This window comes from Mobula hypostoma, chromosome 8 (assembly GCF_963921235.1).
Source record: "Mobula hypostoma chromosome 8, sMobHyp1.1, whole genome shotgun sequence".
Lineage (NCBI taxonomy): Eukaryota > Metazoa > Chordata > Chondrichthyes > Myliobatiformes > Myliobatidae > Mobula > Mobula hypostoma.
The window spans coordinates 141,964,031-142,036,119 of NC_086104.1; positions in this window are offsets into that span (position 1 = coordinate 141,964,031).

Below are 72,089 nucleotides of genomic sequence, written 5' to 3' on the forward strand. Positions count from 1 at the left end.
TGATGACAAGCTCTGCCATCTTCATCAGGAATGAAGATGAAGTCTTATATGCTGTGAAAGCACTAGATCCTTTTTCAAATAATTACATATTTTTAATGTAATTTACCTATACCATCACTTCATTTGCCATGTCCAACATGAAAAAGTGAAGAGGTAGTCGTGCCTTAAACATGTTGGTTACACACTCAGTGGCCACTTTATTAGGTGCTTCCTATACCTAATAAAGTGGCCAATGGGTGTACATGTGTGGTTTTCTGCCACCGCAGCCCATCCGCTCCAAGGTTTGACATATTGTGAGTTCAGAGTTGCTCCTCTGCACACCATTGTTGTAACGCATGGTCTTTTGAGTTTTGTCAGCGTAAGCCAGTCTAGCCACTCTCCTCTGACCTCCCTCATTAACAAGTTGTTGTCGCCCACAGAACTGTCGCTCACTCGATTTTTTTTGTTTATCACACCATTCTCTGTAAACTCTAGGGACTGTTGTGCATGAGAATCCAGGAGATCAGCACTTTCTGAGACACTCAACCACCCTGTCTGGTATCAACAATCATTCCACGGTGAAAGTCATTTAGATCACATTTTTTTCCCATCCTGATGTTTGATCTAAACAACAACTGAAGCTCATTACCAAGTCTGTATGATTTTATGCATTGAGTTGCTGCCACTTGATTGGCTGATTAGATATTTGCATTAACGAGCAGGTGTGCAGGGGTACCTAATAAAGTGGCCACTGAGTGATGATCCACCTCGATAAATTAAACTTCAATCTGAAGACTGGTTGTGAAATCAAATTCCATTGATGTGATGATTTTTTTGAGGGGAGGGGCGAGTGTTCAGTTTTTCATTCTGATTTGGAGTATTCTTCTCAGCTTCAAGATGCAGCTTTTCTGTTTGGCACTAAAATCCAACACTGGAAAACCACTCTCTGACGAGAAAATCAAAGTTTAGAGTAAGCTGCTCACACAAAATACTGGAGGAACTCAGCAGGCCAGGCAGCATCTATGTAACAGAGTGAACAGCTGACATTTCGGGCCAAGACCCTTCATCAGGACTGGAAAGGAACAGGAGATTTTAGACTAAGAAGGTGGTGGGGGGGCAGAGTGGAGGAAGAAGTGTAAGGTGGCAGGTGATAGGTGAAACCGGGAGAGAAGGAGGGGGGTGAAGTAAAGAGCTGGGAAGTTGATTGGTGAACGAGATAAATGGCTGGAGAAGGGGGAATTTGATTGGAGAGGACAAAAGACCATGGTAGAAAGGAAAGGTGGAGAAGCACCATAGGGAAGTGATGGGCAGGTAAGGAGATAAGGTGAGAGAGGGTAATGGAAATGGGGAATGGTGAAGGAGAGAAGGGGGGAAATTTCCAGAAGTTCAAGGAATTGATGTTCATGCCATCAAGTTGGAGGCTGTACCCAGATGGAATATAAGGTGTTGCTCCTCCACCCTGAGTATGGCCTCATAGTGGACTGACATATGGGAATGGGAATGGGATGTAGAATTGAAAAGGGTGGCCATCAGAAAATCCTGCTTTTTGTGGCTGACAGAGAATAAGTGCTCGAGGAAGCTGTCTCCCTATCTCTGTCGGGTCTCCCTGATGTATAGGAGGCCTCTCTGTGAGCACCGGATGCAGTGGATGACCACAACAGGCTCAAGGGTGAATTGTCGCCTCATGTAGAAGGACTGTTTGGGGCCTTGAATTGTCGTGAGGGACGAGGTGTAGGAGCAGGTGCGGCACTTGTTCCGCTTGCAAGGTTAAGTACCAGGAGGGAGATCAATAGTGAAGAACAAGTAGACAAGAGAGTCACTTAGGGAGCAGTCCCGAGGAAAGCGGAAAGTTGGGAGAGGGAAAGATGTGCTTAATGGTGAGATCCTAATGGAGATGGCAGAAGTTACAGAGAATTACATGCTGGATGCAGAGTCTTATTGGTGTTAAGTGAGGACAAGAGGAACCCTGTGAGTTCAGAGATGACAGTGGGAGGAGACTAAGTGGATGTGTAAACAGATAGTTATAGATAATGTGGAAGCTGAAGTTCTGACTTTTCTGAACAAATCACAGTGCGTATAGAATTATCTAATCGACTTTGAGAAAGAAAGATTATTGAACTTGAATTTATATATAGTCTCCTTTCTTGAGCAGACCCAATTAATTCCACTCCAGCACCATCTTCCTATATCAGGCAGACCTGATCCTCACACTCGACAAATTCTCTTCCACTTCCTGCAAACTCAAGGTGTAGCTGTGGGCATCCACAGGGGCCCCAACTATGCCTGTCTTTTTGTTGGCTATGTGGACCAGCCCATGTTCCGCGTCTTCATTCATAATGCACCCCAACCCTTCCTGCACAGTATTGATAATGGTATTGATGCTGCTTCATGCACCCATACTGAGCTTGTCAATTTTATCAACTTTGTCTCCAATTTCTGACTTGCCCTTAAATTCACTTGGTCCATTTCTGACATGTTTCTCACCTTTCTTGATCTGTCTATCTCTATCTCTGCGGACAGACTGTCTACCGCTAACTTTTATGAACTTCCTGACTCTCATAGCTATCCTGACTTTATGAACTTCCTGACTCTCATAGCTATCCTGACTTCTTCCCACCCTGTCAACTGTAAAAATACAACTCCCTATTCTCAGTTTCATCATCTCCACTGCATTATTCTCAGGATGAGGCTTTCCTTTCCAGAACATCAGAGATGTCCCCTTTCTTCAAAGAATGGGGTTTCCCTTCCTCCATCATTGATGCTGCTGTCACCTGCATCTCCTCCATTTCCCAGGCATCCATGCTCACCCCATTTTCTCATCACCTTAACAGGGTTAGAGTTCCTCTTGTCCTTACCTACCACCTCGTGAGCAATGATACCTCTAAGGTGTGTGCATGTCTGTTTGCACACAACTTTTGCTACTAGCACGCAAAGTAATTTAAACTGCACGCGAAAGATCCCTCTACCTCACTGACATGTTAAGTATATTTCACGATGGTACATAATCTCATTTCCCTTTCTAATTTCTCATGAGGACGGTGTTGACAATGTGGAGTTTGCAATGGTTTGCCTACAGATTTTAGACCTGGCTTACTTACACTGTTTTTATTGATGAAATTATTGATTCACTATGTCGAATTGCAAAGAAGCAAAGGGCGTGAAGTGCAAAAGAACTGCTCGTTCATTTAAAGTGAAATGGCTTATTATGCTTAGAATAGCTTCAGGTTTATTTCTATTTAAAAATTCAGTGCGCATATGTTGTTGTCACTGGGCAAAAAATTGCACAGCGCAAGATTTTTGCGCACATTGGTTGCTACAAATTGAAGGGAACATTTCCCATGAGGCTCCGCATCCAGCATATTATTCTCTTCAACGTCTGCCATCTTCCATGGGATCCTACCACCGACCCCCGACTTCATTCTCTGCTTTCTGCAGAGATTGGTCTCCCCATGATATCCTTGCCCATTCATCCCTCCCCACTAATCTCCCTCCTGGCTCTTAACCCCGCAAGTGGAAGAAGGGTTATACCTGCCTGTTCACCTCTTCCTTCATCTCCATTCAAGGACACAAACAGTTCTTTTAGTTGAGGCAACACTTCATCTGTGAATTTATTTGGGTCATCTATGGTATCTGGTGCACCCGTTGCAGCTTTCTCTACATTGACGAGACCCACTGTAGATTGGGGGACTGCCTTGATGATCACTTTCGCTCCATTCACAACAAGTAGACTTCCCAGAGGTCAGGCTTTTTAATTCCAATCCCAATTTGCATTCTGACATGTTTGCCCATGGCCTCCTCTACAGTAATGATAAGTCTACTTTCAGGTTTGCAAAGAAACACCTCATATTCCATCTAGGTAGCCTCCAACCTGATGACATGAATATCGATATCTCAAATTTCTGGTAATTTTTCCTCCACCCCCTTGCTCCTCTTCCATTCCATACTCTGACTCCTTTCTTACCTCATCGCTTCTCCTCACCTACCTATCACCTCCCCCTAGTGCCCCCTGCTCCTTTCCTTTCTCACATAGTTCACTGTGCTCTCCAATCAGATTCCCCCTTCTTCAGCCTTTTACTTTTCCACCTATCACCTCACAGCTTCTTACTTCATTACCTCACCTCCACCGCCCACCTGACTTCACCTATTACCTTCTAGCTTGTACTGCTTTCCCTCCCCCACCTTCTTATTCAGCTTCTTCCTCCTTCTTTCCAGTCCTGATGAAGGGTCTCGGCCAGAACGTTGTTACTTTATTGAACCCAGTGAGTTCTTCCACCATTTTTTTGTGTTGCTCTTTATTTATAGAATACTTTTTACAAACATTTGATTTAGCATATTGGGTAAGATGTTTGGTTCACCACTGAATTCCTTATGTGATGTATTATTTATGATGCTTAATTCAAATTATTGGGATAACCGAATTGTAAAAGCGTGAGAAAAATACTTTGAAGTGAGGTGTAGACTGCATCACCAAAGGATGGCTCAAGCAGCAGTCAATATATTTGCACATTACTGTCCTACACTGAACAATCTCATAATTTTCTGAATATATAACACAGGCTGAGCCCACTTGCACTTTAAGTTCTAAGGAGATTTGGAAGTTGTTCATTCTTCATATGCCATATCGTATGACATAGGCAATCATGGTCTTTCCACGGCCATGATTGTTCTTAGCAAATTTTTCTGCAGAAGTAGTTTGCCATTGCCTTCTTCTGGGCAGTGTCTTTCCAAGATGGATGACCCCAGCCAATATCAATACTCTACAGAGCTTGTCTGCCTGGTGTCAGTGGTCACAAGGCCGGAACTCGTGATATGCACCAGTTACTCATATGACCATGCATCATCTGCTCTCATGGCCTCACATGACACTGATCAGGGGGTAAGCAGGTGCTGCACCTTGTCCTAGGGTGACCTGCAGGCTAGCAGAGGGAAGGAGCGCCTTACATCTCCTTTGGTAGAGACTTATCTCCACCCTACCACCTTTGCGTAGATGTAGCATCCTGTAATAACTTTCCTATCCTGGATCCTTGCTGAGTATCACACAGCATGTACTCCTGGATCTTGGAATGTGTGCCATGGTGTCACATCAGATTTTATGTAGTCGGTTTGAATTTTTAATCTTTCTTATTCAGAGGTTGGAGACAGCTACCAATGATGTATACCTGATTAGAAGCTTAACTGGCTGGTCGTCTTTTTGGCTACAAAATTGAAAAAGCTGAAGGCTGAAAAGGTTATTCATTGACTTCTATCAAAGAAAAACATGCATTCAAGAAGTTTCATCATAAATTATCTCAAGAATGAAATTATTAAGATTCTAAAAGTCACATTTTATGCTGCAGTTATATCAATTGGACTCTGCATTGTAGTTACATGAGGGTGAATGTTGTCCTATTTTGTAATATATTCTTTTTCATGTACTTGGTTGTTCTGGTTGAGTTTCACCTGGGGAAAAAAATATTGTTACAGAATTTAGACAAGAGGCTGCTCAAATTTTAGGTGTAATTGTAATATAACAAGGATTATAATTGACGCATAACGCAATGCAGAATCGCCTATTAGGAAACATCAGGTTTAAAAAGTAGAGTAACACACACAAAGTTCTGGAGGAATTCAGCAGGTTAGGCAGGATCTATGGACAGGAATAAACCGTCAATATCTTGGCACGAAACATCGACTGCTTATTCCTCTCCATAGCGCCTGCTTGATCTGTTGAAGTCCCTCCAGCATTTTGTGTGCTTTACTCTGGATTTCCAGCTAATGCAGAATCTCTCGTGTTTAAGGTTAAAAAGTAAATAACGATGGCTTTTTTGTTGTTAAACATTAATTAGAATGAAGGGAAAGGTGTGCCAAACTAGATACATGTTGGTTCACAATTTCATTAGTGTAGGGACAGCAGAGACACTTGCTGAACAGCCTCTGAGCGAATGCTTTGATTGTAGAATCATTGCAGAAGAACTTAATCACATCCAGGCTCTTTTGCAGAGTATAGCAGTTAGTAGTAATCAGATAAAGGTTTGCAAGGTGAATATGGCACAGTTCCTCAAGCATAGGAGCTCATCTTGCATGCCTGGGTCTCTCCACCCCACTGCTACCTTAAACAAGATGGGCTGGTTCTTCACTTGCAAGGATCGGGAGGGAAAACTCCTTCACCTAAGGAGTGTTCTTCCCACCTGTGCCGTGTAGGTTTATAGTGAGGATCGATGTACGCGGACTGATTCCACTCTTTAGACTGGGGACTGTTCCACAATGTCACATCGAGCCGTGACGACCGCGGAGACTGCAAGGCTGTAGGTTGAGTATCAGAGATTTTCTTCTCCACGACAGATTGCCTGGCAAGGCTAATGAGTCCTATCTACCAGAGTTTGGAATCAGAGTTGTCCTTCTCCTTGGCTGGCTGCCAGCCAAGGCTGATGAGCCCAGCCTGCCCGTCCAGTTATACCATTGGACACCCGGTCGCGCCATAACATAGCAAACACAGTAAGAACAGGGATGCCTTGTGAAGGCGTTGCTATAGACACAATAGTTTAGGAGGGGCCATATGCAAGTGACCTCCTGCCAAACAGTGGTCCTGCGGTGATCACTACACCTGGAAAGAAGAAACTATGGAAGACGCTTCACCTTCCTGAAGCGAGCTTGTCGTCCAGCTCTGGCCTCACCCGTCCCCAAAATAGAATAACTTGATATCACCCCCTCAACATTGCTGGGATGGTCCAAAGTGCTTGGTAGCCAGTGAAATATTTTTGAATTGAGGTTACTAGAGGGAAGTTACAGTGAAAATAAGCCTGGCCCCTCGAGCCCTACATGCAAGGATCAAGTCAAATCCTACAGATGTTGTGCTGAATTTGTATAAGACATTGACGAGGGCTAATTTGGAGTATTGTGTGCTGTTTTGGTCACCTACCTACAGAAAAGATGTAAATAAGGTTGAAAGAGTACAGAGAAAATTTACAAGGATGTTGCCGGGTCTGGAAGACCTGAGTTATGAGGAAAAATTGAATAAGTTATGACTTTATTCCTTGGAGAGTAGAAGACTGAGGGGAGATTAGATAGAGGTATATAAAATTATGAGGGTATAGATAGGGTAAATGTAAGCAGACTTTTTCCATTGAGATTGGGTGGGACTACAACTAGAGGTCATGGGTTAAGGGTGAAAGGTGAAAAGTTTAAGGGGAACATGAGGGGAAACGTCTTTACTCAGAGGGTCGTGAGAGTGTGGAATGAGCTGCCAGTGCAAGTGGTGCATGTAAGCTTGATTTCAACCTTGAAGAGAAGTTTGGATAGGTACATGGATGGTAGGGGTATGGAGGGCTATGACACCCAATTCTGGTCAATGGGAGTAGGCAGTTTAAATGGTTTGGCATGGACTAGATGGGCCAAAGGGCTTGTTTCTGTGCTATACTTTTCTATGACTATATGACTCTATAGGGAAAGTAGTCTACTCTAGTTTGAATTATCAGAGACAGTAATAAGCAAATGTGTTGTTTGAATGATTTCGCAACAGGGTTAAGATGAGGCATGAGGCAGACAGAGTTTGAAGTAGAAGTGTTATGAAGAATGTCATTATTAAGCATTCGCTGTAGTTAATGAGGTCTTTAAGTCAGCTGCTCTTTGTAAACAGACTGCTAATGAAAACTTTTGTCTTGAAGGTTTGAAGTATTTGATGGGCTCCACAAAACTTGTCTCTGTAATGGATGTAAAGCTGTTTGCTTCCCTTCCCACTCATGGATTTGCCTACTGCATTGATACTGCTTTGCCTCATTTAGATGTCAGCATGTGTCATTTTTCCACTCAAGGCTCCAGAATGACGGGCACATGACTTAATCCTTCTCAATCTTTGTCAAATTCAAAGTACATATATTATCAAAGATGCAGATGTCACCATAAATAGTGCAAATAAGAAGTAAATAAATAAAAACAAGTAATAATAATGAGTTAATACATAAATAAATAAAACTGAGAACATGAGTTGTGGAAAACTTGAATGTGAGTCCATAGGTTGTGGAATCAGTTCAGTGTTGAGGTGAATGAACTTATCCATGCTGGTTGAGGAGCCTGATGGTTGTAGGGCAATAACTGTTCCTAGATCTGGTGGTGCAGGAACTAAGGCTCCTGTATCTCCTTCCTGATGGCAGCAACATGCAGAGAGCATAGCCTGGATGATGTGGAGGGGGTGGGGGTCCTTGATGATGGATGCTGCTTTCTTGGCATTGCCCCTTTTAAATGTGCTCAATGATGGAGAGGTCTTCACCTTTGAAGGACTAGGCTCTATCCACCAGTTTTTGTAGACTTTTCCACTCATGGGCATTGGTGTTTCCAACACTCAGCAAGGGACTTGCTCTCTTGGTCAAGGGCCAGCTAATGGAGTGGCTGGCTCACAACTCTAGTGAACCAAATTCAATTCTGTCTTCCATTCAATTCTGTATGGAGTTTGCATAAAGTAAGTTCTATGGCAGTCACATCATGATTACAGGAGTTATCCTTGCAGCCTTTTTGGTTTCTGTTGGGTATTCTGATTTCCTTCTACAACCTAAAGACATTCTGGTAAGGTTAATGACCCTTTGTAAGTACAGGTTAATGGTAAATGGTAAAATCCCCCTTACTGCACAAAGCAGAGATACAGATGTAATTTACTTTAATACTCAGCAGCAATGTTCCCTCTAAGGCATGCACCCATCTTCTGCAACTAGCGCACAAAGGAATTTAATCTGAGCACAAAAGGTTGTCACCCTCTACCTCGTTAGCATGAAGTATATTTCATGATCGTACACAATCGAATTTTTCAATCACTTCACAATCACAATTACCATCACTTTTGAGTTAGTGGTGGAGACGAAGTCACTAAACAAACTGTTATCCATTATGGACAATCTGACACATCCTCTCCATGACCTACTGAATACGCAGGGGAGCACCCTTTCGAACAGGCTCACTCAGTTCAGATGTCACAGGATCGTTACAGAAAATCACTCCTACCAAATGCAATAAGTATAGAAACATAGAGAAACATAGAAACATAGAAAAACTCCAGCACAACACAGGCCCTTCGGCCCACAATGCTGTGCTGAACATGTACTTACTTTAGAAATTACCTCGGGTTACCCATAGCCCCCTATTTTTCTAAGCTCCATGTACCTATCCAGGAGTCTCTTAAAAGACCCTATCGTATCCACCTCCACTACTATCGCCGGCAGCCCATTCCACGCACTCACCACTCTCTGTGTAAAAAAATACTTACCCCTGACATCTCCTCTGTACTGACTTCCAAGCAGCTTAAAACCTCATGTGATAGCCATTTCAGCCCTGGGAAAAAGTCTCTGACTATCCACATGATCAATGCCTCTCATCATCTTATACACCTCTATCGGGACATCTCTCATCCGACGCTCCAAGGAGGGAAGGCCAAGTTCACTCAACCATATACGACAGTTCATCTCTGTGTGACAGGAGAACATGTGTCATAGTACAATAGTCTCTGTTTTATTATTTTGTATATTATTATTGCACAATGGCACATTATTATTCTGTACTTTATTATTAGTTAAGTCCCGGGACCATTTCTTCACCTGCACTACTGTTGTGATGTGTCATCAACTTCTGACAGCTCCACCCATTGAGGTCTTGGTTGAATTGATCTTTGTCTGGAACCTCCACCTTGGCCTTACTGCCATTGGTTTTCCTACTATGAGCTATGTGCCAGATGGCTAAACTCTAGACGGCATCGTTCTTGGGATCTCAGGATCTCACAGGCCTTTACACCACAACAAGGTGACGACCCTTGGAAAAGTGATATTTTGTCGAGTGAACTGGATTCTGTGACTGAAGCAAGCCCAGGTGGGCTATCAACCATCACCTCTGGTTTAACATGACTGTGAATACTTCCTAATGAAATTGATTTCATTGTGATACCATTATAATTGCCTGCTGGGAACCTTGCAGAGTTGAGTGGATGCGGGGTTGAGATCTAGCCTGATCTTAATCTGTTTGATGAGATTAATATTGGGTGTGTTCTCTGAGGATCATTGCCTTAATGTAGTGGAGAGGTTTGTGAGTTCCTCAGATCCTGAGAGCAATACCATCTGAAGATTAGTCATCGGGGGCTTAGCTCTTGGTAGATTCATCCATGATAGTAAGGATGACAAAGAGCTTGACCTGTGCAAAAAGGACGGGTTGCACTTGAATCCCAGGGGGACTAATATCCTGGCAGGGAGGTTTGCTAAGGCTCTTAGGGAGAGTTTAAACTAGAATTGCTGGGGGATGGGAACCAAGCTGAAGAGGCAGAGGAAGGTGCGGTTGGCTCACAAATTGAGACAGTTTGTAGACAGGTTGAGAGGGAGGATAGGCAGGTAATAGAAAAGAGATGCACTCAGACTGATGGTTTGAGATGTATCTATTTCAATGTAAGGAGTATCATGAACAAAGCGGATGAGCTTAGAGTGTGGATCAGTACTTGGAGCTATGATGTTGTGGCTATTACAGAGACTTGGATGACTCAGGGTCAGGAATGTCTACTTAGAGTGCCAGGTTTAAATGTTTCAGAAAGGACAGAGAGGGAGGCAAAAGAGGTGGGGGCATGGCACTGCTGATCAGAGATAGTGTCACGGCTGCAGAAAATGAGGAAGTCTTGGAGGGATTGTCTACTGAGTCTCTGTGGGTCGAAGTTAGGAACAGGGAGGGGTCAATAACTCTACTGGGTGTTTTTATAGACCACCTAATAGTAACAGGGACATTGAGGATCAGATAGGGAGACAGATTCTGGAAAGGTGCAATTATAATGGGGTTGTTGTGGTGGGAGATTTTGCTTTCCCCAATATTGATTGACATCTTCCTTGAGCAAGGGGTTTAGATGGGGTGAAGTTTGTTAGGTGTGTTCAGGAAGGTTTCTTGACACAATACATAGATAAGCCTACAAGAGGAGAGGCTGTACTTGATCTGGTATTGGGAAATGAACCATGGTCAGTTGTTAGATCTCTCAGTGGGAGAGCATTTTGGAGTTAGTGATCGCAATTCTATCTCTTTTACCATAGTATTGGAGAGGGATAGGAACAGACAGGTTAGGAAAGCGATTAATTGGAGTAAGGGGAAAGATTAAGCTATCAGGCAGGAACTTGGAAGCACAAATTGGGAACAGATTCTCAGGGAAATGTATAACAGAAATGTGACAAATGTTCAGGGGATATCTGTGTGGCATTCTGCATAGGTATGTTCTACTGAGACAGGGAAAGGATGGTAGGGTACTGTCACAGTCCCGACCGTCCCTCCAGTTTATTCCTCATGTTCTCCTAATTCCCTTTTCCGTGTGTGTGTGTGTGTGTGTGTGTGTGTGTGTGTGTGTGTGTGTGTGTTTGGACATGGCGTTCCTTTTGTTCTCCCAGGCTTCCTGATTGCGACGCACCTGAATCTCATCTAACCTGCAGCATAAATACCCCCGGCTTTCCATCCGCTCATCGCCAGATCGTTGCGTCAGCCAGTGTAGCAGTTCACGTTCTAGGCTGCTTAGAATTGTATATTCTAAGTTTTGTTTTTATGCTGTTGTCTGCCAGTGTTAACTTTGTCTCTCCGTGTTAACAAGAGCACTGCATGCCGCCTGCCTTCCCGTTCATCCTCCTGCCTGCCGTTCTCCTCCAGCCAGGCTCAACACCCTTGTCTGCATCCCTGCTCTGCCTTGTCCCACCATCTACCTACTCTTTCCGCTGGCTCGGTGGTTAAACGCCGCGCTCTCACCGCAGCGACCCGGGTTCAACCCCCGGTCAAACCTCGCTCTCCCCTCTGCTTTCCTCAGTCTAATCTTCACTCCCCTGCCTTCCCTGTAACCATTAATAAACACTCTTCAGATTACTCTACCTCTGTGTCAGTGTCCCGCGTTTGGGTTCACCCATTCGTAGCAACAGGTACAGGAACTATGATGTACAAAGGCTGTTGAAAATCTAGTCAAGAAGAAAAGAAAATCTTACGAAAGGTTCAAAAAACTAGGTAATGATAGAGATCCAGAAAATTATAAGGCAAGCAGGAAGAAGCTCAAAAATGAAATTAGGAGAGCCAGAAGGGGCCATGAGAAGGCCTTGGCGAGCAGGTTTAAGGAAAACCCCAAGGCATTCCACAAGTATGTGAAGAGCAAGAGGATAAGATGTGAGAGAATAGGACCAATCTAGTGTGACAGTGGAAAAGTGTGATGGAACCAAAGAAGATAGCTGAGGTACTCAATGAATACTTTGATTCAGTGTTCACTACGGAAAAGGATCTTAGCCATTGTAGGGGTGACTTACAGTGGACTGAAAAGCTTAAGCATACGGAAATTAAGAAAGAGGATGTGCTGGAGCTTTTGGAAAGCATCAAGTTGGTTAAATCTCTGGGACCGGATGACATGTACCCCAGGTTACTGTGGGAGGCAAGGGAAGAGTTTGCTGAGCCTCTGGTGATGACCTTTGCATCATCAATAGGGATGGGTGAGGTTCCGGAGGATTGGAGGGTTGCAGATGCTGTTCCCTTAATCAGGAAAGAGAGTAGCGATAGCTCAGGGAATTATAGACCAGTGAGTCTTACTTCAGTAGCTGATAAGTTGATGGAGAAGATCCTGAGATCCAGGATTTCTTATCATTTGGAGAGGCATAATATGATTAGGAATAGTCAGCATGACTTTGTCAAAGGCAGGTCGTGCCTTACGAGCCTGACTGAATTTTTTGAGGACGTGCCTAAACACATTGATGAAGGTAGAGTAGTAGATGTCGTGTATATGGATTTCAGCAAGGCATTTGAGAAGGTACCCCATGCAAGGCTTGTTGAGAAAGTACAGAGACATGGGATCCAAGGGGACCTTGCATTGAGGATCCAGAATTGGCTTGCCCACAGAAGGCAAAGAGTGGTAATAAATGGGTCCTATTCTGCATGGATTTTGGCGACCAGTGGTGTGCCTCAGGGATCTGTTCTGGGACCCCTTCTCTTTGTGATTCTTATAAAGGACTTGGATGAGGAAATGGAGGGTTGGGTTAGTAAATTTGCTGATGACACAAAGGTTGGGGATGTTGTGGATAGTGTGGAGGGCTGTCGGAGGTTACAGCGGGACATCGATTGGATGCAAAATTGGATTGAGAAGTGACAGATTGAGTTCAACCCAGATAAGTGTGAAATGGTTTATTTTGGTGGATCAAATATAATGGCAGAATATAGTATTAATAGTAAGACTCTTGGCAGTGTGGAGGATCAGAGGGATCTTGGGGCCTGAGTTCATAGGACACTCAAAGCAGCTGCACAGGTTGATTGTGTGGTTAAGAAGACGTACAGTGCATTGGCCTTCATCAACCGTAAGATTGGGTTCAAGATCTGAGAGGTAATGTTACAGCTATATAGGACCCTGGTCAGACCCCAGTTAGAGTACTGAGCTCAGTTCTGGTCACCTCACTACAGAAAGGATGTGGAAACTATAGAAAGGGTGCAGAGGAGATTTACAAGGATGTTGCCTGGATTGGGAAGTATGCCTTACGAGAATAGGTTGAATGAACTTGGTCTTTTCTCCTTGGAGTGACGGAGGATGAGAGGTGACCTGATAGAGGTGTATAAGATGTTGAGGGGCATTGATAGTGTGGATAGTCAGAGGCTTTTTCCAGTTTTGAAATAGCTAACACTAGAAGACACAGTTTTAAGGTGCTTGGAGGTAGGTACAGAGGAGATGTCAGGGGTAAGTTTTTTATGCCGAGAGTGGTGAGTGTGTGAAATGGGCTGCCGGCAACGGTGGTGGAGGTGGATACAATAGGATCTTTTCAGAGACTCCCAGGACAGACACATGGAGCTTAGAAAAATAGAGGGCTGTGGGTTACCCTAGGTAATTTCTAAAGTAAGTACATGTTCGGGACAGCATTGTGGGCTGAAGGGCTAGTATTTTGCTGTAGGTTTTCTATGTTTCTATGTTTCTATCCAGCCAAGACCTCAATGGTGGAGCTGGTGGAAAATTATGACACATCATAACAGTAGTGAAAGCAGAGGAATGCTGCAACAGTGAAGGGTCTATTTATCTATCTATCTATCTATCTATTTAGGAGGACAAGATGGCGGCGCAATGCAGTGCGCACGGCCATTCCGAAAGAATATCGATATGTGTAACTAGGGGTGCCGTGCACAATCCGGATTTGATGGAGACGGACGTGAGAAGCGCAGAGGAACATCTGGAGTAACTTCTGAAATGCCTGCTTCGCTGCTGCTGCTACTGTGCGATCGAGAATCTCCGGAGGGGAAGACCCCAAATCCTCGGCTTTGCATATCGCCTGTTGCCGGGGCCGGGGTCGAAACGCTCGGCAGAGATGGTGCTCGGTGCTTGGTGTTGAACAGGTGGTCGGAGGCTCGGAGTTTTTTGGACAGACTTGGAGTCGGACTGTGGTCGGATGCTTCTGGGATGCTGCATCGGCAAGTTGGTGGCGCTGGAGGTTTACCATCTGTGTGAGATGATGGGACTTTTGAGAGACTCTGTGATTTTTACTGTGCCATGGTCTGTTCTTATCAAATTACGGTATTGCTTTGCACTGTTGTAACTATATGTTATAATTATGTGGTTTTTGTTAGTTTTTAAGTTGGTTTGTCATGTGTTTTCGTGATATCATTCTGGAAAAACATTTTTATCATTTCTTAACGCATGCATTACTAAATGACAATAAAAGGAAACTGCGTGTCCTCATAATCATAATCATAATATCTATCTATCTATCTATTTATCCATTTATCTATCTATCTATCTATCTATCTATCTATTTATTTATGTATGTCTTTGTTAATTTATTTATTTAGGTAGGTAAATAGATAGATAGATATACTTTACTGATCCCAAGGGAAACTGGATTTCATTACAGCCAAACCAACCAAGAATAGAGCATAAATATAGCAACACAAAATCCACTAACAATCAAACAACAAAATGAAAACTATGCCAGATGGAAAATAAGTCCAGGACCAGTCTATTGGCTCAGGGTGTCTGACCCTCCACGGGAGGAGCTGCAAGTTCGATGGCCACAGGCAGGAACGACCTCCCGTGCTGCCCAGTGTTGTATCTCGGTGGAATATGGCCGAAGTCCAACAGTAAAAAGTTCAATATCCGGGCTACAAAGGGGATGGGAACCAGTGCAGAGAGACAGAGGGGTGTAAAGTGAGGGTAGAAGCAAAAAGTAGTAAGGAGAAAAGTAAAAGTGGCAGGCCAACAAATCCAGGGCAAGCATCAAAAAGGGCCACTTTTCAATATAATTGTATAAGGACTAAGAGAGTTGTAAAAGAGCGCCTGAAGGCTTTGTGTGTCAATTCAAGGAGCATTCGTAACAAGGTGGATGAATTGAAGGTGCAGATTGTTATTAATGATTATGATATAGTTGGGATCACAGAGACATGGCTCCAGGGTGACCAAGGATGGGAGCTCAATGTTCAGGGATATTCAATATTCAGGAGGAATAGACATGAAGGAAGGGGAGGTGGGGTGGCGTTGCTGGTTAAAGATGAGATTAATGCAATAGAAAGGAAGGACATGAGCCGGGAAGATGTGGAATCGATATGGGTAGAGCTGCGTAACACTAAGGGGCAGAAAACGCTGGTGGGAGTTGTGTACAGGCCACCTAACAGTAGTAGTGAGGTCGGAGATGGTATTAAACAGGAAATTAGAAATGTGTGCAATAAAGGAACAACAGTTATAATGGGTGACTTCAATCTACACGTAGATTGAGTGAACCAAATTGGTAAAGGTGCTGAGGAAGAGGATTTCTTGGAATGTATGCGGGATGGTTTTTTGAACCAACGTGTCGAGGAACCAACTAGAGAGCAGGCTATTCTAGACTGGGTTTTGAGCAATAGGGAAGGGTTAATTAGCAATCTTGTTGTGAGAGGCCCCTTGGGTAAGAGTGACCATAATATGGTGGAATTCTTCATTAAGATGGAGAGTGACATAGTTAATTCAGAAACAAAGGTTCTGAACTTAAAGAGGGGTAACTTTGAAGGTATGAGACGTGAATTAGCTAAGATAGACTGGCAAATGACACTTAAAGGATTGACGGTGGATATGCAATGGCAAGCATTTAAAGATTGCATGGATGAACTACAACAATTGTTCATCCCAGTTTGGCAAAAGAATAAATCAAGGAAGGTAGTGCACCCATGGCTGACAAGAGAAATTAGGGATAGTATCAATTCCAAAGAAGAAGCATACAAATTAGCCAGAAAAAGTGGCTCACCTGAGGACTGGGAGAAATTCAGAGTTCAGCAGAGGAGGACAAAGGGCTTAATTAGGAAGGGGAAAAAAGATTAGGAGAGAAAACTGGCAGGGAACATAAAAACTGACTGTAAAAGCTTTTATAGATATGTAAAAAGGAAAAGACTGGTAAAGACAAATGTAGGTCCCCTACAGACAGAAACAGGTGAATTGATTATGGGGAGCAAGGACATGCAGACCAATTGAATAATTACTTTGGTTCTGTCTTCACTAAGGAGGACATAAATAATCTTCCAGAAATAGTAGGGGACAGAGGGTCCAGTGAGATGGAGGAACTGAGCGAAATACATGTTAGTAGGGAAGTGGTGTTAGGTAAATTGAAGGGATTAAAGGCAGATAAATCCCCAGGGCCAGATGGTCTGCTTCCCAGAGTGCTTAAGGAAGTAGCCCAAGAAATAGTGGATGCATTAGTGATAATTTTTCAAAACTCGTTAGATTCTGGACTAGTTCCTGAGGATTGGAGGGTGGCTAATGTTAACCCCACTTTTTAAAAAAGGAGTGAGAGAGAAACGGGGGAATTATAGACTGGTTAGCCTAACGTCGGTGGTGGGGAAACTGCTGGAGTCAGTTATCAAGGATGTGATAACAGCACATTTGGAAAGCAGTGAAATCATCGGACAAAGTCAGCATGGATTTGTGAAAGGAAAATCATGTCTGACGGATTTCATAGAATTTTTTGAGGATGTAACTAGTAGAGTGGATAGGGGAGAACCAGTGGATGTGGTATATTTGGATTTTCAAAAGGCTTTTGACAAGGTCCCACACAGGAGATTAGTGTGCAAACTTAAAGCACACGGTATTGGGGATAAGGTATTGATGTGGATAGAGAATTGGTTAGCAGACAGGAAGAAAAGAGTGGGAATAAACAGGAACTTTTCAGAATGGCAGGCAGTGACTAGTGGGGCACCGCAAGGCTCAGTGCTGGAACCCCAGTTGTTTACAATATATATTAATGACTTGGATGAGGGAATTAAATGCAACATCTCCAAGTTTGCGGATGACACGAAGCTGGGCGGCAGTGTTAGCTGTGAGGAGGATGCTAAGAGGATGCAAGGTGACTTGGATAGGTTGGGTGAGTGGGCAAATTCATGGCAGATGCAATTTAATGTGGATAAATGTGAAGTTATCCACTTTGGTGGCAAAAATAGGAAAACAGATTATTATCTGAATGGTGGCTGATTAGGAAAAGGAGAGGTACAACGAGACCTGGGTGTCATTATACACCAGTCATTGAAAGTGGGCATGCAGGTACAGCAGGCGGTGAAAAAGGCGAATGGTATGCTGGCATTTATAGCGAGAGGATTCGAGTACAGGAGCAGGGAGGTACTACTGCAGTTGTACAAGGCCTTGGTGAGACCACACCTGGAGTATTGTGTGCAGTTTTGGTCCCCTAATCTGAGGAAAGACATCCTTGCCATAGAAGGAGTACAAAGAAGGTTCACCAGATTGATTCCTGGGATGGCAGGACTTTCATATGAAGAAAGACTGGATGAACTGGGCTTGTACTCATTGGAATTTAGAAGATTGAGGGGGGATCTGATTGAAACGTATAAAATCCTAAAGGGATTGGACAGGCTAGATGCAGGAAGATTGTTCCCGATGTTGGGGAAGTCCAGAACGAGGGGTCACAGTTTGAGGGTAAGGGGGAAGCCTTTTAGGACTGAGATTAGGAAAAACTTCTTCACACAGAGAGTGGTGAATCTGTGGAATTCTCTGCCACAGGAAACAGTTGAGGCCAGTTCATTGGCTATATTTAAGAGGGAGTTAGATATGGCCCTTGTGGCTACGGGGATCAGGGGGTATGGAGGGAAGGCTGGTGTAGGGTTCTGAGTTGGATGATCAGCCGTGATCATAATAAATGGCGGTGCAGGCTCGAAGGGCCGAATGGCCTACTCCTGCACCTATTTTCTATGTTTCTATGTTTCTATGCAATATGACCTGGATTGCACCATCTGATGTTAACCAGAACAGCAAGCCCCCAACTCCTTTACGCTTACTGCTCTCAGTACACTTCCGTCAGCCCGGTCTGGAAACCGTCCATGGAAAAGTTTTGATCGGGTATGTCCTTGGATTCTTGGTAAGTACATGGATTAATATGATCCTGTCAGTTTTCGCAATTCATAGATCCAATTTTATTTGTTTATTGAGATACAGTGAGAAATAGGCCCTTTTAGCCCTTCAAGCCATGCTATTCAGCAATGCCCTAACTTCATCCTAGCCTAATCACAGGACAATTTTACAATGTCAATTAACCTACCAACTGGTACGTCTTAGGGCTGTTGGTGGAAACCGGAGTTCCGGTGGAAACTCACGCAGTCACAGGGGAATCTACAGACTCCTTACGGGCAGTGGCGGGAACGGAACCAGGGTCATCTGTACTGTAAAGCGTTTTACTAAACGCTACGCTACCGTGCTGCCCCAGTCATTTTGCATTCCACTTTCCTGGACCCTGCCCCCGATTTGTCAAGGGCCATGTGGTGGCTGCCAATTCATCAGCCTCCCCATGTTAAACAAACACATGGTCATTCTCCATTTAAGTGGATCCCAAATCGACCTCTACAGCCACCGATGACCCACCATTGGACAACCCTTTAGAAGAACCTGATACTTAACTCAAGTGATCACACTCCTCTTATTGGATGAGTAAATAGCAATTGAACCAGTTCTTAGGATTCTTGGTAAGTACATGGATTAATATGATCCTGTCAGTTTTCACAATTCATAGATCCAATTTTATTTGGGTGTAGGGACCATTGTGGTTCATCTGGTCAATACTTGAGTTCAACAACGTCTAAAGACTGTAGTCTTAATCTTGAAGTTTATGCACTATAACACATTGAGAATCCTGGAGGCACAATTGATTCTAATATTAGGGTATATCTGATGAACAATCTTTAGTGAAGCCAGCCTTTACAGCACAGCTACATCTGATCGTGTAGAACACTGCCTGCATCCCTCAACCACAGAAAGCACTATTCAGTTGCCTCTTAAATTTGCCGACTCTATTTATCTCCCAGTGTGTCTCCGAGTAATCTGTCCACACATTTACCAACCTAGAACGAGGAGATAAATCTGATTTGTCTGCTCACTGTTGCTCATCTGAGTTTAGATTCTATGGCTCCCTTTATCACGGAGACAGAATTGAGCAGTGTGTTTATTTTTTCTCTCTGAAGTAACAACCTATGGAAAAGCAGGAGGGAAAATGGAAAAATGAAAAACAACTGCAGTGCTTTGAATAAGGCAGAAAATTGATAGTCAATATGTTGGTGAGTGAATGGGCATCGGAACGCAGTATGAATGCGCAATGGGTTCTTCTGAAGCACGAGCAAGATTGAGAAATTGATAAGCTGCAAAATATTGGAATAAATCCCCATTTCCGATGATTTTGTTTCAGTGATGGCAGGCTTATCAAAACCATTGTTTCCAACATTCTGTTTAAATGCAAATTAAATTCTAAAAGTGTCTGGTTTGATTTCTGCAGCGGGGCTTCATTCACTTTGTGAATGGTTAAATCTACACCTCAGCAGACTGTGTGTAGGAATCAAAGCTGACTGGTTAATGTGCATTAGAGTGTGAGCACTGATACAGTCTGCGATGAATTCAGAAATCAGCCAACACAGGCTCTGTGACTGTAGGCGATACTCAAACCTTAAATGAATTTTCCACTTCACGGTCTGTAGTATGATTTAAAATACCATCATTCAAACAAAAAGATGTTACTAGCAAAAGAGATTAACCACAGCACCATTTGAAGCAGATTAGACTCATGAATATAATCAAGCATCTTACCTGAAGATTTATTTTCCATCCAGAGTAAATGACAAACCTCATTTCTGTCCAATCTGAAGTGCTAGAAATGCCTTTTAACTTTACCTGAGAGAGCTGGTTTTATATGTCAAACTGTAAATATCTCTCCATAACAGCTTGTCCTTTCTAATCTCTCTTTCCTCCCTCCTGATTTCTTTTCTGAGTGTTGTACAACACCAAACGTGATGGAAGTTGAAAGTTGCTAAACATGTTTATACCAACAGTGAAGGCAATAGACATTTAGCAATAGGTAGATACTTCATCATCCTAGGTGTTGCATTGTTATCAAACCTAGTCCTGTTTGCGTTCACTACAATAGGAAAATAATACTTCACATGTTCCTGTTGCAAAGTGATTTTTAAAGTGACTTTTTTTTGTCAGTTAGTATGTGGATTGCTTTTTTTCTCGGTGTGACCACGTGCATCTGTTTGTCCTTCGATTGTTCACCTTTTATGTTGAATTGTTTGTCTTTGCACCAGCTCTGGCTTTTCACTTTGTGTTGCAGGTATCTCATTTGGGATCATAGGGATTGCTAAACTCTTTGTATTTATCACTTTTGTTCAGCTTGGTTCCCTAAAGTTGTTATAACCAGGGTTGGTAATAGGGACAAGCTCCCACCAGCTATTAAATGCTCACACTGACATGCACCCCAAATAGCCTCTGACAACCAAGTCCAGCTCCTGGCCTTCACATGTGGTTTAGCTACTAAGCCCGGCAGAACCCTTTCTACTGACAGCAGAAGGGGCAAAAGCAGGCTACAGGCACCTTAAAGCCAGTTGCTTCGGACAGACGGTGATTGTCAGCTCATCTAGGAGAAGGAAAACTCTGATCTCAAGCATGCACTGCCTTGAGGCTATACCCACTCATGGGGGGAGGCTTCAAGAGTGAACCCCAAACAAAACTCCCGAACAGGAGTCCCTAAGGCAGTCCTATGTTGAGTTCAATGCTGTCTGGCAACTCCTGCAATGCTGTTGGTACCAAACTGTATTGGTCTCTGCCATTCCTCTGGGTTCATCAGATGCGTGTAGAGGGGGAGATTACAATATGGACAGCAGATTGCTTTCCATATTGTACTGCCCAGGCGTGCGTATCTGGACAATTAGAGTGCAACATGTGGACCCTGTCCAACGGAGGCTTCACTTATTCGATTAAAACGTTATTTACCATGTTCAGAATTCCTATGTGCAGCAGGGTGTATTTCAGGGGAGGGGGTATGCCTCTCTCTGTTGGGTTGTTGTGGTTCCTTGTCAGGTGAAAATCAGACCGTGTTCTTCTGTGCATCAGGAGTGACCTCAATTCATCGAGATTCTGTACAGTTTACTTGAACTCTTGTTAGTTTTTGTTTCTAGTTAATTTCTGTAATATATGTTTAGTTTTATTTTAACTGCTGAAGTCTCTGTGATTCCTGCACTTGAGTTTGCTGGTGATCCTCACAGTTCCTTTGACATCGTCAGTGTTTATTTGTATGTAATGTTTCAAGGATATCTCGGCGCAGGGGTAATATCCAAGTAGACTTCAAATTCAGCTGTTCTATTGGAACTTCTTTTGAAAAAAAGCAATGGTGTAAATCAATTGTGAGCTTGTTCACAAGAGATTCTGCAGATGTTGAAAATCCAGAGTAACACACACAAGATGCTGAAGGGATGAAGGGTCTTGGCCTGAAATATTGGTTCTTTATACCTCTCTATAGATGCTGCCTAACCTGATGAGTTCCTCCAGCATTTTGTGTGCGACCTTATTAATTTTATTATTCTTATTTAAAGATCCAGTGGGGAAGAGCACTTACAATGAGCTGTGTCACCCAGTAACCAAATTATTTAACACTGGCCTAATTATAGGACAAGTTACAATGACTATTTAATCCACTACCTCGTGCCTTTGGAATGTGGGAGGAAACTGGAGCACCCGGAAGAGCCCCACATGGTACAAACTCCTTGCAGATGGTGCCGGAATTGAACTCTGAACTCTGAACTCTGATGCCTGAGCTGCAATATTATGCCAACCGTGGTACCCTAATCTTGCTGGGTTGGATTCAGCTTGATCTTAGCACATTCTCCTTGAAGTGTGAGTGCTGGTGATATCACTGGCCTTTTGTTTGGGAAGATAACGAAACCAGACTCTATGAAGAAGGTAAATTCTATCAACTGACTATTGGATCATCCAAAAACAGCTTGCTGGGTGTTTTCTGTGTTCCGATGGCCCCGATATCATAACTTCATCGTTTGTGAACCTCCCACTAAAATTCAGCTGTTAACATGTTTGAAAGATATTAACACCATTGGCTGAAGATTAAACAACTGGCCTTTCCCTGTCCTGACAATGTGCTTTTCATTTCACACTGTTGATCCAAAAGAGACTTCTGTACTTTGTGTACTTTGTGTAAATCTCTTACTGGCTCTTCCTTCTGTTAGTCCTGATGAAGGGTCTCGGCCCGAAACGTCGACTGTACCTCTTCCTAGTGATGCTGCCTGGCCTGCTGCGTTCACCAGCAACTTTTATGCATTATGAATTATGCATCTGCAGAATTCCTCGTGTTTGTGATTTTAAATTCTGTACTTTTAACTGGAGATTGTCAGTGACCTCTAGTAAAAGTGGGTAGCTGTGAGAGGAGTTGATGTGTCGGTGAGAGAGAGAGCTAAGCGCAGGAATGGTAGAGTTTGGACCATATGACATTGGAGCAGGATTTTGCTATTTGGCCCGTTGGGCGTGCTCTGCCATTCAATCATGGCTGATTTACCTCCCCTCTCAATCCCATTCTCCTGCCTTCTCCCCGTAAACTTTGACACCCTGACTAATCACAAACTGATCAATTGCCGCTTGAAATGTACTCAATGATTTGGTCTCCCCAGCTGCCCACGGCAATGAATTCCACAGATTCACCACCCTCAGTAAAGAAATTTTTTCTCATCTCTCTTTCAAAGGGATGTCCTTCTATTCTGAGCCTCTGCCCTCTGGTCCTTGACCCTCCCACTGTTGGACCCATCCTCTTCACGTTGACTCCATCTATGCCTATGTTTCAATGAGGTTTCCCATAATCACTCCTTCCCCATTCTTCTGAACTCCTGACTCTCCCACTATGGGAAACATCCTGTTCACGTACACTCCATCTATCCCTTTGTTTCAATGACATTTCCCAGAACCCCTGCTTTCCATTTTTTTTGAACACGGGCCCAGAGCCATTAAATGCTCCTTATAAGTTAACACTATAATTCCTGGAATCATTCTCATGAGCTTCCCTTGGACCCTCTCCAACGTGCTAAGTGCTTTGAGAGCCAACATAACTGCAATAGGCTCAAAGGCCACCTTCTGTGTCAAAGGAAATAGGAGAAAATATGAAATGTTGCATGGCTAACCCGTTTTAAGCGGGTTATAGAGCACCTTGTCAGTTTATGATATACAATCTCCTATAAGATTTGGCTGAAAGAGCCAATAGATCACTTTGTAAATGATTAAACAGATAATGCTTCATACTCACCAGGGAGTCTAGATTCAAATAATAAGATGGATGCAATTGTATGTAGATTGTCATTAATATGGAAGTATGCTGTCCATGTTATTATGAAACTAATATGGAACCACAGAGTGACATATCTCTAATCAAGACATTATCCTTTTCGTATCATGTAAGGAAAATAGTTTTGTGTACCTAGAGCAGTAGACCATGGGAGGTTGACAACTAATATTATTAAGTTGCTGGAAAATCGTCCAGCAACAGAAGAAACCTTAACTGTCAGTAGCATCCCCAACTGAAATTGAGCTCAGTAGACTCTCGGACTTTAACATTGAAAGTTTTTGACTGCCAAGTGAGCTCTTTTAAATTGCACATCTAATAAATTCTTTACAACTCATAAATTGAACACATTATCCAGGTCAGATATCCAAGTAAGCGTCACCACTAGGAGCAGCAAACATTCTCCAAGCAGGGAGGCTTCATGATGTTACATGATTAGTCATTGGAATTCAGATGCAAGTTGTTTTGCTGTAGAGATCTTTTCATTTTCTATTCAGCTGCACGTTTTTAATGCAGGATCAGCTCAGATATCAACAACCATATACATTTATATGCATCAGGAATTTCCTGTGGTGTGCTGAGGTGACATGCAACAACAACATTCAATGATTATAAAGAATAAGAATTATATAAAAATATAAAGTAAAATGTTAAAAGGTATGGATATGAATAAAATGTGCATAAATACATAAATGCCAGCAAGTATTTGCAATATGAAGAGCATAATAAAAACTGGTTTAAAGCATTTACAGTGCAGTGACAAAAAGGTTCAAAGGTCCGTTTATTATCAAAGAATGTATGCAGTATGCAACTCTGAGATTTGTCTTCCCCAGATAGCCATGAAACAAAGAAAACCATGGTAGCCATTCAAAAGGGAACATCAAACTCACCCCCCCACAAAAAAAAGTAGGGCTCCGTGATCATCAACCACCAAACTCCCTGCCCCGTACAAAAAAACTAACAAAATGTAACAAGAACATTGGCCCCAAACCCCCTTTTCTTGCACAAGAGAAACTAATAAGGGGTAGAGGGGGTGGAGGTTAACTAGAATGGTTGATCAGGGGTAAGAAATTTTTAAGAAGGTGTGGTTTTTGTTTTAACAGCCCTATAGCACTTTCTGGAAGGGAGCTTTTGGAAAAGGCTTTTTGAAAGGCACGTGACTCATGTCTTTAGAATTAATGCACAGTGCAAGAAGACATTTCTATGAAAATATTTCCTCATGGGTCCTCATCCATTTCCTAACCCCCATACTCAGCTTCTCAAACTCAGACTGACCCAGTTCTCGCATTGTGCTTCTTTCAGTCTCACTCAGTTTAAGGCCTCCCAGCAGTCAATCAGAGAAGTCCTGGTGTTGCCTGGATTTTTAAAAGCAGATATAATCCACTTGGCAAAGGTAATAAGATTCAGAGCTCCACAGGACCTCAGCAGTGCACCAAGAGAACGAGGTGGTCAAAAACTTGCTTTGTGCCTCTGTTGAGGAATTTCAGTGTAAAAAGCTGCCGGGTTCATGCAGTTACTACGTTAAACCCAGCCATAAAATGGGTCATCAGATCAGTTCCCTCACACCCAGAGTCAGTAGCTTCAAAATCAGAAAGAAAACACAGATGCTGGTAATATTGAACAGGTCGGGCAATATCTCTGGAAAGAAAGCATAACAGATTTAGAACCCTTCATCAGAACAGGAAAACTAGGGGAAATTGTTTTGGGTAGCAGGGACAGGGAGTTAGGGGATGGGGGTGGTAGGGGAGACAAAGCAAATACCTCTGATAGAATAAGAGTATTGTACTGTATAGCTACTGTATAATATGGGACTACTTTATGTTGTAGGGACACGTCGTTGCATGCGTTATTAGGCACATATTGAGCATGCGCTAATAGGCGCGTATTGATCTGTACATGTGTATTCAGTTTAGTTTCAGTCAGTAACAAACCCTGTTAACTTAGCTCCCGTCTCCAGCGTTTTTATTTATAGCTTTGTTGTGTAACCTGGCCACATATCTAACAACCATAGTGTGACATTAAGTCGAGTTCAGATTAGGTGGCTTTGCCTGTATATTGTGTTCATTTGTGAGATTGCTTAAATCTGATCTCCAGTTGATTTTGAGAAAATGAATGAACTCCCACTGACTAAAAACCATCGCATTTACTCTGATTATCCAGTCCCTACTTTACCCAGCACCTCCTACCTTTGAGAACCTTAAGGAATGAATAGGGGAGAACTTTTAACATATCATTCTCCTGTACTGAAGATTCCCCTGCATTTTCTGGCCAAGAAAATAGGAAATGAGGAAATGTTGGCGACATGACGAGAAGAGAGGCCAATTCAATCATCAGAGCAACACTTCAATGGACAGGGCAGAGGAAGTATGGGAGACCAAAGATAACTTGGGACCGTACCACAGAGGATCCCGAACCATGCCTGGGCACAATAGAGAAGATGGCCAAGGATAGACAGAGATGGAGGATCTTCATTGCTTCCCTAACACCAACAGCTTAACAGACAGTAAGTAAGTATTTTCATGTTTCTCTTTCTCTCATCAAACTGCATTTTGTTCATCTCCATTATATTCATTCTCATTCATTGGAGCCTTAAGTCATTTCCAGCTGCCTGTGCTGTTGGCATCTCTCCACAAAGTAGCAACTCTACCAGAAGTCATGTGACCAAAAGAAAACAAATGTCTTCCCATCTACATAGACCACCACAAACTGACAAGACACCTCTGTTTAATCAAATTAACTCCCTTGCACACATATACATCCACGTAACATAATTGAAAAGTTTTGTAATATAATGTGTTGAATGTGGTGTCACAGGTAGATAGGATGGTGAAGAATATCTTTAGTATGCTTCTCCTCATCTGTCAGGGCACTGTGTATAGTAGCTGGGACTTCTATTGCTGTTCCAGACATTGGCGAAGGTGCATTTGGACCACGGTGCACAGTTTTGGTTACCCTCTGGAAAAGATTACTTGCACATCTGCAATTCATTGGTATAGACAATAGACAATAGGTGCAGGAGTAGGTCATTCAGCCCTTTGGGCCAGCACCACCATTCACTGTGATCATGGCTGATCATCCACAATCAGTACCCTTTTCCTGCCTTCTCCCCATATCCCTTCACTCTGCTATCTTTAAGAGCTCTATCTAACTCTTTCTTGAAAGAATGCAGAGAATTGGCCTCCACTGCCTTCTGAGGCAGAGCATTCCACCGAACCATAACCCTCTGTGTGAAAAAGCTTTTCCTCAACTCCGTTCTAAATTGTCTACCACTTATTCTTAAACTGTGGCCTCTGGTTCTAAATTCCCCCAATATCGGGAACACGTTTCCTGCCTCTAGCGTGTCCAATCCCTTAATAATCTTATATGCTTCAATCAGATCCCCTCTCGTCCTTCTAAATTCCAGTGTATACAAGCCCAGTCGCTCCAATCTTTCAACATATAACAGTCCCGCCATCCTGGGAATTAACCTCGTGAACCTACGCTGCACTCCCTCAATAGGTAGAATGTCCTTCCTCAAATTTGGAGACCAAAACTGTACACAATACTCCAGGTGTTGTCTCACCAGGGCCCTGTACAACTGCAGAAGGACCTCTTTGCTCCTATACTCAACTCCCCTTGTTATGAATGCCAACATGCCATTAGCTTTCTTCACTGCCTGCTGTACCTGCATGCTTACTTTCAGTGACTGATGAACAAGGATGTTCTCCTAGTTCATAAGAATGGTGTTTGTAAATCTTTGAGGTTGTAAATCTTACGCAATTCAGAAAATCTTTTATAAATCAAAAATCCGCTGTGTTAAATGTGTGTCAATAACTATTCATCTAAATTTAAATGTGTATCATTAAAATAAGTTGTACTTAAGCTATTTCAAAGTTCAAAAGTTCAAGGTAAATTTATTATCAAAGTATATATATGTCGTCATATAGTACCCTGAGACTCATGTTCATATGGGCATTCCCAGTAGAACAAATAAATACAATAGAATTAATGAAAATCTGCACCACCATCAACTCTGCTCTCAAGCACATCTCCCCCATTTCATGCACATCTGCTCTCACTCCATCCTCCCGCCACCCCACTTGGAATAGGGTTCCCCTGGTCCTCACCTACCACCCCACCAGCCTCCGGGGCCAACATATTATTCTCCGTAACTTCCGCCACCTCCAATGGAATCCGACCACTAAGCACATCTTTCCCTCCCCACCTCTCTGCTTTCCGCAGGGATTGCTCCCTACGCGACTCCCTTGTCCATTCGTCCCCCCCCAATCCCTCCTGGCATTTATCCGTGTAAGCAGTACAAGTGCTACACATGCCCTTACACTTCCTCCCTCACCACCATTCAGGGCCCCAGACAGTCCTTCCAGGTGAGGTGACACTTCACCTGTGAATTGGCTGGGGTGATATACTGCGTCCGATGCTCCCGATGTGGCCTTCTATATATTGGCAAGACCCAACGCAGACTGGGAGATCGTTTTGCTGAACACCTACGCTCTGTCTGCCAGAGAAAGCAGGATCTCCCAGCAGCCACACATTTTAATTCAACGTCCCATTCCCATTCTGATATGTCTATACACGGCCTCCTCTAGTGTAAAGATGAAGCCACAGTCAGGTTGGAGGAACAACACCTTATATTCCGTCTGGGTAGCCTCCAACCTGATGGCATGAACATTGACTTCACAAACTTCCGGTAATGCCCCACTTCCCCCTCGTACCCCATCCATTGTTTATTTATATACACACATTCTTTTTCTCTCTCTCCTGTTTCTTCCTCTGTCACTCTCACTGTACCCCTTGCCCATCCTCTGGGCTTTTCCCCCCCTCCCCCTTTTCTTTCTCCCTAGGCCTCCTGTTCCATGATCCTCTCATATCCCTTTTTGCCAATCAACTATCCAGCTCTTGGCTCCATCCCTCCCCCTCCTGTCCTTTCCTATCATTTCGGATCTCCCCCTCCCCCTCCCACTTTCAAATCTCTTACTAGCTCTTCTTTCAGTTAGTCCTGACGAAGGGTCCCGGCCTGAAACGTCGACCGTACCTCTTCCTAGAGATGCTGCCTGGCCTGCTGCGTTCACCAGCAACTTTGATGTGTGTTGACAAATAGTGTGTAAAAGGAGTCAAACTGTGAAAGAAACAAAAAGCTATAATAATAATTAATAATATAAACAAATAATATTGAGAACATGAGTTGTAGAGCCCTGTTTGAGTCCATAGGCTGTTCAGTGTTGAGGTGAGTGAAGGTGTCCATGCTGATGCAGGAGCCTGATGGTTGAAGGGAAATAATTGTTCCTGAACCTGGCAATATGGGAACTAAGGCTCCTGTACCTCCTTCTCGAAAATGAGAAGAGAGCATGGCCTAGATGGTGGGATTCTGAGAGGATGGATGCTGCTTTCTTGTGGATGTGCTGCTTTTAAATGGGGGGAAGGCTTTGGCTGTGATGGATTGGGCTGTATCCGCTACTTTGTGTAGTAGGTCTTTCCGTTCTTGGGCAGAGGCGCTTCCATACCAGGCCATGATACAATTAGTCCCTACAGTGCATCTATAGAAGTTTGTCAAAGTTTCAAATAACACACCAAATCTGTGCAAACTTCTCAGAAAGTAGAGGCACAGCCATGTCTTCTTTGTACTGGCACTTGTGTGCTGCTGCCAGGTCAGATCACTCTGAAATAATAACGCCAAGGAATTTAAATCGTCTTCCATTTAAATGCTATCGTCTTCCTGCTGAACCGTATCTACGCCCACCTGGACAAGCCAGCGAGCACTGTGAGGGTCATGTTTTTTGACTTCTCCAGTGCGTTCAACACCATCCGCCCTGCTCTGCTGGGGGAGAAGCTGACAGCGATGCAGGTGGATGCTTCCCTGGTGTCATGGATTCTTGATTACCTGACTGGCAGACCACAGTACGTGTGCTTGCAACACTGTGTGCCCGACAGAGTGATCAGCAGCACTGGGGCTCCACAGGGGACTGTCTTGTCTTCCTTTCTCTTCACCATTTACACCTCAGACTTCAACTACTGCACAGAGTCTTGTCATCTTCAGAAGTTTTCGGATGACTCTGCCATAGTTGGTTGCATCAGCAAGGGAGATGAGGCTGAGTACAGGGCTACGGTAGGAAACTTTGTCACATGGTGTGAGCAGAATTATCTGCATTATCTGCAGCTTAATGTGAAAAAGACCAAGGAGCTGGTGGTAGACCTGAGGAGAGCTAAGGTACCGGTGACCCCTGTTTCCATCCAGGGGGTCAGTGTGGACATGGTGGAGGATTACAATTACCTGGGGATACGAATTGACAATAAACTGGACTGGTCAAAGAACACTGAGGCTGTCTACAAGAAGAGTCAGAGCCGTCTCTATTTCCTGAGGAGACTGGGGTCCTTTAACATCTGCCGGACGATGCTGAGGATGTTCTACGAGTCTGTGGTGGCCAGTGCGATCATGTTTGCTGTTGTGTGCTGGGGCAGCAGGCTGAGGGTGGCAGACACCAACAGAATCAACAAACTCATTCGTAAGGCCAGTGATGTTGTGGGGATGGAACTGGTCTCTGTGACGGTGGTGTCTGAAAAGAGGATGCTGTCTAAGTTGCATGACATCTTGGTCAATGTCTCCCATCCACTACATAATGTACTGGGTGGGCACAGGAGTACATTCAGCCAGAGACTCATTCCACCGAGATGCAGCACAGAGCATCATAGGAAGTCGTTCCTGCCTGTGGCCATCAAACTTTACAACTCCTCCCTTGGAGGGTCAGACATCCTGAGCCAATAGTCCTGGACTTATTTTATAATTTACTGGCATAATTTACACATTACTATTTAACTATTTATGGTTCTATTATTATTTATTATTTATGGTGCAACTGTAATGAAAACTAATTTTCCTATCTATCTATCTATCTATCTATCTATCTATCTATCTATCTATCTATCTATCTATCTATCTATTTATTTATTTATTGTTTTTTTGCACTTGCAGTTTATTTCCTTTTGCACATTGGTTGTTTGTCTGTCTTCCTCTGTTTTCATTGACTCTATCATTTTTTATGTTTTACCATGAATGCCTGCAAGAAGTCCATTTTGCTCAGTCTTTTTTGCAGGAGGAGGGACTTGGGGGTCAATGTACCTGACCTATTTTTGCTTCGTTTTTGTTCGGGAGGTGGGATTTAGGGGTTGATGATCGTGCTGCCCTTCTTTTCTTTCTTGGTCTCATGGCTACCTGGAGAATTGAAGAATTTCAGAATTATCAAAACTCTGATAATAAAATGAACCTTTGAACCTTTGAACATGTAGTATACAGTACTGTCTGAGGCACATGGACATCAGTACAATACTGTGGTATTTTTATGTATTGCACTGTGCTGCTGCTGCAAAACAAACAAATTTCATGATATGTGAGTGATGATAAACCTGATTCTGATATGAGTCTCTATGGTGGACTGAGAGTGGGATGGGAGCAGGGAGAGGGGAATCATGGTTAGGAGAAGTGGAAGAAAGAGGGAAGGGAGCAGGAAGCAGCAGAAAGACATTCTGTAATGATTAATAAAACAATTGTTTGGAATCAAATGACCTTGCCTGGTGTCTTGGGGCTGGCTGTCACTGCACCTACACCACTCACCTCCCCTAGCATTCCTTCTCTGCCACTTGTCCTACATACCTCCTCCCCCAGGTGGCGCTTTTGCCAGATTTACCAACTTGTTGACAAACACAGACTGTGCAAACGTCTTAGGTACCCTAGCTATATATATGAGCTTAAGACTTTTGCACATATTGTAGGGTGACATATACATATTTTGATAATAAATTTACTTTGAACCTTTGCCAGATGAAAGGAGATTCTCTGTTGTTAGTCTTCAATCCCTAGTCACCTTGGTAACATAAGTAATGGAGGTGGTCTCCATGATGATTGGAGTAGGTTCATTGATTTTGGATAGAACCTATGGTGTCTCTTAGAAGGACATACTCCCATTGAATACATATTATTGACAGGTCGATAGTTATTTTCCCTGGTTTTGGCATGATGGAGTTGGCCTTCAGGGTGACTCGAGTTGCTGGCTTTCATTTAATATCACAGTTGACATCAATTGGCCCACAGTCGCCATAAATCAAGTGAGTGCTCATGGAGTCTTCAATTACCAGGATTTTTCAAGCCCAAAAATAAACATTTTTAAAAATTCACTGGGTGTGACTGTCAAGCACTATTTATCACACTTGGGATAGGAAGAGAAATGAACTTTTAGCTCAGTAACAGTTTTATATGTTTGTTCACAGGTTGTAGGTATCACTGACAAGGCCATTAGTTACTTTGCATTCCCAACTGTTCCTGAATGAATTGACTCACTAAGTTAGTTAAGTGATCAGTTAATAGTTAACCGCATTGCAGGGTGTCAGGTGTCTTAACTAGGTCAAGATCTCTTTGCTCAAGAACTTTAGTCAATGCAAAAGGTTTGCACAACAATTCAGTAGTTTTGTTCTCATTATTATTAATACTTCTATTCCTGATTTATTTTTTAAGTATCTGTATTTAACTTCCGCGAGCTGCATGGACAATAGTCTGGACTTTTGTCCAGTTGCACCATTGCAATCAGAATCAAATTCAGAATCAGGTTTAATATCACTGGCATACATTGTGAAATCTGTTGTTTTACAGCAGCAGTGCATAGCAATACATAATAACAAAAAAACTATATATTACAATTTTTTTTATATATATATATATATTTATATATAACATTAAATATTCAACACCCCAAGTAAACCCCGAGGGAAAAAATCCGTAGCTGGAGTTCCTGAGGCAGTCCTGCATTGAGTTCCATGCTGACTGGCAACTCCTGTTATGCTGCTGGTACCAAACTGTATCGATCTCTGCCATTCCTTTGGGTTCATCAGATGCATGGAGAGGGGGAGCTTGCTACATGAGCAACAGCTTGCTCTCCATGTCGGACTGACCAGGCTTGCGTATCTAGATGGTTAGCACACATCATCCTCGGTCGACTCTGGCCAACAAAGGCTCTCAATTAAATTAAATAGGAGGGAGGGAGGGGAGGGAACGTCGACCCAGACCATGAGAGGCCTGCGTCGGGCATTTTCATGCCTTACAAGGCGCAGATTGGAAGTCTGTGTGGGGCGCCACTCCTCACACAGACTAGAGCAATGTGTGGTTAAGTGCCTTGCTCAAGGGCACAAACATGCTGCCACAGCTGAGACTCGAACTAGCGACCTTGAGGTAACCAGACGAACGCCTTAACCACTTGGCCACGTGCCCAACACAATTAAGTAAGTAAATTAATTAAGTAGTGCAAAAAGCGAGCAAGAAACAGAAAACATGGTGAGGTAGTGCACATGTGTTCATTGTCCATTCTGAAATCTGATGGCAGAGGGGATGGAGTTGTTTTTAAAATGCTGAGTGTGTGTCTTCAGAATCCTGTACCTCCTTCTCGATGGAAGCAATGACCTGAGTGATGAGAGTCCTTAATGACAGATATTGCCTTTCTGACGTATTGCCTTTTGAAGATATCCTCAATGCTGGGGAAACTACTGCCCATGATGGAGCTGGCCACGTTTGCAACTTTCTGCAGCTTTTTCCAATCCTGTTCACTCTCTGCCTGCTGAAAGTAGAAGTACAGCCAGGTGACTTTCTCAAGTGCGGCATGATTACGATGAAAGTAAGCATAAATAGAATGAAACTAATTGAAGTTTCCAATTAGATGGGATGGCACAACTACATAGAGGTTAGTGCAATGCCCTACCTCACTAATTATAAGTTTGGGGTTCAACTGTTTCCACTGTCTTTAAGGTAAGCAGTTTGATTTCTCCCTGTCTGGGCTTTTTCCGGGTGCTCCAGTTTCCTTCCACAATCCAAAGATTTACAGCTATGGTTAGCGACTCGTGAGCATGCTATGTCGGTCCCAGGCAAGTGGGGCTGCCCAGAGAGTGCAGGCGCCACTGTGGACTAATTGTTACTGTGTCGCTATTACAGCTCAGGATGTTTTGGAGATCAGTTCCAGCACCACTCTGTAAGGAGTCTCTGTACATCCTCCACATGGGATGCATGGTTTCCCCCCAGCTGCTCCAGTTTCTTCCCGCAGTTCAAAGACGTACTGGGTAAGTTCATTGGTCATTGTAAATTATGCCGTGATTAGGTTAGGGTTAATCGGGATTGTGGGGTTGCTGGGGTGGTGTGGCTCGAAGGGACGGAAGGGACAGAAGTGCCTACTCCAGCTGTATGGCTAAATACAGGAGGAGGAGAAGATGGCGGCACGATGGCAGCACGCGCGGCCTCTCCGGTGAATGATATCTATAATCTGTCAAGTAGGGGACCGTGCACAATTCTGATTTGATGGAGACGGACGTGAGAGTATAGAGGAACATCTGGAAAACTTCTGAAATGCCCGCTTCGCTGCCGCTGCTACTGTGTGGTAACTGGAATCTCCGGAGCAGAAGGCCTCGAAATCCTCGGCTTTGCTTGTTTCAGTGGCTGGGGCGAGGTCGAAGGCGCTCAGCAGAGGATGGCGCTCGGGAGGCTGTATCGGAGGGCTGGTCGGAGGCTCGAGGTTTTCGGACGGATGGACTCAGTGTTGGCTGTGGTCGGCTGCTTCCAAGGCATCGGCAAGTTGACGGTGCCTGGAGGTTTATGGCAGTGAGTTTCTCCCTTTTGCCGCCTGCTATCAGGGACTTGGGAGTCGATCGACTTGGGGACTTTGAGACTATTTTTACCGTGCCCATGGTTTGTTCTTCATCAAATTATGGTATTGCTTTGCACTACTGTAACTATATGTTATAATTATGTGGTTCTGTCAGTGTTTGTCTTTGGTTTGTCCTGTTTTCTGTGATATCACTCCGGAGAAACATTGTATCATTTCTTAATGCATGTATGCATTTCTAAATGACAATAAAAGAGGACTGAGTGTTTTCACAATCTAATCTAAAATAAAGAAATAAATGAAACCCTTCCTGATTTGATTTGATGTAGAACGACACACTTCACTGTATGTTTCGATGTACATGTCAGAAATAAAGATAATCTAATCTCATCTCTCTCCAGGTTTTCAATATACATTATTAGTATTATTTTTCAGATGATATGAAACACAAGTCAATATGGTGATGGCTATGTGTTGTACTCCACATTTGAGCTTTGCTTTCATTGAATACCACGAGTCAGTTGTAACTTACAGGCAAAGCAAGGCACACAAATTGCTGGGAGAGATCCGCAGGCCTGGTGGCATCTATGGGAAGAGTAAACAAAGTTCAAAGTTCAAAGTAAAATTTATAATCAGAGGGCACACGTGTCACCACATACAACCCTGAAATTGTTTTTCTGTGAGCAAATCTATAGAATAGTAAACAGTAAACTTCAGACCCTGTAAACTGTAAACAAACTGTGCAAATGTTGATTATAAATATATAGCAATAAATAACGAGCATGAAATAACAAGATAAAAGACTTCTTAAATGAGTGTAGCTATCCCCTTTTGTTCAAGAGCCTGATGCTTGAGGGGTAGTAACTGTTCCTGAACCTGGTGGTGTGAGTCCTGAGGCACCTGTACCTTCTACCTGATTGCAGCCGTGAGAAAAGAGCATGGCCTGGGTGGTGAGGATTTTTGATGATGGATTCTGCTTTTCTATGGCAATGTTTCATGTAGATGTGCTCAATGGTTGGAAGGGTTTTACCCGTGCTGTACTGGGCCAAATCCACTACCTTTTCTAGGATTTTTCACTCAAAGGTATTGGTGTTCCCATGCCAGGCCGTAATGCAGCCAGTCAGCACACTTTCCAACACACATCTATAGAAGTTTGCCAAAGTTCTTGATGACGTGCTGAATCTCTTCAGGCTGCTGAGGAAGTAAAGGTGCTGTTGTGCTTTCTTCACAATCATATTTAGGTAATGGGTCCAGGACAGCTTCTTGAAAATGGTGACAGGATTTTAATGTTACTGACCCTCTCCAGCTCTGATCCTTTGATTTCCCTCTGATGGACCATCCTTTGATGGACCTCTGGTTTCCCTCTCCTGAATTCTACTGTCAGTTCCTTGGTCTTGCTGACATTGAGTGAGAGGTTGTGCTTATTACACCACTCAGCCAAATTTTCAATCTCCCTCCTGTGTGCAGATTCATCACTACCTTTGATACAGCTCACAATAGTGGTGTCACCAGCAAACTTGTATATGGTGTTGGAGCTGAACTTAGCCATACAGTCATTGGTGTAAAACCAGCAGAGCAGGGGGCTGAGTACACATCCCTGCAGTGCTCCTGTGCTGATAGAGATGGTGGAGGACAACAGGAATTCTGCAGATGCTGGAAATTCAAGCAACACACATAAAAGTTGCTGTGAACGCAGCAGGCCAGGCAGCATCTCTAGGAAGAGGTGCAGTCGACGTTTCAGGCCGAGACCCTTTGTCCTGACCTCTTCCTAGAGATGCTGCCTGGCCTGCTGCGTTCACCAGCAACTTTTATGAGATGGTGGAGGAGATGTTTTTGCCAGTCCAAACTGACTGGGTCTACAAGTGAGGAAATCCAGGATACAATTACACAAGAGGGTTTTGAGGCCCAGGTCTTGGAGTTTACTGATTAATTTGCAGGGAATTATGGTGTTAGATGTGGAGCTGAAATTGATAAAGAGCATCCTGATGTATGCACCCTTGCTGTCCAAATGTTCCAGGGTTGTATAAAGAGCCGATAAGATAGCATCTGTTGTAGACCTCTTTCTTTGGTAGGCAAATTGAAGCAGATCCAAGTTACCATTCAAACAGGAGCTGATACGCTTCAACATCAGCATCTCAAAGCACTTCATCACTGTTCCTGTAAGTGCCACCGGGTGATAGACATTTAGATAGGTCACCACCTCTTCTTGGCACATAAATGGCTGAAGCCTGCTTGAAGCATCTGGGTACTACACACTGCCAGAATGAGAGGTTGAAGATCTCTGCGAATACACCAGCCAGTTGGTTGGCACAGCTCTTCAGTACTGGGCCAGGTACTCCATCCAGACCAGATGCTTTCCTTGGATTCACTCTCTAGAAGACAGCTTGCACGTCATCTTCAAATACTGAGACCAAAGGATCATTGGGGGACATAGGGGTGCACGATGGTTCTTCCCTGTTCCAGTGATCAAAAAGACCATAGAATGTATTGAGCTCACCTGGAAGCAAAGCTCTGCTGTCTCCTATGTCGCAAGATCTAGTTTTGTAGGAGGTTATGGCATTCAAACCCTGCCACGGCTGTCGAGCATCCCTTGTTGATTCCAGTCTAGTCTGGAATCTCCACTTCACCTGACAGATAGCTTTCCAGAGATCATATCTGCATCCCTTGTAGCATTCTTGATCTACATTCTTGAAAGTCTTTGATCTGGCTCTCTGAAGATTCCAGATTTCATTGTTCATCCAGGGCTTCTGACTGGGGGAAATCCTGAATTATTTTGTGAGGACACACCCATCCACAGGTGTATTAAAATCTGTAACAACCCTGGCGTTGTCATTCAGGTCCTCAGGTGTGTTCTCGAATGCACTCTAGTGTATTGACTCAATGCAATCCTGTAACCATTCCTCTGCCTTCAGCCAACAACTCTTAGTTGTCTTGATCTCTGTTGCCTTGCTCTTTAGGCTGTCTGTATGCAAGTAGTAGGAGTACAGCCAAATGATCTGACTTACCAAAATGTGGTCTTGGGAAGAAACGATAGGCATTCCTTATCTTAGTTTAGCAGTCGACAATTCGGGCCAAGACGATTCATTAGGACTGGAAAGGAAGAGGAGGTCAGATTAAGAAGGTGAGGAGAGGGGAGGAAGAAGTACAAAGTGATAGGTGATGGGTGAAACCGGGAGAGGGGAGGGGGTGAAGTAAGGAGGTGGTAAGTCAATTGGTGAAAGAGATAAAGGGCTGGAGAAGGGGGAATCTGATAGGAGAGCACAGAAGACCATAGAAGAAAGGGAAGGGGGAGGGACAACCAGAAGGGGTGATGGGCAGGTAAGGAGATAAGGTGAGAGAGGGAAACAGAAATGGGAATGCTGAAGCTGGAGGGGGTCAGTTACTGGAAGTTCAAGAAATCAATGTTCATGCTATCAGGTTGGAGACACCCCAGTCGGAATATAAGGTGTTGCTCCTCCAACCTGAGTGTGGCCTCTTCACAGTAGTATAGGAGGCCATGGACTGACATGTTGGCATGGGAATGGGACGCAGAATTGAAATGGGTGGCTGAGGCTAGATCCCATTTTTTGTGGTGGACAGAGCAAAGATGCTCAGCCAAATGATCTCCCAATATTTACAGATATTAATAATTACTCCACAAGAATAGCAACCATGACCTTATTTATTCTTTTAACCTTGAGCACACACTCAGAATATTAATAGAAAGCAATGGTACAATAGAAATGGCATTGCATTGGAAATTAATCTTCCGTGAACCAATATAAGATTCAGAGCTGGCTGCATCTAAGGTAAAGTCTATAGTGAGTATGGCATGCAGGGATCTGAAGCCCATTGTGCAAGGCAGCAGCCAAGACTTTGTGAAATGGTCATGTCTCAGAGAGAACAATAATTAGATGGTGACAAACCTGGCTTATACGGTAAATGCCTGGAAGTTATAGGAGGAGGTATTGCTAGTAACAAGCTAGTGCTGTCTTGTCTAAGATTTTAAAAAAATGATTACCATTTGTGGGCTTCAGGATATTTCTATTCAAGATATAACTCTAATACAGAACATAGAATGGCGCAGCGCAGTATCGGTCCTTTGGACAATCATATTGTGTCAATCTTTAAACCTACTAAACCATCAATCAAAACCCTCCAACCTACATAGCCCATAACTCTCCAATTTTCATTTATCCACATGGCCTATCTAACAGTCTCCTAAACATCCCTACTGTCCCAGCCTTGACCAGGGCAGTGTGTTCCAGGCATTCCACTCTCTGTAGAAATATATATAAAAAAAACAACCTTTGACATCTATCCTAAACTTTCCTCCACACACATATCCTTTGGTAATAGCCATCGCCACCCTGAGGAGAAAAAGGCATTGCTGTCTACTTTTACTGTGCCTCTCATAATCTTGCACACCTCTATTAGATTAGATTATGAGGACACACAGTCCTCTTTTATTGTCATTTAGTAATGCATGCATTAAGAATTGATACAATGTTCCTCCAATATGATATCACAGAAACACAAGACAAACAAAGACTAAAAAAACTGACAAAAACCACATAATTATAACATATAGTTACAACAGTGCAAAGCAATACCGTAATTTGATAAAGAACAGACCATGGGCATGGTAAAAAAAAGTCTCAAAGTCTCTTGAAAGTCCCATCATCTCACGCAGACGGTAGAAGGGAGAAACTCTCCCTGCCATGAACCTCCAGCGCCGGAAACTTGCCGATGCAGCACCCTGGAAGCACCTGACCACAGCCGACTCCTGAGCCTGTCCGAAAACTTCGAGCCTCCGACCAGCCCTCTGACACCGGGCACCGAGCACCATCTCTGCCGAGCACTTCGACCTCGGCCCCAGCAACAGGCAATAGGCAAAGCCGAGGATTTGGGGCCTTCCCCTCCGGAGATTCTCGATCGCACAGTAGCAGCGGCAGCGAAGCGGGCATTTCAGAAGTTTCTGCAGATGTTCCTCTGTGCTTCTCACGGCTGTCTCCATCAAATCAGGATTGTGCATGGTACCTACTTAACAAATACCGATATCATTTCGGAGCGGCCGCGCACGCTGCGTTGTGCCGCCATCTTCTCCTCCCCTTACTCCAAAGAGGATAGTCTGAGTTCACTCAGCCTTTCCTCATAAGACATGTTCTCTCTTGTGCAGTATGACTGCAGTAACATGGTATAAGGTGGTGGGGTGGTGATATGTCTCTACCAAAGGAAGTGTAAGCTGCTCCTTCCCTTTGCAAGCCTGCAGATCACGCTTGGGCAAGGTGTAGCACCTCCTTAGTCCCCCCGATCAAAGTCACATGAAGCCATAGGAAGCCAAAAGAGCAGCTGGTGCATATCACCAGTCCTGGTTATGTGATCACTGACGCCAGGCAGACAACCTCTGAAGAGTATTGATAATGGCTGGAGTCACCCGTCTTGTAAAGACACTGCCCAGAAGAATTTGAATTTGAATTTATTTAAATCCTACAGCCATCCCAGAATGTGAGGGAGTAAAAATCTTTGCATTATGACTCTGTTGCATTGTGCAGACATGTGAATTTATAAGTCTAATGGCTTGTAGAAAGAAGCTGTCCCATATGCTGTTGATCCTGCCTTTAATTCAGTGCCAGACAGAAGCATCTGAAACAGTATATGGTTGGGGTGACGGGTGTCCCCCATGATCTTCCAGGCCTTTTTGACGCACCTGCTGCTGTAAATGTCCTCAGTGGAGGGTAGTTCACATCTCTGGATGCACTGGACTGTCCGTACCACTGTCTGCAGTGTCCAGCGATCAAAGTTGGTGCAGTTCCCATCACAGGCAGTGATACAGGCAGTCAGGATGCTCTCAATGGTGCCCTGTAGATGGCCCACGCCAAACCTCTTCAGTTGCCTGAGGTGGAAAAGACACTGTTGTGCTTTTTTTGCCTCATAGCCGGTGTGTAGAGTCCAGGTGAGATCTTCGGTGATATGTATACCGAGGAACTTGAAACTACTCACCCCCTCAACTGAAGACCCATTGATGTTGATCGGGGCGAGCCTGTCTCTGTCCCTCTTGTAATCCACAATCAGCTCATTTGTTTTTGGACCTTGAGGGAAGGGTTGTTATCCTGGCACCACTGTGTCAGGGTGTTAACTTCTCCTCTGTGGGCTGTCTCATCACCGCTAGAAATAAGGCCGATCAATGTCGCGTCACTGTGAATTTGATCAGCAGATTGGAGCTGTGTGTGGCAGCACAGTCACAGTCAAAGCAATGGCAAACCACTTCCACAGAAAAAATTGCCGGGAGCAATCACATTAATGAGACCATGATCGCCCACTTCATATAACATGGCACATAATGATGATGATGATCAAAACAATTGAATTATTGGATCAGAATACCGACTTGCAAAATATTGAGATAATTTTGAAGTACACAGTGACAGTTTAAGTCATGTTCATAACAGTTTGAGGGGAAGTTTAAGTACAGTAACTCTGGAGTGGAAAACTAGTATTGGTATTGGAGATGATGAAACTACCAGATCCTTTCTTCTCGATCTCACTGGGCAGATAGCACGTAGCACCAGGTTTGAGGAAAGCTTCACCTCACAACTATATGACTATTGAACAGACTTCTTGTATGATAAGACGGACACTTGACTTGAAAATCAACCTTGCACCTTACTGTCTGTCTTCACAGCATTTTCTCGGCAACAGTAATGCTACGTTCTGCATTTATGGAAATTACAGCAGGGCAAGGGTTAAGATTACGCACTAATACAACAGAGTGCAGACACTTGTACAGCCTTTCTATGTGTTGAAATTGACTAAGGCAACAGTCGAAATGATAAGCTGGCAGAGACAGTATGCAGTCACACAGACTGAACACGGCCCTTGAAAGCCTTACTCTTGTACAGTCTTTCTGTTCAAGCCTGGGAACCAAGGTCACCAAGCATGCCAAGACAAGATAAAGATGAAAGTGAAAGACTTGAGGGCATCTCTTACTATTGAACAGTTATTTTCCCAATTCTCTAGTATCATTGGCTTTTAACAAATAGATTTACAGTAATTGGTTATTAACAACTGAAATATGTGTTATGATAATTACTTAAATATGCAAATGATGGGATTGAGATGTGCACAAAGTTCTTACCGGACCAACAGTCAATTTCTGTGTAAAAACGGCATTTTTTTGTTGAAAATTCAGAGCAGTGTGGTGACAGGGACCATGCACGAATAGATAAATTGTGATCAAGGTCTGAATGGAAGTCCAATTAATTGGTGGCGTCACATTCTATTATTGCCTTCTCCTTGTACCATGAGCAACTGAGGGTCAGTTTTTATCTTATTGAAGTCCTTTCCTAACCATAAAACCTCTCTCGGGCCACTCCACTTTTTGATAGAATAAAAGACCCACATCTGACACCTCTCAGTCTGGAATAATTTAGGTGATTTTATTTAATGTGAGGAGAATGGAAGGATACGGACATTGTGTAGGCAGAAGAGATTGGTTTCATTGGGCACTTGATGACTAATTTAATTGGTTTAACACAACATTATGGGCCCAATGGACTGTTCATGAGCTGTACTGTTCTAGGTTGTATAATAATCCTCATGCCGCAGCACTTCAAAATGAGAAATTAAACTCATACGTTCTTCTCTGCTTTGTCTTGCTGGTCAGAGAAAGCTTTCCCTTCTCTCTCTCCTTGACAAAAGGTGTCTCCTGCATACTGAAACCGGCCAAAGCACTTTTCCCTGCATGAAACCCATGGCTTCTGAACTGACTCGGTGAAATATTAGTAATGTTTATGAATGAATTCCTTTGGCTCAGGGAAGAAAGGGAGGGAGAGGGCACTGGTTAACACTAGACATTTTGCAGATGCTAGAAATCAAGAGTAACACACACAAGATGCTGGAGGAACTCAGCAGGTCAGGCAGCATCTAAGGAGAGGATTAAATGAGTCCTGATGCAGGGTCTTGGCCCGAAACATCAGCTGTTTATTCCTCTCCATAGATGCTGCCTGGGCTGCTGAGTTCCCCTGGCATTTTGTGTGTAATGCTTGGTGGGGAGAAAGAGGAAGCATGAATATTAGGGAAGGAGGTTAGGGAGAGAAAGAAACTGTATTAGGGAAAAGGAACAGAAAGATTGTAATATGAACCCAAGTGGGTTTTGGGGATCAGGGAATGGAAAATTTGAAACTGGGTAGTGGGAGTTACAATTGGCTCAGGCCCATCAGTAATAGTATTGGTATTTGTCCTTGATAATATTTGCTAGGCATAGAGCATAGTAGTGCTTTAATGCTCTATGTATATTCTTCCAAGTTTGGCTCCATCAAAGTCAATGCACTAAATACACAATGTAGATAATTACTGAATCAGGAGACTGTGACTGCTAGCTCAAAGACCATTTTTAGACAAATTATGAGTCTAATCTATACGACACATACTGCTCAGCGCATCCTTGCTAATTTGGTTTGATGCAAAAATCGTGTCGCTGTTATGTTGTAATGTACATGTGACAAATAAAGCTACTCACAAATTTCTACAGATGTACTGAGGAGAGCATTCTAAGTGGCTGCATGGCTACTGCACAGGATTTAAGTAAGCTGCAGAGTTTTAAACTCTGTCAGCTCCATCCTGGGCACTAGCCTCCATAGTATCCAAGACATCTTCAAGGAGCGATGCCTCAAAAAAGCGGAATTTATCATTAAGAAACCCCCCCCCCCTTCACCCAGGACATGTCCTCTTTCTCATTGCTACCATCAGGAAGCAGGTACAGAAACCTGAAGGCACACACTTAATGATTCAGAAACAGCTTTTTCCCAACTGCCATCTGTCTTTATTGAACTCATGAACACTACCTCACTACTTTTTTATTTCTATTTTTGCACCACTTATTCAATTTAACTATTTAATATATTAGAATAGATTACGAGAACACTCAGTCCTCTTTTATTGTCATTTAGAAATGCATACATGCATTAAGAAATGATACAATGTTTCTCCGGAGTGATATCACAGAAAACAGGACAGACCAAAGACTAACACTGACAGAACCACATAATTATAACATATAGTTACAGCAGTGCAAAGCAATACCATAATTTGATGAAGAACAAACCATGGGCACGGTAAAAAAAGTCTCAAAGCCCCTGAGTCGATCGACTCCCGAGTCCCCGATAGCAGACGGCAAAAGGGAGAAACTCCCTGCCATAAACCTCCAGGCACCGTCAACTTGCCGATGCCTTGGAAGCAGCTGACCACAGCCAACACTGAGTCCGTCCGAAAACTTTGAGCCTCTGACCAGCCCCTCCGATACAGCCTCCCAAGCGCTATCCTCTGCCGAGCGCCTTTGACCTCGCCCCGGCTGCTGAAACAAGGAAAGCCGAGGGTTTGGGGCCTTCTGTTCCGGAGATTCCGGTTACCACACAGTAGCAGCGGCAGCGAAGTGGGCATTTCAGAAGTTTTCCAGATGTTCCTCCATACTCTCACGTTCGTCTCCATCAAATCAGAATTGTGCACAGTCCCCTACTCGACAGATTACAGATATTATTCACCGGCGAGGCCGTGACCACTGCCGTTGCGCCACCATCTTCTCCTCCTCCATTTTGCATATACAGTGCCTATCAAAAGTATTCACCCCCTTAGAAGTTTTCATATTTTATTGTCTTACAACATTGAATCACAGTGGATTTAATTTGGCTTTTTTGACACTGATCAACAGAAAAAGACACTTTTGTGTCCAGGTAAAAACAGATCTTTACCAAGTGATCAAAATTAATTACAAATATAAAACACAAAATAATTGATTCCATAAGTATTCACCCCATGTGTGTAGTTAATGTGTTTCAATTGACTGTAGTAAAAATACACTTGTATCTGGAAGGTCCAACTGCTGTATCCTGTATAAAGTTCAATATCCTGGCAAAAGCTACACCATGAATACAAAAGAATATTCCAAGCAACTCCAATGAAAGGTTATTGAAAAGTACAAGTCAGGAGATGGATGCAAGAAAGTTTCCAAGTCACTAAATATCCCTTGGAGTACAGTTAAATTAGTCATCAAGAAATGGCAATAAAGCACAGGTGTAAATCTGTTTAGAGCAGGCCATCCTCAAAAACGGAGTCACTGTGCAAGAAGGGGACTAGTGAGGGAGGCCACCAAGAGACCTATGGCAAGCTTCAGTGGCTGAGATGGGAGAGACTGTGCAAAAAGCAACTGTTGCCTGGGTGCTCCTCCAGTCACAGTTTGATGGGAGAGTGGCAAAGAGAAAGCCACTGTTGAAAAAAAAACTCACAAGAAATCTTGGCATGTGGGAAAATGGGACACTCTGAAGTCAGCTGGAAGAAAGTTTTATGGTCTGATGAAACCAAAACTGAGCTTTTTCGCCATCAGACAAATTTTGGTCATGACATATGCCAATGCTATTAAACTGGATTTTGATCCAGATTCTGATTCCTTAAAACACAGGGGAGTCTGCAGATGCTGGAAGTCCAGAATAATACTCACAAAATGCTGGAGGATCTCAGCAGGTCAGGCAGTATCCGTTGAGAGGAATAAAGTCTCGGCCCAAAATGTTGAATTTTTATTCCTTTCCATAGATGCTGCCAAAACTGTTGAGTTCCTCCAGTGTTTTATGTGTGTTGAATATAATCTCTCTCCTGTTTAAAGCTGTGCCACTACAGATCACTGTACACAAAAGGCACAGATGCAGAGGAAGTCAGCAGTGAGAGGGAGAAGGCTGTCCTTCAATACTGAAGAATGGAAACTCTTTTTGCAGAGAGCCAGAAACATCACACTGGAACTGTTACTTTAAGATGCAATTAAATATCTTCCAGCACTTCAGCATAGACTGTAGTTTCCAAACCAATAGTCACAGATTCAGTGGCATGCCCTCTAGTCACTGCCATACTGCCAAGTTGAAAAGACCGCCGTCTTTATTGGGAAGAATGAGGGAGGGGAAGTGACATACAGATAAATTTTGAATCTAGCAGGGTATTCACTGAGGAAAAAGCTGTTCCATATCCTTTTAATACAGTTCCACAGACATCTGCAATCAACGTGACTCGTAAGGTGATTGTGCCTTCAACAACAATAGAAAACTCAGTAATTTCTCTCTGCAGGCAATTTGTTTGCTGTTATCAAATGTGAGGGTCACCTACGCTGAGAAATGCTTTTTGGTTTTCTTTAGTACCATGCATTTGCAGGTCAGTAAAGGCATGAATCAGAGGCAGAGAAAACCTGCTTATGCACTTTTGTAACCTTTGACTTCTCAATCTGGAATCATAAATGCCTTTTGAATTTGTTGTAACAGGGAAGGATTAATTGCTAGCATAAAAACTGCTCTGCTGAATTTAATTACAGTTAAGACTTTGGTGTTTCTTTTCTCAGTCAGATGACACAGAAGCAGGCCATTCAGCCCTCTGAGTCCATGCTAACCACCGATTTACACTAAACATACTCCCATCCCATTTCAATCTTCCCACATTCCTACCCACTCTTGCCTGATTCTATCACTCACCTATTACCTGCAACTTGCAATGGTCAATTGATTTACCCATCCACTTGTATTTCGGATGTGAGAGGAAATGAGAGCACACAAAGAAGAACACAGACTGCTACAGAGAGATTATCTCTGCAGAGATAGCACCCCAGGGCAGAATTGAACCTGCTGCTGAAGCTGTGAGGCCACAGCTCTACAAGTTGTGAGTTCATCTGAGTTTTGTCAGCAAAGCCCTGGACCTCACTGCAACTTGCCTACTGCCATTACAGTGGACGCAATCTCACTGGTTCTCCCCTCTGTGTTGGATTATTTGAACAACACCAGAACATATATCTGGCTACTTTTTATCAACTACATTTTGGTGCTCAACACCATAGTTCTCTTGGTACTAATAAATGAGATTTGAAATATAGGACTTTGTACCTCCTTCTGGAGCTGTGTCCTCGATTTCAGTATCAGAATCTCTGCAATGGTTGATCTCTGGAGAGCTGTCACTGCTTTTCATTCAAAGCCTCTACTTTTAACCTTTCCATATCAGTTCAAATGTCACATTTCAGTCTCGTTGGCTGTGGGTCTTCTGATTGACCTATATCACCATATTATTGGCTCTGGTCCAAGTCAATATCCATTAATTGCCCTCTTCTACAAGTGAGAACTGTTAATTTATGTCGCTTTAGGTTCTAAATCAGTTGCCAAACCAATAACCAGCTTGAATCACATAGAAGGACATAGAACCCCACCATTCACAAACCTGCATGTTATATCATACCAAAGCGCACCTCACAAATAACTTTTTATTTAGCAATGATCTCTAGTCCAGCATATTTTCTGGAGTATCATTGTATCTACTTTAAAACACTGATTCAGCCAAGCAAAACCAGTTCACAAAATGGAGGATGCAGAGCAGCTTCACAAGTGGCAGCCTCCATTCCTCCAGCCTCATGTCATGAACAAAGACAACTGGTTTGTATGATTCCACTGTTCTTGATTCATTTGAATTCATTGATCTGTAGACTGTAATTCTTTCTGGCTAACAATACTTTGTAAATAAATATACCTCCTTATTCTCTCTTTATCTCTGCAGCATTTTAAAACTCTACCATTTAGCATATTTCCCTCTTCAGTCTTCTTGTAAAATGTCAGTGATTAGTAGAATCCATTCTGTGTTCTTTCATCCTATTTTTCCACAGTTTTGGATAGAATCCTGGTTACCCTTCCTGCAGATTTACTAACATCACTCTGAAACATACTGTTTTTTTTTTGGAAGCTGCTGCATTCAGTATTACAGGAACGATTAGCTTTAATAGATGGTTTTAGATGTGGCAAATTTTAATAAAATTAATTGCAGTGTATCTCTTATACATCCCAGCTCAAAGCAAAAAGTAGGGATTGTATTTTTCTCTCACTTTGTCAGATTTTTTCTGGTCTATGTTAATTGACAGCTTGGCAAGAAACTTGCTCCTGGTATTTCTTTTGTGGAAGGTACTCATTATTTTCAGCTTCATAATTGTATGTACTTCCAAAAAGATGTCAACTTGATGTGTAAGAATGGCCAGTAAAATTGGACCTCTGTATGGTTGCTTGATGGAGTCGATTGATTTTTGTCGTTACAGTGAAGGGAAAAAAATGCTTGGACAACTTTTGGCACATATCATGTACGTATTGGACAGTGAGGCACTGACATTCTGTGCTGTGTGGTGAAATGGAATTTGGCATCATTCCAAGGTATTTCAAGTGGGCTACCTTAATCTGTTTCCAAGCATAAAATGTTCCCAGATTGATTCAAGTTGGCATTTTTCACCGAGATACCATTGGCTGACGATCGAGATGGAAAGCCAATGTAATATGTCTTTGCAGTCTGGCTATGCTGTTTTATTCAATGAAAAGCTGCTGTACATGTTCTTCTCAAACCAATTTACCTTTCATAAATCTAGTTATTTTAGAATTTCTGTTACGTTACCCTGTTTCATTTATAGTCAAACTTCTGAAAATTTCCAGAGTGGAGTATGGACGTGTTTATCTTTTACATATACACAGACCAAGAATGACAACAGAGTATTAGGATTGAATGTTTCCAGTGAGTCATTTCAGCCACGGTATGTGCTGAGGAACTTGCAGTGAGGGAGTGACGAACCAGGCCCAGCAAGATGAAAAGTGCGCGCACTTGAAAGCCAACACAAACAGAGGCATCCCACTTCTCCCGAAAGTTCCGGGAGTCTCCCGCATATTAATAGTGGTCCCTGATGCCCGCAAATTATATAAAATATCCTGGAAATTGATTTTTTTGAGAGTGAGCATGAGAGAACGTGCGAGGAAGAGCGAGAGAGCGAGCACAAGAGCAAGAAAACAAGCGCGAGACAGCGAGAGAGAGAGAAAGAGAGAGAAAGAGCGAGAAAGGAAGCACGAGTGAGAGCGACGAGAGAGAGCACGAGAGCAAGAGAGAGCGAGAGCAAGAGTGAGAAAGCAAGCACGCGCACGAGAGAGAGCGAGAGCAAGAGTGGGAAAGCAAGATCGAGAGAGGGAGCACAAGTGAGAGCAACCACGCGCGAGAGAGAGAGAGAGCGAGAGCAAGAGCAAGAGCGAGAGTGTTCCAAAAAAGGAAAATATGAAACGTACATCACCCCAGACTACATTAAAGCGTACCCCTGCCTAATAGGGGTCAAAAATAATGACAGTGTTGCTCGCTGCTCTGTTTGCAACAGTGACTTTTCTATTGCCCATGGTGGGTTTAGACTGTAAAAGACATGTTGGGGTGAGTTTAACAGGTGTCATTCGTTCATTAGCATAGCTAATGTTATTTAAACTAGCTGGCTAGCTGCTAAGGAGCTACTCTATTGCAGACATCCCACCTCTCCCGGAAGTCTCCCGCAAATTGATGACGCTACCTCCCTGAAATGAGTTTTTGCAGGGTGGGATGTCTGCAAACAGAGAGGGCCGTTTGCGCGTAGGAGTCCCATCAATCCACTGCACGGTCAATCAGATGCATGTGCACTTGCCACATTCTCGCAATCAATCTGATATGGTTCACTATCTCCATGTTAAATCACTACTCTCTATAAATTCAACTGTGCACTTCTGATTGGAAAACTTGTGTCTGAAAATGTAATTTCACATCCACGTTAAGATGTTATTCCACATGTAAGATGCAGTGGCCCGCAAATCGGTTTCATGCTGCTGCAGTATTGTTGGTTATGCTCGTAATTAATACGTTTGTACAATTATGGCATTGAGGTGGATGTTGGGGAGGAGAGAGGCAGTGTGGTCCCAGGAGCAGGTGTTAGCTCAGCTTGGAGAATTTAATGCAGATAATGCCTAGAGCTTGGCTATTACTCGAGTTTGCTGTGGGACCAACATTACAATAATCCTTCTCATACCTCCAAAAAATTTCTAGTCTTAAGACCATAAGACATAAGAGCAGAATTAGGCCATCTGGCCCATGGAGTCTGTTCCGCCATTCAATCATGGCTGATCCTTTTTTCTATCTCCTCCTTAACCCCAGATCCCTGCCTTCTCCCGGTAACCTTTGATGCCATGACCAATCAAGAACCTATCAATCTCTGCCTTAAGTACACCTAACGACCTGACCTCCACAGCTGCATGTGGCAACAAATTCCTCAAATTCACCACCCGTTAGCATCTCTGTTTTGAAAGAACACCCCTCTATCGTGAAGCTGTGCCCTCTTGTCCTAGACTCTCCCACCAGAGGAAACATCCTTTCCACATCTACTCAGTCTAGTTCTTCAACATTCAAAAGATTTCAATGAGATCCTTCCCCCCACCCCCCTCCACTGCCTCAAGTATAGGCCCAGAGCCATCAAGCATTCCTTGTATGATAACCCATTCATTCCTGGAATCATCGTTGTGAACTTCCTCTGAACCCTCTCCAATGCCAGCACAACTTTTCTTAGATGAGGAGCCCAAGACTGTTCAGCATACTCAAGGTGAAGCCTCACCAGTACCTTATAAAGCCTCAGCATCACATCCATGCTTTTGTATTCTGGGTCTCTTGAAATGAAGGCGAACATTGCATTTGTCCTCCTGACCACCGACTCAAACTGCAAATTATTTATTGGATCCACTTGGCTAGAGGTGTGGCTCGTGTCAGAGTGCTGATTTTCACTACTACAGCCGAGATGTTGTTTGGTGCGTAGCCTTTGCTGTATTCAGTAACCTCAGCCATATCTTGACATCCAGATAGTGGTAACACAATCCTTGCGGGGATTCTCCTTAGGGGGTTGTCTACTGATGGGTTTTCAGTTGGTTGTATAGACCAATCAAATATTCTGGAGGGCTTCCAGACCGGACAATCCTGCCCCCTTCACCACTTGTTGATCACCATGGGACCTAATCCGTGATGTTAGAGTGAATTCCCTTAATGGAGAATTCCTGTGTGTGATTTTTTTCTAAGGCGAGGAAGCTGATACATCAGTTTTGCTTTCTTCACCACCGACTCAACCTGCACGTTCAGGGTGTTCCACATGAGGACTCCCAAGTCCCTCTGCATCTCAGATTCCTGGATTTTCTCCCCGCTTAGAAAATAGTCCACACATTTATTTCTACTACCAAAGTGCATGACCATGCATCATCCAACACTATATTTCATTTGCCATTTTCTTGCCCATTCTCCTAATGTCTAAGTCCTTCCCACCTGTTTCCTCTACACTACCTGCCCCTCAACCAATCTTTGTATCATCTGCAAACTTGGCAACAAAACCATCTATTCCATCATCTAAATCACTTACATACAGCAGAAAAAGAAGTGGGCCCAACACCGACCCTGCAGAACACCACTAGTCAATGGCAGCCAACCAGAAAAGGATCCTTTTATTCCCACTCTCTGCCTCCTACCAATGCGCTAACCATGTGTAACTTTCCTGTAATACCATGGGCTCTTAACTTGGTAAGCAGCCTCATGTGTGGCACCTTGTCAGAGGCCTTCTGAAAGTCCAAATATACAACATCCACTGCATCCCCTTTATCTATCCTACTTGTAATCTCCTTAAAGTATTCCAACAGGTTCATCAGGCAGGATTTCCCCTGAAGGAAACCATGCTGACTTCGTCCTACCTTGTCCTGTGTCACCAAGTACTCCATCACCTCGTCCTTAACAATTGGCTCTAACATCTTCCCAACCACTGAGGTCAGGTTAACTGGTCTATAATTTCCTTTCTGCTGCCTTCCTCCTTTCTTAAAAAAGTGGAGTGACATTTGCAATTTTCCAGCCCTCTGGCACCATGCCAGAATCCAATGATATTTGAATGATCATTTCTAATGTCCCCACAATCTTTAACACGACCTCTTTCAGAACCCTATGGTGCAGTTCCTCTGGTCCAGGTGACTTGTGTAACTTTAAGTCTTTCAGCTTTTTGAGCACCTTCTCTCTTGTAACAGTAACAACACTCACTTCTCTTCCTTCACATACTACAACATCAGGCATACTGCTAATGTCTTCCACAGTGAAGATTGATGCAAAATACTAATTTAGTTCATCTGTCATCTTCTTGTCCCCTGTTATTATTTCTCCAGCCTCATTTTCTAGCGGTCCTATATCCACTCTCATTTCTCTTTTATTTTTAACATACTTGAAAATACGTTTACTATCCACTTTGATATTATTTGCTAGCTTCCTTTCATATTTCATCTTTTCCCTTCTAATGATATTTTTAATTGCTCTCTATTGGTTTTTAAAAACTTCCCACTCCTCTATCTTCCCACTAATTTTTGCTTTGTTGTATGCTCTTTCTTTTGCTTTTACAATAGACTTGACTTCCCTTGTCACCCAGGATTGTACTATTCTAAAGTCTTTTGTGAACCAATTAAATTAGACAGTTTTAGGATACAGCTTCATTTATTGTGTATTAAGTATTGTAATGCATTTAAGAGAGGAAAAAAACAATGCTGTTTTCGTAGTAGAGCAGAGAATGGGATTATCTTGAAGGAAACACAAGAGACTCTGCAGATGCTGAGGAACACACTCAAAATTCTGGAGGAACTCAGCAGGTCAGGCTGCATCTATGGAGAGGAATAAAGAGTACAATGTTTAGGTCAGACCGTTCAGCTGCTGCCTGACCTGCTGAGTTCCTCCAGCACTTTATGTGCTTATCTTAAAATAAATGACTTTAATCAGATTTGAACCAGCATCTATGAGGAAGGTGAATTTAAACAAATGGAAAAGAGTAAAACACAATTCAAAACTAGTTTTTCGGTAAAGCTAGTTCAATTGGTAAGGCAGTAACTTTTGAATGAAATTCCTAGCTATTTTACACTGTGTTAGACTGAATTATATTCAAGACAACTTCTTTACTGAGGGTCCAAAAATATGTAGCTCTTCCCTAGCAATGACATCTTTCAACTGGAGAATTGTAACTTCTCACGTCAAATGCTAACAACCTCTCACATTCCATGCTACCCTCTTCTTGCTTTCACACTTGTGCATTGCAAATAATCCTGGATTTAAATAGCTGCTCACCGGCTTTTGTCTTTTTCTTTAGTCACTGAAATCCTTTGGTGTCAAGCTGACAGCAAATGGAAATCCATTGAAAAAAAGATGTGATGCTTTGCATAGAATTTCATGCTAGTGTTTGACATGTTATTTCATTAACTTTATTCTCTTTAAAGTCTTTATTCTAGTATGGGAATAATAAGAAAACATGCTAATAATTAACTGCTGTCAATTTCCTTTCTTCTGCAGTCCACAGAAATCCGCTTTGATTAGGTTATACAATTGATGGGGAAAATATACCGATCAGACATTATTGAGGTTCAGTGTAGAGGGAGTTCAATTTTGGTCCCCATATCTAAGGAAAGATGTATGGGCTCCAGAGAGGAACCAGAGGAGATTCACAAGAATGATCCCAGGAATGAAATGCTTAATTTTTGAGGAGGATTTGATGTCTCAGGGCCTGTATTCACTGGAGATCAGAAGGATGGGGTGGGTGGGGGGAAATATTATTGAATCCTACAGGATCTTGAAAGGCCTGGATAGAGTGGCGTTGTGTACCATTCAGCTAGGTCTTTCATAAACAGTAATAGACTACAACAAACATGAAGTAGATCAGATTAAAAGCACGTTTATTACTTAAAAAGGACTACCTCCATATGTTAAGTCATCGGTAAGCAGATTCAATCTTGCAGCTCAAAAGAAATCATTTTTACACATTTACAGAGTTGAGTAATAATCAACAGCATGACCTTGAGGTTGTTCCATCCCTTAACCGCATCCTGTTTTATCTCACATTCGTCTCACGTGAGCCCATTTGTCTTTGTCTTTGAGGCTTCTCTGCCCAACAGCTTCACCTTGTCTTTCCGTCTTAATTGTGCAACGTCCAAACACTCCTTGCTCTAAGTCAGGTACTCTTGCAAGCGTCTTATCCAGCCATGTTGGCAAATTACTGGAGCATTTTGGGATTATACAGGTCTCATGGTGTCACATTACAATTTACAAGGGTTATAAGTTCATAATGACTTCAGAATTACAGGTATATTTCCTTAGGGGAGTTGATATGGACACTGAAAGGTCTGGATAGAATCTAAGATCATAAGGCACTGCCTCAGAATTAAGGAAAAACTCTTTAGATTGGAGATGAGGAGGAATTTCTTCATCCAGAGGGCTGCGTAGGCCAAGTCATTGGGTGTATTTAAGACAGAGATTGATATGATCATAATTGGTAAGGGGTTTACCAATTATGGGGAGAAGGCAGGAAAATAAGGTGGGAAAAATCAGTCCTGATCGAATGGTGGAACAGACGCAGTGTTCCAAATGGCCTAATTCTGTTCCTGAATCTTGTGGTCTTGCGGTAGCTATAGCTGAGCATATGACTTCAGTAGAACTGAAGAGAGGGAGGAGGTACTATCGGATGTTTTGAAGTTAGTGACTAAAATCAAATAATCCTATCATTATGGCTGTTCTACAGACATTGAAAGCCTTACTCCTTTACCTACCAAATTCACCCCCTTTTTGTGGCACAAAATAGACTATTTAATACTGTCAGTGCTTGGACTTCTAATGAAGTCGGGGGAACAGGTTTCCTTGTAGAGTGGGTAGAGTGTAACTCATTGACATGGCACTGTAGTGTCATCAGAGCTCCCACCCACAGATATGTTTTTGGGAATGCATCAAATGAAACCTTTGTCTGCTTGATTCCTGTTGGTATTCCAATGCGTCTGCCTAAGATGAAGCCACCCTCAGGGTGGAGGAGCAGCACCTTGTATTCCATTTGGGTAGCCTCCAACCTGATGGCATGAATATTGATTTCCTCTTCCAGTAAACAAATCCCCCCCCCCCATTTCCTTTATTCCTCACTCTGATCTTTTATCTCTTCTCACTTGCCCATTACTTCCCTCTGGGTCTTCTCCTCCATCCCTTTCTCCTATGGTCCACTCTTCTCTCCTATCAGATTCCTCCCTCTCCACCCTTGACCTTTCCCACCTACATGGCTTCACCTATCACCTTCCAGCTATCCTCCTCCACCTTTTTATTCTGGCATCTTCAACCTTCTTTCTCAGGTCTGAAGAAGGGTCTCAGCCTGAAACGTGGACTGTCCATTCATTTCCATAGATGCTGCCTGACCTGCAGAGTTCCTCCAGCATTTTTTGTGTGTTGCTTTGGATTTCCAGCATCTGCAAACTTTCTTGTTTTTATAATGGACTGTTCACCCACATTGGACGTTATATCCTCAGTTAACTCTTATCTAATCTTGTAAGGAATAGGCTTTACTCAACATTATCTTCCCATATTATTGCTAATTGTCCCTTCTACTCATATTTAATACGTTAGCCACCAAAGTAAATCACTCGTGAGTGATATTACCAATGTTAAAATTTTCCTTCCACAAGCATTTCTTGACTAAAGCACTCAGAAACTACAGCTAATGCAGGCATTCTTAGCCTTTCTTTTTTAGAAAGTAAAGCCATCCTATTGTTTCAAGATATAAGAAAGTTGAATGTTTGAACCCTTACTTCTGAAGATGTACAACAAAGCACTCCAGAATGTCAGTGTTTACGCAGTCAAAGTGAATCAGCAGCTGAATTGTCATCACTGAACAGGAACTTAATACAGAATGTGCTACAACAAAGGAACAACGTGCACTTATAGAGTCATCAGAGGTTCCGCAGATGCTGGAGACCTTCAGCAACGCACACACAAAATTCTGGAAGGTGCGTGGCTGGGTGGGGGCGGGGATGATAGATGAGAAGCTGGGAGGTAAAAGTCTCACACCTTCACAACCCCCCAACCTGGCCACCTTGTATTCCTTCCCCACCCACTACCACCTTCCAGAATTTTGTGCGCGCGCTGCTGAAGGTCTCTATGCTATTCTGTGTTCTCTCTTCTGTTGGCCCGTTCCTCTTTCATCCCACAGTATATCTCTTCTTTAGGCACAATGCAGATAGTTTCAGAAGAAAAGATTGCATCCTTCATTTGTATTGGAAATTCAATCATATTGTGATCACTCTTTCCAAGAGGATCCCTAGCTACAAAATGATTAATTTTACCTGTCTCATTCCATGCAACCTGATCTAAGACAGCATTTCTCCTTGCAGGCTCACTAGCATGCCGTTCTACAAAGCCATTCTGTGATGTCCTCCTCAAAGCTACCTCTACCTTCTTGACTCACCCAACCTATGTGCAAGCTATAGTCACCCATGATAACTAATGTTCCATTCTTGCATGCAGCAGATATTTCTTGGCTTATTGCTTGCTACTATAATGTTATTATTTAATGGCCTATAAAGAACTCCCACCAGTAATTTTTGTCCCTTTATTATACATTATCTCTACCTAGGTGGACTCAATATACTGTTCCTTAAATCTTATTTTGTCTCACACTATCACTTTAATCTCATCCTCAATTACGAGCGATACCCCACGTTCATTACCTTCCTTCCTATCCTTCCATATTACCTGACACCCTTGGATATTGAATTCCCAATCATCACTATTTTGCAACCACATTCCCATAATGGTGTCTGAATCATACCACTTCATTCTGATTTTGTGCCACAGTTTCACTGACCTAATACGACAGGCATTAAGATAAGGTGTGATAAGACAAACTGCAGCTCCAATAACTTCTGGGAAGCTACATACCTTTCTGGATAAAGCAGTCCATTTAGTTCTCCCACCAACTACATTAAACATTTATTCCATCCATCACTGGTATACAGTGACTGTAGTGTGTACTGTTATGTAGTAAATGGATGCAAGTTCACTCCTCAAACTATGATCCAAACGACATCAGTTCTGATTGTTAATAAGAGGAGTAGAACTGAACCCTGTGTTGGCGCGTGGCCATGTGGTTAAGGCATTCGTCTAGTGATTTGAAGGTCGCTAGTTCGAGCCTTGGCTGAGGCAGGCTATTGTGTCCTCGAGCAAGGCACTTAACCACACATTGCTCTGCGACGACACTGGTGCCAAGCTGTATGGGTCCTAATGCCCTCCTCTTGGACTACATCAGTAGCGTGGAGAGGGGAGACTTGCAGCATGGGCAACTGTTGGTCTTCCATACAACCTTGCCCAGGCCTGCGCCCTGGAACTTTCCAAGGCGCAAATCCATGGTCTCATGAGACTTACGGATGCCTACTATTGGAACTGAACCCTGCAGCCTATCATAGAAACATAGAAACATAGAAAATAGGTGCAGGAGTAGGCCATTCAGCCCTTCGAGCCTGCACCGCCATTTATTATGATCATGGCTGATCATCCAACTCAGAACCCCACCCCAGCCTTCCCTCCATACCCCCTGACCCCCATAGCCACAAGGGACATATCTAACTCCCTCTTAAATATAGCCAATGAACTGGCCTCAACTGTTTCCTGTGGCAGAGAATTCCACAGATTCACCACTCTCTGTGTGAAGAAGTTTCCTAATCTCGGTCCTAAAAGGCTTCCCCTCTATCCTCAAACTGTGGCCCCTCGTCTTGGACTTCCCCAACATCGGGAACAATCTTCCTGCATCTAGCCTGTCCAATCCCTTTAGGATTTTATACGTTTCAATCAGATTCCCCCTCAATCTTCTAAATTTCAACGAGTACAAGCCTAGTTCATCCAGTCTTTCTTCATATGAAAGACCTGCCATCCCAGGAATCAATCTGGTGAACCTTCTTTGTACTCCCTCTATGGCAAGGATGTCTTTCCTCAGATTAGGGGACCAAAACTGCACACAATACTCCAGGTGTGGTCTCACCAAGGCCTTGTACAACTGCAGTAGTACCTCCCTGCTCCTGTACTCGAATCCTCTCGCTATAAATGCCAGCATACCATTCGCCTTTTTCACCGCCTGCTGTACCTGCATGCCCACTTTCAATGACTGGTGTATAATGACACCCAGGTCTCGTTGCACCTCCCCTTTTCCTAATCGGCCACCATTCAGATAATAACCTGTTTTCCTATTTTTGCCACCAAAGTGGATAACTTCACATTTATCCACATTAAATTGCATCTGCCATGAGTTTGCCCACTCACCCAACCTATCCAAGTCACCCTGCATCCTCTTAGCATCCTCCTCACAGCTAACACTGCCACCCAGCTTCGTGTCATCCGCAAACTTGGAGATGCTGCATTCAATTCCCTCATCCAAGTCATTAATATATATTGTAAACAACTGGGGTCCCAGCACTGAGCCTTGCGGTACCCCACTAGTCACCGCCTGCCATTCTGAAAAGGTCCCGTTTATTCCCACTCTTTGCTTCCTGTCTGCTAACCAATTCTCCACCCACACCAATACCTTACCCCCAATACCATGTGCTTTAAGTTTGCACACTAATCTTCTGTGTGGGACCTTGTCAAAAGCCTTTGAAAATCCAAATATACCACATCCACTGGTTCTCCCCTATCCACTCTACTAGTTACATCCTCAAAAAATTCTATGAGATTCGTCAGACATGATTTTCCTTTCACAAATCCATGCTGACTTTGTCCGATGATTTCACCGCTTTCCAAATGTGCTGTTATCACATCTTTGATAACTGACTCCAGCAGTTTCCCCACCACCGACGTTAGGCTAACCAGTCTATAATTCCCCCGTTTCTCTCTCACTCCTTTTTTAAAAAGTGGGGTTACATTAGCCACCCTCCAATCCTCAGGAACTAGTCCAGAATCTAACGAGTTTTGAAAAATTATCACCAATGCATCCACTATTTCTTGGGCTACTTCCTTAAGCACTCTAGGATGCAGACCATCTGGCCCTGGGGATTTATCTGCCTTCAATCCCTTCAATTTACCTAACACCACTTCCCTACTAACATGTATTTCGCTCAGTTCCTCCATCTCACTGGACCCTCTGTCCCCTACTATTTCTAGAAGATTATTTATGTCCTCCTTAGTGAAGACAGAACCAAAGTAATTATTCAATTGGTCTGCCATGTCCTTGCTCCCCATAATCAATTCACCTGTTTCTGTCTGCAGGGGACCTACATTTGTCTTTACCAGTCTTTTCCTTTTTACATATCTATAAAAGCTTTTACAGTCCGTTTTTATGTTCCCTGCCAGTTTTCTCTCATAATCTTTTTTCCCCTTCCTAATTAAGCCCTTCGTCCTCCTCTGCTGAACTCTGAATTTCTCCCAGTCCTCAGGTGAGCCACTTTCTCTGGCTAATTTGTATGCTTCTTCTTTGGAATTGATACTATCCCTAATTTCTCTTGTCAGCCACGGGTGCACTACCTTCCTTGATTTATTCTTTTGCCAAACTGGGATGAACAATTGTTGTAGTTCATCCATGCAACCTTTAAATGCTTGCCATTGCATATCCACCGTCAATCCTTTAAGTGTCATTTGCCAGTCTATCTTAGCTAATTCACGTCTCATACCTTCAAAGTTACCCCTCTTTAAGTTCAGAACCTTTGTTTCTGAATTAACTATGTCACTCTCCATCTTAATGAAGAATTCCACCATATTATGGTCACTCTCACCCAAGGGGCCTCTCACGACAAGATCGCTAATTAACCCTTCCTCATTGCTCAAAACCCAGTCCAGAATAGCCTGCTCTCTAGTTGGTTCCTCGACATGTTGGTTCAAAAAACCATCCCGCATACATTCCAAGAAATCCTCTTCCTCAGCACCTTTACCAATTTGGTTCACCCAATCTACATGTTGATTGAAGTCACCCATTATAACTGCTGTTCCTTTATTGCACACATTTCTAATTTCCTGTTTAATACCATCTCCGACCTCACTACTACTGTTAGGTGGCCTGTACACAACTCCCACCAGCGTCTTCTGCCCCTTAGTGTTACGCAGCTCTACCCATATCGATTCCACATCTTCCCGGCTTATATCCTTCCTTTCTATTGCGTTAATCTCTTCTTTAACCAGCAACACCACCCCACCTCCCCTTCCTTCATGTCTATCCCTCCTGAATATTGAACATCCCTGAACGTTGTGCTCCCATCCCTGGTCACCCTGGAGCCATGTCTCTGTGATCCCAACTATATCATAATCATTAATAACAATCTGCACTTTCAATTCATCCACCTTATTACGAATGCTTCTTGCATTGACACACAAAGCCTTCAGGTGCTCTTTTACAACTCTCTTAGCCCTTATACAATTATGTTGAAAAGTGGCCCTTTTTAATGCTTGCCCTGGATTTGTCGCCCTGCCACTTTTACTTTTCTCCTTTGTACTTCTTGCTTCTACCCTCACTTTACACCCCTCTGTCTCTCTGCACTGGTTCCCATCCCCCTGTTGTGAACTAACCTCCTCACGCCTAGCCTCTTTAATTTGATTCCCACCCCCCAACCATTCTAGTTTAAAGTCACCTCAGTAGCCCCTGCTAATCTCCCTGCCAGGATATTGGTCCCCCTAGGATTCAAGTGTAACCCGTCCTTTTTGTACAGGTCACGTCTGCGCCAAAAGAGGTCCCAATGATCCAAAAACTTGAATCCCTGCCCCCTGCTCCAATCCCTCAGCCACACATTTATCCTCCACCTCATCGCATTCCTACTCTCACTGTCGCGTGGCACAGGCACTAATCCCGAAATTACTACCTTTGCGGTCCTTTTTCTCAACTCCCTTCCTAGCTCCCTATATTCTCCTTTCAGGACCTCATCATGGCTCAGTCTTCACTGTGTGCAATCAAGCAGGGAGTTACAGAACAAAGCAGGAGAATGAGGTAGATAAGGAAAATAAATTGGCCATAGTTGAATAGATACGCTTGACCAGATGGCTTTATTCTGCTCCGATATCTTCTGGTCTTATTCCAGGAATGGTTGACATAGCAATAGCTACCCGGAACGTTTGAGTTGACTGCCTATGGTTCTTTATTTTAATGTTTTAGTTATTCATTAGCATTGAAACACATAATTAATTAAATATATTTTTTCATTTTGATTTACATATTTAAATTATTTATTTTGTAGAACAGTTTGAAATTTTCACTGTCAGATACATTTTAAGATGGATCAAAATTTTTTTTGGCACTCGGGAACTCGGTCTCCAAGACGTACTGCCTAAGGTTGCCTGGCCATTCTGAGCCAACTTCCCTTTGTGCAATGTTTCTCAGTTGTAATGTGTCAGATCATTTAACTCTTTGCATCAACGTGGGCAGAGCAAGCCTGTCGCTGTTGACTCCAACTCATGGGCCACTTCCTAGAAGAAGATCCGGCACTGTCAGCTTTCATTAATTTCTTGTTGTGACATCGCTTCTCAGACTTTATATTTTGTTGTTGCATGAGGATGTCTTGAATTAGAAGATTTCACACTTGAACTTTTCAACAAGCTGCACTTATTATTTATGTGATAGGTCTGATTGGTTAAGGTTGACTATCAATATCACGAATCGAATGGAGGGGAACGCTGTGGGTTACAGCCTACATACCCTCAGGGCAGCACAGTAGTGTAGCGGTTAGCACAACGCTTTACAGCACCAGCGACCTGGGTTCAATTCTCGCCACTGTCTGTAAGGAATTTGTACCTCCTCCCTGTGACCACGTGGGTTGCCTCCCACGGTCCAAAACCGGATGGGAGGTTGTGAATTGGTGATTAGCCAAGGGTTAAATCGGGGGTTGCTGACCAGCATGGTGCAAAGGGTCTGAAGGGCCTGTTCCACGCTGTTCTCAATAAATAAATTAGTTTTTTTTATAGAGCATACACTGACGTGATTCTCAGAAATTAAAAAAAAAATCAGAATGGCTTTATTTGTTATATATAAACATACAGTGTAACGCGTTGTTTGCATCAACGACCAGCACAGACTGAGGACTGAGGCAGCCCACAAGTGTCTCCAGGCTTCTGGCACCAACAAAGCATGCCCACAACTCAAGTACCCTGTACAACACCCTTGGAAAGTGGAGCAGCCAGAGGAAACCTGTGCAGTCATGGGTCGAGCATACGAATTCCTCACAGACAGTGGTGGGGAATTGAACGATGATTAGTGACCACTGGTGCTGTAAGTGATGGACTAATCACTACAATAACATGCCATGCTGCCTGTGGGGTTTTTAGTGCATTATAATTGGGAATCAGCCTATATGTCTGCATGTTAGATAAAGGAAATTCAAGGGCGCCATGAAACCCATAAACCCATGACCCTGAAATCTGGTGGTTTGCCTGACTCGGTTTATGCTTTGGATGGCTGACAGTGACAGCTGAAGTGAAGTCATTGAGAAATGGTCTTGGCTCACCTGCCATTTCTCTCGTGTTTCATTGATCTCCCTCAGGGGAACGATTGCAGAAACTTGAAGAGTGTTTCTGCATCTTCGTTGCCAAAATGCAAGTGACAGTTTCAGGAATTTGGCCATGCTTCATCCCAATATATGTCAGTATTATATAAAAACAATGCAATCGGTAAGATTAATTTTGGCCTGTGCTCACTTGTTCAAGTCCTTTAGAAAAACAAGTATTAGATTCATGGCTCAGAGAAGAAATTACTTTGTTATGGCAGAAACATTTCAGTACTCCAAGAGGTACAACATCTATACAAATTATCTTTAAAAGCATTGGGATCTTGTTGTATATGTTTAATATTATTGATGTGTGGACACTGAGCAGAATCTTTAACTAATTTGAACACATCATGTGGGCGACGCAGAGGTGTAGAGGTGAGTGTAACACTTTTCAAGGCCAACAATTGAGCTCATTTTCCATTACAATCTGTAATGGGTTTGTACGTTCTCCCTGTGACTGCGTGGGTTTCCTCCAGGTGCTATGGGGTTTCATCCCACATTCTAAAGATGTGGGCAGACTACATTGATGCCAGAAACATGAGGATGTTTGCGGGTTGCCCTCAGCACATCTTCGGACTGCATTGATCGTTGACACAAACAATGCATTTCACTGAATGTTTCAAAGTTTTGATGTGCAAGTGACAAATAAAGGTTAGCACCTGTCTAGGCACTCCACAATTCATAACATCAGTGGCTAAGAATCTACTGAGAACATACACTGTATCTTACACTGGGGATAAGGATGGGATTTAAACAGTCACAGTGATGAAGTCAGGATGTTGTGGGACCACCTTGTGCTGGTAGAGTGGGTTAGCAAAGCTCACAATGAAGCATTTCTTGGACCAAGTTTCTTGGCTTACAAATCACTGATGATCTTTCCAGGTCCCTTTAGACAAGAAAGCACAACAGTGCCTCCGCTTCCTGAGGAGATTGAGGTGAGTGAGGCTCCCTACCATTCTAACCACGATCAAGAGTGTACTCGCCAGCTGTATCACTGCCTGGTTTGGGAATTGCAAGGCATCTGACTGTGAGACCCAGCAAAGAATTGTGAGGACTGCAGGGAGAATCATTGTGGTCCCTCTCTCCACTCCGCTCCAGAACATGTACCAGAAGCACTGCATTTGCAGAGCCCCCAGCGACACGAGGACCCCTCCCGTTTGTCCCACAATCTCTTTGACCTCCAACCATCAGGCAGAAAGTATCACAGTATAACAACCAGGATTGTTGGGGCAGGTAACAGCTTCTTCCCCCAGGGGGAGAGACTTCCAAACTTTGCTCTGCCGACACTCAGTGCACATTATTTATGTCAATGCCAATAGCATTGTATTGTTGCATATTCAGCTATATGTTGTTTATTTATTTATTGGGATACAGTGTGGAATAGTCCCTTCACGCTCTCCGAGCCATGCCACGATGCAATCCCCTGATCTAATCCTAGCCTAGTCATTGGACAATTTACAATCACAAACATGAGGAAATCTGCAGATGCTGGAAATTCAAGCAACACACATAAAAATTGCTGGTGAATGCAGCAGGCCAGGAAACATCTATAGGAATGAGTACAGTCGACGTTTCCGGCCGAGACCCTTCGTCAGGACTAACTGAAAGAAGAGCTAGTAAGAGATTTGAAAGTGGGAGGGGGAGGGGGGATCTGAAATGATAGGAGAAGACAGGAGGGGGAGGGATGGAGCTGAGAGCTAGAAAGTTGATTGTCGAAAGGAATATGAGACCTCCTGTCTTCTCCTATCATTTCAGATCTCCCCCTCCCCATCCCACTTTCAAATCTCTTGCTATCTCTTCTTTCAGTTAGTCCTGATGAAGGGTCTCGGCCCGAAACGTCAATTGCACCTCTTCCTATAGATGCTGCCTGGCCTGCTGTGTTCACCAGAAATTTTTATGTCTGTTGGACAATTTACAATGCCCAGTTAACCTACCAACTGGCATGCGTTTGCGCTGTGGGAGGAGTTTAGAGAACCTGGAGGTCACCAGGAGAACATATAACCTCCTTGCAGTCAGCGGCGGGAATTGAACCTGGGTCTCTGGTACTGTAAAACATTCACCATGTGCCCCACTTATGCACCTTATGCCAACTTTAAAAAAAACTATCTGTGCTGAATGTAATACGTGCTGTGTTTGCACTTTGGATCCTGAAGAATATTGTTCCCGTTCCTGGATAGTTTTGTGAACTGATTAACCGATGAGCACACGAGTCCTAAATTTAAAGAACATGTGAGATCTAACATTTGAATAGGTATGAAAAGCAACTAAATCTATTAAACTAGATTTTAGAAATCCAAGAAGATTTTGGCTGACCAAAACACAGTGCATGGGCTGAGAGTATGTAAGGTGGCTAGAACCACAACTTCAGTTCTGAGTCAACTGAGTAACATTGGCACAAACAGCTGCTGACGTTAAAATGGAAATCATTGAACACAAGTATAACAGTTATCTAAATTAAATTAAAGACTAATAACAAAGACATTGACTACAGCTGTCCATTGCTCAATCCCACACTGGGATACTTGGGTTAAACTTTTCACTAAAATAGTATCGGTAAGAAATACGTTGAAGTTCGAAACAGAGCAACATGAAGGTGAAATGTGTAATCTTCCATATATAAAAAAAATGCAAAGATTATATATATTATCCACTGCAGCCATTTTCTCAATTTCTTCACCTCCGCCACATCTGTTCCCAGCATGCGGCTTTCCATTCCAGGACATCGGAGATCAGAATCAGATTTAATATCACCATCTTATGTTGTGAAATTTGTTAACTTAGCGGCAGTTGGGCAGTGCAATACATGATAAATAGAGCAAAAAAATGCCTGAATTACACAAAGTATGTATATGTTCAGTATATTAAAAAGTTGAATAAAAATAAATAGTGCAAAAACAGAAATTAAAAAAAAAATGGTGAAGTAATGTTCATGGATTCAGTGTCCATTTAGAAATTGGATGTCCTCCTTCTTTAAAGAATGGGGTTACCCTCCTTCCACTATTGATGCTGCTGTCACCCGCATCTCCTCCATTTCCCATACATTCACACTCACCTTATCTTCCCACTGCCTTAACAGTGATAGAGTTCCTCTTGTCTTTACCTACCACCATATCAGTCTCCACATCCAACACATTATCCTCCGCAACTTCCGCCATCCCCAAAGGGATCATACCGCTAACCATCTTTACCATACAAACACCCCTGTCTGCTTTCTGCAGGGATTGTGGTTCCCTTGTCCGTTCATCCCTCCCCACTAATCTTCCTCTGCAGGTGACCTAAGCACTACACCTGCCCATTCATCTCCTTCCTCACTTCCATTCAGTGCTCGAAACGCTCCTTCCAGGTGAGGCAACGCTTCACCTGCGAATCTGCTGGGGTCATTTATTATGTCCAACGTTCCTGATGAGGCCTCCTTTGCGCTAGTGAGACCCATGGTAAATTGGGGGATTGCTTTGTTAAGCACCTCTGCTATTAGCGGGACTTCTCCACAAGCAGGAATTCTGAGTCCCGTTCTGACATGTCAGTCCAAGAGGAGGCCACCCCCAGGGTGGAGGAGAAACTCTGACTACCCTCCAACCTGGTGGAATGAACATCAATTTCTTCTTCCACTAAACAAGTTTCTCACTGCCATCTCCCCACCTTCCTCTATTCCACACTCAGATCTTTTACTTCTTCTCACCTGCCTACTTCCCCCAGGATCCCACCCCCTCGCTTTCTCCTATAGTTCACTCTCCTTTCCTGTTAGATTCCTTCTTCCCCAGCCCTTTTCCTTTCCTACCCACTTGGCTTCACCTATCACCTTCCAGCTAGCCTCCTTCCCTCCCCCCACCTTTTTACTCTGGCATCTTCTCCCTTCCTTCTCACTCGTGAAGAAAGTGATCGGCCCGAAACATTAACGGTTTGTTCATTTCCATAGATGCTGCCTGACCTGTTGAATTCCTCCAGCTTTTTGTGTGTGTTGCTTTGGATTTCCAGCATCTGCAGACTTTCTCATGTTAAGGAAGAAAGATTAGCTTTTCTTGTCATGTAAACATTAAAATGTACAGCGAGATGCATCGATTGCGTCGAATCAAATCAGTGAGGATAATGCCGGTTGGCTCTGAGTGTTGGCACGCTTCCAGCTCCAACATAGCATGCCCACAAACATACTAACCCTAACCCCCACTGCACATCTTTGGAATACGGGAGGGAACTAGAGCACTCAGAAGAAACCCATTTGGTCACGGGGAGAAAGTACAGGCAGACAGTGGTGGGAATTGAAGCCGGATCTTATAGCCAGCACAGTAATAGTTTTACACTAACCCATATGCTACTCTTCCACCCGGTTAGACTGTATAATTAAATGTATATAAGCTGATTACACAAACAGTCCAACACTGCTAGAAGGAAATCGCTGGAGGGGATTGAGAATGGATTGGAAATATGTGGATTGAATACTTTATAAATAAATTTTACGGAAACCTCTGGAGCGATGTGTAGATATAAAGTTATGTTTCAGAATTCATACAGGATACAGGAATCATACATGTGCATTGCCAAATCGCATGTTAAACACCTTTACCACCAGGCAGGACAAAGGCAGCAGATGCATGTAACCATGCAGGTTCCCTTCTAAGTCAAACTCCATTCTGATTAGAAAGTGCTGTTTGTTCATCATTGTCATCTGCATTTTGGAGTTCCCTAGTCACTGGCATGGTCTGACCTTCACCAAAAAGAATGGAGTAGTTCAAAAAGATGGCTCATCACCAATGTGAGGGGAATTAATATCAGGTCTTCACCAATAATGTGTACGTCACATAAAGATTTACCTTTATTATGAATAAGTCACAAAGAGCATATTTTTCAGACTAAAAATCATGCCTTTTGCCCATGACTGAGGATCTGTTTTCTGCGGAACAAGGGGACAAGATTTTCACCAGAAAGGACTCTTCCTGTGTTTATGCCCAACCTAACGTGGATGAAGAGATCCAGCAAAAGAGGAATTGCTAACAACACTCAACAGGTCAAGCAGCAACAGCGGAAACGGTTACTGTTTCAGGTCTGGGACACTGGAGAATCATTTATTGCCCATTCCCAATCTGACTTGTTGAGTATTTCTTACGTTCTCTATTTTCATTTTGGGTTCCCAGCATCTTCATATTTTAAAATTAAATTTACAAAGAATTAACACTCATAATAGGATATATTTATAATATAATCTAAGTCATAAGGCAAAGTCATTACTTTAAATGTTTCAGGTAATTTTAGATGAGAAATGCACGGAGTTCAATATTAATTATGCATTCTGATTACAGTAGCCAACTAGGACAAAAATCTTTGGAGCAACTGTTCAGAAGGTTCCATCAGCACCAAAGTCAAAGTTGAGGTTATTGTCATGCACAAGGGCACATTTGCACAGATGCAATGAAAAACTTTCTTGCAGCTGCATCATATAAGCAGCATTCACAGGAAACACATGAGTTAAGCGTGAATCTTACACAATTTTCAGAAGAAAGAACGGAATTAAAACAAAAGAAAAGTAAAGCAAAGTCCACTTTAATGCAAGGTGATCAAAATGGTCATGACGTTGGTCAGCAGGGGTTGTGATTAGGGTTGTGCAGGTTGGTTCAAGAACCGAATGGTTAATGGGATATGCTGTAGCCATTATTGAACCTGGTGATTTGGAATTTCCGTCCTCTGTACCTCCTTCCTGATGGCTGCTGCAAGAAATGGTATAGACTGGATGATGGGTGTGGCCCTCTTGTGGCAGTGCCTCTTGTCGGCACTAATAAAGCCAGGGAGGGACGTACCCATGATGCATTGTGCTCAGTTCATGACACTCTGCAGTTTCTCGTGTTCTTGTGCATTTGAATTGCTGCCAGACTATGAAACAACCAGTCAGGACGTTTCAAACAGTGCATTTGTTTTTTCATAAGCATAATAACTCTTGATCAGTGATTAGCCAAATCTTCTTAACCTCCTTAGGCTTAAGAAGAAAAAAATACCTAGATCTAGATCCTTTTTCAAATATACCCTTTATGCAGAAGGAGCCAGTGGAGGATTAGGTTGAAGCCATAGCTAACATTAGGAAACTAAAACTGTTATTGAGTTTTAGTGGCATGCAGATATACAGTAGTATAAAATTGTTGCAGGTTTCCACTACATTTCACAAGCTATTAAAATGGATGAGCCCTGGAAATGGGAATGGGTCAGCAGAGAGTATATGATCTTTTTCTAAGAAGTTCTGTGGTGATTCCTTATATTAGTCACATGTAAAAACTCGCTTGTGATGCTTCCAGCTATGTAGTTGGAGTAGTGATAAGCCATTGCTTATGCACCATGTACAGTAATTAAGCCCAGAAAGGGCTGCGTTTACAATTGTATTTAGAATTGTACTACTTCACCAGTTCTTGCAAGGGAGACATTGACAGCTGATCACAAATTCTGATGGCTATCCTGAAATCCATATCTGCCTTTTTCACAATGCTGACCCCAGCAATGCAGTGATGGGCAATCCTCTTATCTCAAATACTTTATGACTTCAAATAAAAGGCATCTAAGCACAATATCACAGCAAATGCCTTGTTGCGATTGATGTATGAAGAAAGTACTGAGGACATCGACTGTCCGTCAGATGCTGCCTAACCTGCTGAGTTCCTCCAGCAGTTTCTTCTCTGCTCTGGATTCCAGCATCCGTAGTCTCGTGTGTCTGTAGTTACTCTCTTCAAGCGATAGAAGACCACTTCCTTATCACAGTGGTGGAGATGGGAAGAACAACTGAAAAGGACCTGGTTTTGAAAAAGTCATGTGAACATATGTGAGCGATGGACAGATTTGGACATGTTTAGACGGAAACAGAAAGGGTTTCTATCACACATGGTGCAAGCTGTCCACAGATTAAATACGGTTATATTTGTATAACTGTGGATTCCTGACATCCTGCAGAATGTGTGCAGAGTGTACTGATGAATGCATATGATGCAACAGGCAAAAAACGACTAAGCATTTGTCTTCTCTTCATTTAAGGGCACCCTGGAACTCTCAATGAACGTATCAGAATCAGTGTTCATATCACTGGCACGTGTCATGAAATTTGTTAATAGTGGCAGCAGTACAATGCACTACATGTACTAACTGAAATAAATATAGAGAGGAAAATACTGAGTTACAGTAAGTATATGTATTTGCCTATCAAGTAGTTAAAATAAGTAATACAAAAACAAACTGAAAATAACAAAAAGTAGTTCATGGGCTCAATGTCCATTTGGAAGGGGCTGAGGGGAAGATGCCATTCCTGAATCATTGGGTGTGTGTCTTCAGGCTCCTGTGCCTCCTTCCTGATGGTAACAATGAGAAGAGGGTATGTCCTGGGTGGTGGGGGCCCTTGATGATGGGTCCTGCTCTTTGAAGGTGTCTTGGGTACTATAGAGACTACTATCCATTGTGACGAGAATACACATAAAATTAAGATGTTTGCTGGCCTGGGTTAGCATCAGTGACATCAGCAAGTGGTCTGCCACCTGCCCTCAGGGGAAGGAGAGATAAGGAACAATGGAGCAGCGTCTGGAGATGTGTAATGAAGGGACGGGGGAGAGAGAGCTGTCTGGAGCGGCTCCCCCCTTTGAACCTTGAACTGTTTGAAGTGATGGACAGGTGATACCCCAGCAAGGGGATAAAAAGGGACAGGTTCGCTAAGACAGACACACACGCCACCCGAGGTAACGAGACCCTGGAAGCGGTACGCCTCTCACGAGTGGGTGAGAAGTATCAGACAACGACCAGGGTGGAAAGGTACGATCAGCGGGAACCCGGTGTGTGTCCGCCCTTGCCTGGGTGCCGGGTTCACTGCAGAGGATCGACCGCATCTGGAGGAGGGGTCACAGTCGGTGACCTCAGGTGACATCACCAAGGACCCGCCCAAAAGCTGCTTGTGAGCCATCTCGCCGGTCTGTGAGTGAAGCCGTTCTGAATGATCAGTTGTTCCTGTTCTATCTCTCTCTTCCCTCACGTTGTCCATCCATGGCAACGATTACTGCGAACTGAACTACTAAACTGGACTGAACTTTGAGTCACATTTAAATTTGGTCATTTACCCCTAGACAACGATAGAGCTTGATTGATGCTGTTATCTTAATTCTGTGCACATGTGTGATTATCATTGTTGAACTGTTGCATTTATTATCCTTTCGATTACTGTGTTGCTTGTTTCTTTAATAAAACTTTCTTAGTTCTAGTACTCCAGACTCCAACTGAGTGATCCATTTCTGCTGGTTTGGCAACCCAGTTACGGGGTACGTAACACCATGAAGGGGAGGGGGAGGGAGGGAGGGAGGGGAGGGGGCAACATAGACTCAGACCATGAGATGCCTGCGTCGGGCATTTTCATGCCTTACAAGGCACAGATTGGAAGTCTGTGTGGGGCACCACTCCTCGCACAGACTAGAGCAATGTGTGATTAAGTGCCTTGCTCAAGGGCACAAACACGCTGTCACAGCTGAGGCTCAAACTAGTGACCTTGAGATAACTAGACGAACGCCTTAACCACTTGGCCACGTGCCCATCTATCCATGAAGGAGCTGACTAATTTTACATATTTTGGCAGTTTTGCTTAAAGAAGTAACAACCTTCAAGCAATATTTATCAGTCACAACCAATTTGATATTTATTACAATACTCAATGAGTAATGAAGCAGAATTGTTGAAGAACTCCACACAGAAGAAGTTGGCATTATGGAAGTGACTGCAATCCCTCATGTCTATCAGCTTGACATGGAAGTTTAGCCTGCAGCTTACATTCTGCTAGGACAACAGAGTTTAGTCACTGACAGTGTATAGCTCACACTGTATAATCTGTTCCTATTAATTAAAGAAGCTGATGAGGAAAGCATTATGATTCTTTACTCTCTGTCTTTTTAGATGTCTGTCACCTGCTGATAACGGCTGAAACTGACTAAAAGCTGCAGAAACAGGCCTATTGTTTAAGAGGCTGAGCTTCCGACTATCAAGTTAGGATGTAAATTGGATTTGGATTTATAAATTGTTTTTTTTAATTTTGTCATTTTATGCTTCAAAAAAACCAGAAGGATTAAGCAAACTTAAAAATTCAGATCGTTTCATTTGAGGATTGTTTACTTCAAGTTGCTGGTCAACGTCAGAAACAAGTGGGGGAAGAACCGAGAAGTTAAATTCAAAGATTAAAAGTGTATTTATTATCAAAGAATGTATGCAACTTTGAGATTTGTTTGCTTACAGCCAGCTGCAAAGCAAGAAATCAAAAGACCAACCCCAACGTGCACAGAGAAAGAGGAAAAGAAACAAATCATGCAAACAATAGAAGTGGGCAACAACGAGAGCATTCTGAACCAAATTGAGTCCTTAGATCCAAATCCCTGGAGCAGCCTCAGTTAGATAGATGTAAATGTAAGGTTTTCTCTGGAGATTATTTTTGAAAGTATTAGAAACATGTTTATTTGATCTTACCCAAGGCAGATGGCAGTCAAGAAGGCTTCAGAGATTAACTGAAGAGGATAAATATTTAGCTGAGTTGTCCACTTTGGATAAATGGGTAGATCTTGATCTGTTACAGATTGAGGCACATTTTTCTTTGCCCACAATGATCATTGTTTTTAGTTATGCCAGTGGAAAGGCATCCAAAACTCATGGAATTCGCTCCGCGAATCAGCACCATTAGGAAAAAGAACAAGTAACAAATAATCATGGTAACACACGTAAAGAGCTGGAGGGACTCAGCAGATCAGGCAGCATCTACGGAGAGGACTCAAGGATCAAAGGTTCATTTAATATCAGAGTATGTATATAGGATACAGCCTGTAATTTGTGCTCTTCACCGACATCGATGAACCAACAAACTCCATAGACAGAAACACTGAAGCCACGAAGCTGCCCTCCCCCCTCCCTTCATACAAGTAGCAGCAAGAGCAGCCCCCCACTGTACCCTCTACCTGTGGCAACAGAAGCTCCAACCACTTGCAACACAGTCCCCACTCCACCATGCAAACAATAGCAGAAGCCCCAAGGAATCCTTGATCCAGAGCCCATCAAAACTACAGTCCACAAGCCATCACTTTGTTAATTCAGACATGCTCTCTCTCCCAGGAAGTTAGAGAGAGCTGACATCTCAGGCTGAAACCCTTTGCCATGAGTGATCGATGTTCTCTTTTTATGTCCACTTCAAATAGCCCACTAAGCAAGGAGCTGCAAAACGTTCTGGATATTTTAGTTTCTTTTTCTGTCATTTGGGAAAAATAGATATTAAATCAGCAATTAAACTGATTTTCAGAACCTTTCATTTAGTCCATTAAAAAAACATACTTTGAAAATCCAATAAAATAATATTCAATGGTTTGAAATCAACGTATACATTCTTCTGCCTCTACTTCTATCCTCCCACTGAAAACTGTTACTGAAGCTCATACGTTAAAGTGTTTATTTTATCCTGATCACTGCTTTCATGATGTAGCACTCATCCCTCTCTCTATTAGCACTGCAAAATGCTTTGAAGGTCAACGCAAGCTGCCAAATCTACAATCAGTGGTTACTTTATGAGGTACACCTGTACACCTGCTCGTTAATGCAAATATCGAATCAACCAATCATGTGACAGCAATTCAATACATAAAAGTATGCGGACATGCTCAAGAGGTTCAGTTGTTGGTCAGACCAAACATCAGGAAGGGGAAGAAATGTGATCTAAGTGACTTTGATCTTGGAATGATTGTTGGTGCTAGACTGGGTGGTTCAAGTATCACAAAAAGCTGCAGGTCTCCTCGGATTTTCATACACAACACTCTCTAAAGTTTACA